Genomic DNA, 72089 nt, shown 5'->3' on the forward strand with positions numbered 1-72089 from the left:
CCACATGCTCACACAAGCCTACCATAATTTTATACACTTCTATCAGGTTTCCTCTCATCCTCCAACACCCCTGAGAAAACAATCCATGTTTGTCCAAACTCTCCTCACTGCTAGTACTCTCTAGTCCTGATGAACCTTTTCTGTCTCCTCTCCAAAAACTCTACACTCAGTCCTGAACTACACGCAAGATTCCCACTGTGGCTTAACCAGAGCTTTGTTCAGCTGCATCATGACATCCTGACTTGAAGGTGCAACTCTCCCACCAACGAGATTCAGAGTCAGATTCAGGTTTATTATCATGTCGTGAAACTTGTTGTTTACCGGCAGCAGTACAGCACAATACTGTACATAAAAATACAATAAGTATTTTTATTTTTATTTTATTCAGTGATACAGCGTGGAACAGGCCCTTCTGGCCCTTCGAGTCATGCTGCCCCAGCAACCCTGATTAACCCTAACCTAATCATGGGACAATTTACAATGAGCAATTAACTTACCCGCTACGTCTTTGGACTGTGGGAGTAGACTGAAGGGTCTGGAGAAAAGACACGCATTCCACGGGGAGGACATATGGAGACTCCTTGTGGAGTGGCACCGGAGCCGAACTCTGAACTCTGGAACGCCCCGGGCTGTAAAGGTGTTGCGCTAACTGCTATTCTATCGTAGTGCAGAAAGGGAGAGAAATAGTGAGGTGGTGATCATGGCTTCATGGACCATTCAGAAATCTCATCGCAGAGGGGAAGAAGCTGTTCCCTAAAACACTGAGTGGGTGCCTTCAGGCTCCTGTATCTCCTCCCTGATGGTAGTAACGAGAGGAGGGCATGCCCTGGATGGTGGATGGTTACCATCTTTTTGATGCATCATCTTTTGAAGGTGTTCTCAGTGCTGGGGAGGCTGGTGCCCATGATGGAGCTGGCTGAATTTACAACCCTCCACAGCTTTTTCTTCTCCTGCTCGTTGGAGCCTGAATACTAGACAGTGAAGCAACCTGTCAGAATGCTCTCCACAGAACATCAGTAAAAATCGGCTAGTGTCTTTTTTTCTGTTAGAGTCATACTCCTACTTATTTTCTTAGTGATTACATCTTCAATGAATTTATGCCAATAGCAAAACTGGACTGTGTATTTCCATAGGTAATGCACATTAGAGACACAGGAGCCATTGTTTCATAATATCATTATTTGCATACCAGCTGTTTCAGCCCATACCAAAACTAACTAGAGCTAGAATTGTCACAAAACAACAGGTGTGGAACAGTATCAGGATAACTAAGAGTGCATTGCGACATGTGCTCGCATTTCTCACTGTTTAAATTGATGCCTTGCTGATGCGCTCCCTCGCACGGACTGAAGACTTTCAAGCACCTTCCAAAGTCCACAGAGTGTGGAACAAGGACTATTTCATTCCCCCTTCATTTGACTGTTAAGCTGATTTTTTAATGTGTGTCTCACTGCTGGCAGCAACTCATTACTGGGAGCTTCAAGATAGATGTACCAATCCATTTTGGGAGGGATGGAAATCCTAAGGTAGGAGACAAGGATGTCTTTGAACAGCTAGTTTTCAGAGTCTTCAGAGGTGCCACAACCCATCTGATGAGAAATGTATCTGTAGCCTTCTGAAATGACAGGTCACAGACATATGAAATATTAACAGAGTAGTCATGCCTGGACTGCTCTCTTTAAGGAAGCTAAGATTCAAAGATTCAAAGTACGTTTATTATCAAAGAATATATAAATTGTACAACTTTGAGATTCGTTTGCTCACAGGAAGCCACAAAGCAAGAACCCCGAAAGAACCCAATTAAAGAAAAAAAGATAAAAAACGAAGAAAGATAGAGAACACAAATCATGCAAACAATTGAAGTGAACAACGACACTCCAAACCAAATTGAGTCATCAGGTCCCAACCCTGGAACAGCCTGGAGCAGGCCTAAAGCCCTGCTTATCAATTCACCATATTAGTGGTCATGGAGCACAGCAGCCGAGGGCAGTCTTCATAGCTTCAGTGCCATGAAGAGAGGAGTGATTTTCACAGAGAACGAGCAAAATCGACTCTCGCCTCGGATTCTGGCACCCTGTCTTTTCAGTCTATCTGGGCCAGCATTTAAATTGACCGAACAGCGGAAGGTGAAAGGCTCCGGCACCCTCGAGAGAGGAGTGAACATCGTGGAAAGTGAGCAAAATTGGCTCTTGCTTCTGATCTGGACCAGTATTTAAATTGTCTAGACAGCGGATTGTACCTCACACTAGGAACTGGCCACTGCGAAAGGACTCGGGGCCTAGACCAGCGACCCACTCCGGGCTGAGGTTTCACCACCTAGTCTGAAGCCACTCTCAATCTCTTCAAATCAGCTTGGTGCCCAGAGCAATCCGACCTCGCTGCTGGAACAGTTGTATAGGCATCAATTCCTCTGCCCAAGCCCCGGCTTCTCCTCTTGGCACCCAAAGTAATCCAACCTCTCACCTGGTCCAGTTGTATGGGCATCGTAACTCCATCTGCATCGATACTGCAACATACCATCTTGGCTCATCCCCCATGGCATGTTCCTTGTGTGAGATGTGGTAGCTTTGGGACACCTCCACTCTCCCTGGTAATAACATCTGCACTGAGCTGCAGCTCCTTAGAAACCATGTCAAGGAACTGGAGTTGCAGCTGGATGATTTTCAGCTCATACAGGAAAATGAGGAAATGATAGGTAAGAGCTACAGGGAGGTAGTCACCCCTAAGTTGTAGGAGGCAGGTACCTGGTTTTACTGTCAGGAGAGGGAAAGGGAATAGGCAGCCAATGCAGAGCACGCCTGTGGCCGTTCCCCTCAATAATAAGTATACTGCTTTGGATACTGTGGTGGGGGTGCGTGTGCGTGGGGGGGGGGTGGAAATGAACCACCAGGAGCAAGCCACAGCAACCTGATCTCTGGCATTTAGGCCAGGCAGCATCTCTAGGAAGAGGTACAGTCAACGTTTCAGGCCGAGACCCTTCGTCAGGACTAACTGAAGGAAGAGTTAGTAAGAGATTTGAAAGTGGGAGGGGGAGGGGGAGATCCAAAATGATAGGAGAAGACAGGAGGGGGAGGGATGGAGCCAAGAGCTGGACAGGTGATTGGCAAAAGGGATATGAGAGGATCATGGGATAGGAGGTCCGGGGAGAAAGACAAGCGGTGAGGGGAACCCAGAGGATGGGCAAGGGGTATAGTCAGAGGGACAGAGGGAGAAAAAGGAGAGTGAGAGAAAGAATGTGTATATAAAAATAAATAACGGATGGGGTACGAGGGGGAGGTGGGGCATTAGCCGAAGTTAGAGAAGTCGATGTTCATGCCATCAGGTTGGAGGCTACCCAGACGGAATATAAAGTGTTGTTCCTCCAACCTGAGTGTGGCTTCATCTTTACAGTAGAGGAGGCCGTGGATAGACATGTCAGAATGGGAATGGGACGTGGAATTAAAATGTGTGGCCACTGGGAGATCCTGCTTTCTCTGGCGGACAGAGCGTATGTGTTCAGCAAAACAGCCTCCCAGTCTGCTACTTCAATACTTCTTCATTTTACACCATTTGCACTACAGGGCAAAAAGAGCACAGTGGGAGTAGGAAAGAGAAATAAGGTGATAAGCCACTAGAAGATCAGTGTATCTTCTGTGGGCTAAATGAAAACATTCTGCAAGTGGTCACCATCTTTGTCTGGTTTCCAGTGCAAAGGTTGCCACACTGCAAGCAACCAATTTCAACAATGTGAATTGTCACTTCACTCAGGAGAGGAGTTTAGGTCACTGAGGAGGGTAAGGGCAGGGGTTGTATCTCCTGATAAAGTGACATGAGAAGTGGGAGATTGTTAGTGAAGACAGAAAAAATGAAGTACGGAATCATGGAGTGGACCTCTGAACTATTGAAAGCAGAGGGGTGGGAATGGTATCTCTGGTGTCTGGTGGAGGCATCAGGTTGAGGTTGGAGGAAACTGTAAAGATGATCTGCTGAATGTTGGGGGAAAGTTGAGGATAAGGGGAACTCTATCGTTTCTCTGGATGGGAGTGGGTGATGGGGTGAGAGCAGATGTGTGGGAAATTAAACAATAGTAAACGAGAGCCTCAACTATAGTGAAAAAGAGGCAACAGTTATTAAGTAATATATCTAAGAAGAACTGGTCTGGAATCAGAACAGATTCAATGGAGCTGGACAAATTGAGAGAATGTAGCTTCTTCGTTTCTGCCAAGAGCACTACATCACTGCTTTGATCTCTTTTTTCAGTATTCATTTTTATATATTTCTTTTTGTGACTTATTATAGTTTTGTTATGTATTGCACCGTACTGCTTGCCATGAAAGAACAAATTTCAAGACGTATGTCAATCATAATGAACCTGGTTCCGATTCCTTACAGTAGTCGGGTGGGAGCATGGTATAGATTTCCGCCGGGGTCTTTGCACTGGCATGAATATTAGTTGAAATCCTATGCCCTGGGAAATGTAGATAGATGAGAAAAGGAAAGGGGGTTTCAGGTGATATGTAAAAGCAAGAGCTAGATGAGAATTATTAGTAAAGGTGATGAACTTTTGAATTCTATACAAGGACAGGAAATAGCACCAATACAGTCAAGAATATACTGGAAGAAGGAATGAGTGATGAGGCTTGCGTCAAACTGAAACAAGGATAATTACACATATTCCAAAAAGAGACAGTCATAACTTGGACGACTCCCCGTAGCTGCATCACATACTTTTATTTACAGACAGGTGATATTTTGCAAGCCTTCACAAATTAGATATTATCCTACAGCCATTAAGCACTTGAGCCAAAGTGGATAACTTTACTCATCACAACACTGAACTGATTGCACAACCTATGTGCTCACTTTCAAGGATTCTTCAACTCATGTTCTCAATATCATTCATTCATTCATTCATTCATCTATCCATCTATCTGCTCTCTGCTAGATTATGTATTGCATTGAACTGCTGCTGCTAAGTTAACAAATTTCACGTCACGTGCCGGTGATAATAAACCTGATTCTGATCTATCTATTAATTTATTTACCTGTCAATTTATTTATTTATTTACTTATTTATGTGTTTGCAGTTTGCCATCTTTTGCATATTGGTGGTTGTCGTTCTATTGTGTTTCTTTGCATCTACTGTGAAAACCCACAGACAATGAATCCCAGAGTAGCATGTGGTGACTTATACGCACGTTGATAATACATTTACTTTGAACTTTGAACATCATCTCCTTCTCTTGGCCAGCACCAGCACCGTTTTTGCCATTTAATGTTCCTTGGTTTTCACCGTATCACAGACCTTCCCTTCCTTGTTTCTATCCCTCCAACTTCCCGCAACTTAAAACATGCTTGATTTCCAGCGTTGTCTATTTCTGACGATGGACAATTATTCTGAAATGAGATCCATTTCGTTAGGGATACGGTGGATGTTGTCTAACTTGCTGAGCATTTCTGTCATTATCTGTTTGTGCTTCAAATTTCCAGCATGTGTTTTATTTTTCTTGGTACTCTTATGATTTCCAGTTCACTCACCCGATCCTAAGACTGAAGATGGTGTTAGACAACACTCATTTTGGCACTGGTGTGTTTTCTCTGACTTCATGTTACATAGTCAGGCATGGTTTGGGTGTGTGCACCAGTGATGTAGAAACAAAATGGTTTTCCACCCAGTGATGCAGCGCTGTCTCATCATGGCATGCTGATTATTGATGAACAACAGTCTGTGAAAATATGTTACCTGCCGGACCTGTTTTTCCACTCAGCCATAAGAGCTCCATTGTAGTAAACTGATTTGCTGTTGTAACTAGCTGAAGGATCTGATGACTGGTTCCCAGTATATGTGCTGGGAAATATCAGCAAATCCCTACCTCACTGTTGGATCCCAAGGCGAAAAAACTATAAAGACTGAAAGATTAGATTTATTTGGCACATGTACATCAAAACGTACAGCGAAGTACATCATTTGCGTCAATGACAGACACAGCCCAACTATTGTGCTTGGGGCAGTCCACAAGTGCTTCTGGTGCCAACATAAAAATCTGTTTAGGCAGCGGACCAGAACTTTTAAGTGGGAACTATTGAAAGAGAAGTGATTCCAATGCAAATTTTACATTTCTAGCATTGGCCATGATATTCCAGGAAATTTAAGTTCAATTCTAGATTTGAATTCAACTTAAAACAAACTAGTATTAGTAAATGTGAATATCAAGTGTCAGATTGTCACAAAAGGCGCAGCATTTATAATTAATTGTGCTAAGTGCTTGGGCTGATGGTAACATTCATGCCTTGCAAATGTTAAGAAATAACAAAAAACTTGACAAACAACCAATGTGCAAAGGAAGACAGTCTGTGCAAATACAATAATAGTAAATAAATAAATAAGATTGCCAACATGAGTTATAGAGTCCGGGAAAGTGAGTCCATAAGTTGTGGAATCAGTTCAGAGTTGAGGTGAGCGAAGTTGTACACGCTGGTTTAGGAGCCTGTTGGTTGAAGGGTAATAACTCTTCCTGAATCTCATGACACAGGACCCAAGGAGCTTGTATCTTTTCCCTGATGGCTGCAGCAAGAAGAGAGCATGGCCTGGATGGTAGAGACCTCGACCAGTCAGGATACTCTCCACTGTGCTTCTATAGAAGTTTGGCAAAGTTTCTATTCCTAGTAATGGTCCTATGCTGTGTAGACATCCATTGTCGTTTTTATGAACAAGGCCCTATTATCAGCTTTTGATTTTTATTTGCATTTAATAATACTCTTGTGAAGGACTGTGACACATAATACAACGACTAAGACATTATATAAATTCAATTAGATATTTTGGTCACTCTTGATGAGAAATAACTGTATTGCCCATTTAATGAACACAAAACACTGGAGAAACCCCTGGTGGCACGTGATGGAATGTGATGGAATACTCTCTACTTGCCTGGCTGAGTGTGATTCGAACACTGAAGAAACATAACATGGAGTTCTGTGTGGGCTGGAAATGTGAGGCCCGATGATCCTCTGGGTACGTGAATTGGTTCAAAGCCTAACGTTCAGGGTCCCTATCTTTGGGGAGTCTGGAGCTCGAGGTTGAGTGTTTGGCAATTGGCGGGTCCTACGGTCAATGCCAAGGATTGATAGTCGATCATAAAGGCCCAATGGTGGAGCCCTGAGTCTGCGAATTCACTGGGGCAGTCAAAGCTCGGTGTCTGTGAGCCTGACTCTGAATGAGGCTGGTGGTTGAGGGTGGCCTATTCTGTGGTTGGAGGAATGTGAGTGTGCGTGAGTGGGAGGAAGGAACGGGGCTTCTTCTGCTGTTCCTGTTTTGTTGTTTGCTGTGTTCTGTGCTGTTCTGCCAAACATTGTGGGCATGCCATGTTGACACTGGAATGTGTGACAATTCTTTCAGGCTGCCCCCAGCACACCCTTGGCTGTGTGATGGTTGTTAATGGAAACGACTCATTTCACCGTACATGGGATAGATAAACTGAAATCTTGAATAATGACATCCTGGTAAAAGCAGCATGTCTGTTCAATCAGCATGTCAGCTACTGAACTCAGTTTGCTCAGTGTCCTTCCACTTTCTTTCCATGGACTTTACCATTTACCTGATGCAAAGCAACAACTTGCTGAGGGTTCTTCACCTGCTCTGCCAAACCAACACCAATGAGAAAGGCCAGTAGGTACTGTACATAGAAAACATTATCACATCCACCTTTCCTCTAAGTTGCATATCATTGTGAATTTGATTCATGGGTTCTGATTTATGTCTAATCATGGGTGTGTCCTACCGAACTATAACATTTACTGTACAACTGTGGAATTTTACAAAGGCCTGTTTAATTCTTAGGGCACCTTGGATGATAGATTTTAGAAATGTTAACATTCCAGTAATTAAAAATATAGTAACATCTTTTAAAACTACAAATCCTTCACGTATCTCTGGTGATGCAGATCTGACTTCCACATTCCGGAATCTCAGAGTCCTTCTGAGATATATTTTATTATTTGTTGTGGTAATATTACTTCGTGTGTTGTGTGTGTGTGTTATGTGTATTGTGTTGTGCACCTTGTTCCAGATGACTGTTATTTCGTTTGGGGGTATATACGGTATGGTTACGGTGGAATGACAACAGATTTGAACTTGAACAAAATGGCAGTCAAATGGAATTAAGGAACTTTATGCCGATCTTGCATTTAGAGATTCAAAAGATTGCAAATGAGATGCTGTAATCTGGAGCAAAAGGCAAACTGCTGAAGGAAGTCAGCGCGCCAGGCAGCAGGTAGAATCTACGGAGGGAAAGGAATGGTTGCCATTTTGGGTCAAGATCCTGGGTTGGCACCAGAATTTACCTTGAATGGTCAGAACATGTTGCAGTGCTCGTACTCACCAGCATACCAATTGGGAACAGTAGTAGCTCACTTGGCCCCTGAAGCTTGCTCATGGCTGGTCAACATGCAGTGGAGCTCTCCCACCTTTGATTATCAAAAAATTCAAAGGCTTTCTACCATCGTGAGGAAGACGCCTAAAGATTGCTGACTCAGACATAAAAAAAACCTCAATCTTAAAGGGATGATGTTGCTTTTTTAAAAATTGTGACCATTAGTTCCCGATTGTCCATTAAATGAGCACTAATAACCAAAAGCCAGTTAGCAAGCAGGAGTACCTATTCCACATCTGTATTGTTAGGAACACTCTGGACCTTACACACTCCATTCATACCCCACCACCACTATTTGATCATTTCCCGTCAGAGTCACCTTATGTACAGGCACTCCTGTGCCTCGTGCACTTTATGGACATGCAAACAGTGTCTGTAAGCTTTCTTCTTATGTATTTATATTTATCGTGTTTTCTTTTTAAATTGTGTTCTTTATCTTTGTTTTTTTTGTGGTGCATTGAATCCGGAGTAATGATTATTTTGTTCTCCTTTACAATTGTCTACTGGAAATGACACAAGAACAATTCAAAGTTGTTTAATCTCCAGTGGGCGTGACTCTGGCCTCTCCAACTTCTTCTATAAGACAATCTGCCTATTCACTTTACTTACTGGAATACAAAGCAAATTACAAAACAAACAGATGAGATTCTGGAAATCCAGAGCCATGCACACAGTCCCTCCATCCCCCACCACACACACATACGCGCACAATGCTGGAGGAACTCAGCAGGTCGGGAGGTCAGGCAGCATCTGTGGAGGGGAATAAACAATCAATATTTCAGGCCAAACCCTTCACAATAAGTGGAAAGGAAAGAGGGAGCGGTAGAGGAAGTGGTACGAGGTGCCCTAACTGTGATACCTGGAAACAGAGCTGTGTTGCCTGTGAATGTGTCTTGTACAGCCTACTCCTTTTAAGTTTATTTTCCAGTAGGCTCTGGCCTTTATTGTAAAGGGAATGTACAAGTACTCCTGATTATGATGTACAGATTTCTCCTGGGATCTATACAGATCTCTAACAGTCAGAAACTTCGTTTAATTTTTTTTTTAAAAAACAGTGTTTCTGAAAAAAAAGTGCAAGGTACTTCAGAAAATTGATTTATTTCAAAAATATATCAAAACCACAACCATTTATACAAATAAATGATACAAATTCATGTTGCTATACAAAAACTGTACATTGTTCTGCATTCAGAAAGCCCTAATGGTATTAAAAATACTTTCCTAGCTCATTCAATTTAAAACAAATTTGAAATTCAATGCAGATGACCAGCTGCAACATCAGCCCCGAGGAGGGTTATAACTTATGTAAAAAAATTAATCCCCTTTTATCCTGTCTCAAAGTAAACTGGCATGCAGAAATTGTTTTTGAATTAAAGCAATACAGTGGCTAATCGACATCTTCGGGTTGGATAGATGCTTTTTCTTTGCAAATATGTAACAGGTTGGAGGTGTTACAGGGGATAGCATACAAAAAAAACACTTTACATTCATTTTAAATCATTTTTTTGTTAATTAAAGATCACTTCCATTGAATGAGTATCTATGTCCTGGAATCAACTTGAATATCATGACCCAGTCATACACAAGTTGACTGTATTTTCCATTGAATAACCAATAGAATTAAAGGGAAATATGCTCAAAGTGCTGAAGAGGTATCAAAAATATTTGCTGCATCCCTATTAGCAAGCTATTGTTATGAAATATTTACAGAAGCTTTAGAATGCACAGGACGAAAAACAATAATTTCATGACATCCTATGAGTGCTACTGCCTTCTCACTACTTCCTGAAATCCTTACAATTGTGTAAACTTCAAAGGCTTGAAGCTTTGCAGCAGCCTTGCACAATGCCCTAACCTTGGCAGCAATGACCGATAAGTTGTGTGATAGGAAACAGCTGCCAGATACTTTTATTGTGTAGCAATATTTAATCTTTGATTTAAAAAAAAGATACCTATCACGTATCTAATAAAATTGCTATTTTAGAGAAGCACTCCCATTTTAAACAATAGGCATATGAAAAAACCAGATAGGCAATCTGGTTGGGTTTACAAACCATTATTGGAATAGATAAAGAGACCTGGGTAAATCTTATGTTTTCAAAATATTTCCAGATAATTGCTAGGTCACAGTTTAATACTTCCATTTTGTTTGGCAGAAACTGACCTTGAGCAACTGCTTCATTTAGTGAAGTAATAAACAAAGGAGAATGCAGCATCGTCTGCAAACTACCAACATTTTTGTGGGCCCAAATATCTTGTACAAGTCTAGCAAACTGTATCTATGCTAAGCTGATCTGTAACACAGAAATCCTGATCAGTTTTATGTGACAGAAATATTGATTGGTTACAGGTGAAAGGTGAAAGGGCAGGCACTGTGCACCTGGGAGTAGGAGTGAGCTGCGCATACAAACAAAAGCCTCCAACTTTATGGCAATTTCTTTGGTTTGAAACTTTAGAAAAATCAGCCTTACCCATGCCACATTAAACAAGTTCTCACTGACACTGGATGGCTTGTAACTAGAGCTCACCCAATTAAGAATAAAGCTTGTTTTAGAATTTGGCAATTCACAATCAGAAGGATAAAACCACATTGCTAAACTAAACTGATGATACAACTTGTTAATACCGCACAACTCCACTAGTTAAGAGTACAGGAAAATGTTTGTCACCAGTTTTGTCTTTGGCAAAGCAAGATGCCTCTGTGGTACCACTCCTCATTATGCAACCACTGACTGCATCTCTCACCGCATCGGACCAGTTCAGAGTGAAATTTGACTAGCACCCGTCACATTCACACTGCTAGCAGCTTCAGCCCCACAGATGCAGTAAATATTTCAATCCTCTGTGTCCGGCTGCACGCCCAGCTGTGCATGAAGCTCCTCTGCGGTGTAACCCAGCCAGTTGTGCAGGTCACAGACAAAGCGGTAGACGTATCTCTTGCCCGACGTCTTATGAATGATGTTCTTATCATAGTAATAACGCAGCCCTCGGCTCAGCTTTTCATAATTCATTTTGGGTTTGTTCTTGCGCTTGCCCCATCGACGAGCGACCTGTGTGGCAACCAGAAATGAGCATTTAGTCAATTTAGAAATTGAAAAAAAATAAATCAGTGTGCGTCAGAATTCAGTAATGGTCAACCAACAGGTGTAAATTGGCATTGGAGTGTGACTACAATTATTTTCTCACATTCTTTACACCCCTCATATCTCTACTCAATTTTTGTTTCATTCTGTATGAGCAACTGAACAGTTTATACTTTTTTTGTAACCAGACTTATGAGTGCTGCTTTGATCCAAGCCCTGCCTCTTTTCTAGAGGAGTAACTTAACTTTGATCTAGCCCTCCTCAAGGTCCCTTGGCGTTGGATATCAAACTTGAAGGTGAATTTATTATCAAAGTATACGTCACCATCTACAACCCTGTGATTCATTTTCTTCAAAATAAATACAGTAGAATCAATGAAAAAACTATGCAAAAGACTGACAAATAACCAACATGCAAAAGACAAATTGTGCAAATAAAACTACTGGGAACACAAATCCTGAAAGAGGTTGTGGAGTCCGTTCAGTTATCCTTGTTAGTTCAGGAGCCAGGTGGCTGCAGGGTAATAACTATCCCTGACCCCAAGTGATCTAGGACCTAAGGCTCCCGTTCCTCCTGCCTGATGGTAGTAGCGAGAAGAGAGCATGGCCTGGCTGGTGGGGACCTTGATAATAGATGTTGCTTTCTTCAGGCAATGCTCTCTGGTGGGGAGGGTTTTGTCCATGATGGTCTGAGCTGTATCTATCATTTTCACTTAGAGCAGGCTGTCACTTGGAGTACGGAATGGAAAGTTCCATCTCCCAACTCTTGAGCAAGGACAACATGAAATCTAGTCACTGAACATCACCTTCCTTTTAGTTACGTTACGATTGAAGTTTGAAAGTTAAACTAAGAGTCAAACAGCAAAACCCTGAAATGCCCTGTTTAATTCAGAAGACTCTGGATGCCTCTTATTCAAATGATCTCTCCCAAGAATTCAGCATTTGACAATATTACAACTATTCAAGTTGCGGTATTCATTTTTTAAATTAGTTTGTGTAACTGTGTAAAATTGTATCTAGACTTGCTAAATATCAATAATTATTACATACGCCACTGAATGATTTCACCTCTAGTTCTTATACTAAAATCAATACACAAATGAACGAACATCAAACTTAGTTGGAGACTTTGAAACAAGCTTTCAGAATCTGATGCATGTGGAGCATGTCCCCGCTGACCCTCAATTTTTTTTTTGGTGCTTAATATAAAGCATCTTATCTGCTTGCATCATGGCTTGGTAATGCAACTATCCTGCCCAAAACCACAATCTGCAGAGGGTTGTGAACACAGCTCAGCGCATCATGGAAACCAGCCTCTTTCTGGACTATGTCTACAATTCTCACTGCCTCAGCAAAGCAGCCAACATAAGAGACCCCAATTCCCTCTTCTCTCTGCCACCAGCTCAATTGGTCAGAAGTTACAACAACCTGAAAACACATATTGCTCTGTTTTCATACTTTTGGACCATCATCTCATACAAGATAGATTCTTCACCTCAAAATCTACCTTGTCATGGCCTTGACCCTTAACCACCCGCTACTTTCTCTAACTGTAACATTATAATCTGGCATTCTGTTGGTTGTTTTTAATTTGTTCTACCTCGATGGATGTACCAATGCGATGAAACAATCAGTATCGATGGCATGCAAAAAGTTTTGCCACTGCACCTCAGTACACGTGACAATAAAAAACTAATGATCTATTTTCCCTCCATTAAATGCTACTGGTATGACTACACCACAATACAGTTTTCACATGCACATAATGTGACACAGGGATTCTTACTTCATCAGGGTCAGTCAGTTTAAACTCCCATCCATCCCCTGTCCAGCTGATAAATGTCTGGCAGGATTTATCTGTCAGTAGTTCCAAGAGAAATTGCCAAAGTTGAATGGGCCCGCTTCCTGTGGAATTAAAAGAGGAAACAAGTTTTAAAATGTTATTTTTAATACTAGAATCAGTATTTTGGAAACAAACTTGACAAAAAGGTATTCAATTTACACCATGTGTGGCAGAAATCAAAAACTGAAGTGATTTGTGTGCAAACAGGAAGTGAGTGGTTTTTCATTTAGGACAAACGATTTAGCTTGCACCGTTAGTCACTTGCCTCCTCATCAGAACTCAGTGTAAAATAGAAGTGAAGTGACTGATCACTAGGCTAGAGAGAAGTGATGCATCTACAAAGGGCTGAACATTTAGCCCCTCTCTACTCTTAGCAGATAGCAATCCCTTTCCAAAACTAAACTTTTTTTTTCCCTTTCAAATTTGTTGGTTTCCAGCAGAATAGTAGTGGGACACCGCTTTCTTTTGTTTGGAAAATAGAAAATGATTCCAGGATTGAAAGGCTTGTCATAGAAGGAACATTTGATGGCTTTGGGCCTCTACTCACTGTAATTCAGAAGAATGACGGGTGACATCGTTGAAGCCCATCGAACGTAGAAAAGTCTCAATAGAGTGGATGCGGAGAGGATGTTTCCAAAGGTGGGGGGAGACAAAGACCAGAGGACAGCCTCAGAATAGAGGGACCTCCTTTTAGAATAGAGATGAGGGATTTCTTTAGCCAGAGAGTGGTGAATCCGTGGAATTCTTTGCCATAGGTGGCTATGGAGACCAATTCATTGGGTGTACTTAGGGTAGAGGTTGATGGATTCTTGATTAGTCAGGGCACGAAGGGATTATGGGGAGAAGGCAGGAGTTTGGGCTGGGGGGGTTGGAGGGGAAATGGATCAGCCAAGATGAAATGGCAGAGCAGACTCGATGAGCCAAATAGCCTAATTCTGCTTCTTTATCTTATGGTCTCAAGAAAACCATTGGGACAAAGATCGCTTACCTGTGAGTCCAGCAAGGACTGCAGCAGGGATGACTGGTTTCCCTTGTTCCAGTGGCTCTTTCCTCTCTTCGATGTAGTCTTTGAATGAGATATTGGGTTTGTTTGGACACAGGGAGTGGGTACAATCATCTTCAAAACTGTCCTGCGAAGGGACACGCTGCACATCACATAAAGATGACTGGCTGTTCCAAGATTTCAACAGGGGGTCTGTGCCATCAAAACTGTCTGCACTTTCAAAGGAACTCTGGGTTCTGCTCTCAACTGTAAAAGAGGACAAGTAAAATTCATTCTTCAACTACAGATAAGGGAATCTTCAGACAAACCCCATAATCTGCCCCAGACCTCAACCCATTTCTACCCGTTCCACTTAACACCCAATTTCAGGTTCTTTCCAAACAAATATTACCTATTTTCTCCAAGCACCAAGGGCTCAAACTCCGCAATCCTTAGTAATGGGAGTTCCATATTATCAACATCCTCTGCAAGAACTTATTTATATACTTACCTTAGTTTTAAGTGACCCTCCCTTCATCTTGTATGTATATACTCTGAGACACTCCCATCATTGTAAACGACTATCCTATCATAACCTAACTTACTGCCTGTTATGCCGCTGGCAGTTAGGGCAGCAAGCAAGCAATCCATCTCTGGTGGGGTACAGGGCTTCAATCATGTCAGAGCTTCCTCTTGGCTTTTACCACTGTCAGTAGTGCGAGTCCTAGGTGGAGACTCAAGAGTACCATTGTACTGAGATGTAGAAGGGTTCTTCATTGCTGTTTCTGTAACAATTTTGTTAGCCCTGAGCTGAGCCCCTGAACCTGGAGGACCGGTGGACCACTCTTAGTCTCAGCTCTACCCTTTGACCTATTTGGCATGTGTGACCCTACCAAGAGTCAAAGCATAATGTGCTGACTCCAGCCAACACTGCTCTCAGGGACATTAAGGCACCAAGCCAAGCCAAGGCCTGACATAACCCCAGATATGATTCAATTTCCTTTGAGGTCACCCTGTTCCACTGTACAAAATTTTCTATTTGAGGCAGTGGCTACTATCAGCAACCAACATTTCAGAACCACAAAAAGCTTCCTCTTCTGAGCTCGTTGCTATCACTAGGTCAGACATTTTACATTCCATCTCTGTACGTAGCTTCACCACACATACTCACCAGGGACAATGACTCCCACATGCAAGTTGCTGTCAGTTATTTCCTTCTGTCGCATGGAGTAGTAGCCCATCTCAACTTTATCCATTTGAGGATTGGCAAGGATTCCAAAACTGTGGTTCAAGCCAAGAAAATCCTGGTTGTTTGAATCTGATGAAATTTGATGCAATTCAGAGAGGAAGCTTCCAGTAAAATCAGAGAACAGGTTCCCACACTGAAGTTGATTCGAATTGAATTCTAAAAATTTTTAAAAAGCACTTCATTAAGAATGATATACAAACTACCTTTTCAGTTTCCTTTGACTGGGATACAGCCAACAAACTTCACCGCAAAAAACGTTACCAGTTATTACTTCCAATATTGTCTGGAGCTATTTGATCTTCTTTGGTGGCTACCACCACTTGGCTCCTATGCGGTAACTCATGTTACATCCAACAAGTATGCTCCCCTAGTTTCATTCTTTCTCCAAATCATGACACAGTTGAACTAACTGAACTGACCACCGCATGGAAAGTTGGATCCACTATATGCTCTGAATTCATGCTTAAACTTGCAGTCAAAGATCAAGCCAAAAGTCCACAATTTTCTCAAAGAGAAAATAAAACTTACCCGCTTTATTTTTAAGGAGGTCAAATTATATTGCTTCAGAAAAAAAAATGAAGGAAACAGACTTTAGGTCAAATTGGTTACATTGGTATTCATCTCTGAGTTTTCTCTGAACCAAGATCAACAAATCCAATCTGTCCATATTAAAAAATGTCTTAAATAGTATCTGGCATGTTTTACACCACAGTCCTATAAATAGAACCACTTATAGAATTGAAAGCCTGCAAGTTTGTGCGTTTCTTTATATGCCTTAAGATCTTGTGCTCAAATTGGCGATATTCTAAAAATATCTCTCCTAATTGAGAAGAGATTATCACTGGTTAAAGAATTAGTAATAATGATTATGGACTTAATGAATAAGGATGACCCTTGTTGCTTTGTGTGTTCATTGTTTTACTATTAATAAAATTATAACAGATTGAAATAAATAAAGCATTTTAGAAAACTTGCTCAAAGATATTAATCTTTAAAATAGACAATTGAGACAAGTGGGTAAAGTGGGGTATCTTCCAGTTAGCCCCATTCCCCTCTCCGCACCTTTTTATTCCCCCTTCCTTCCAAGTCCTGAAGAAAGGTCTCAGCTCAAAAAGTCAACTGTTTACTCTTTTCCAATTTGACTTGCCAATTTCCTCCAATATTTTGTGTGTGTGGAGTTTAAAAATAACATCATTTCTAAATAACATACAAGAGAAAATCTGCAGATGCTAGAATTCCAAGCATCACACACAAAATGCTGGAGGAACTCGCAGTCCAGGCAGCATCTATGGAAATGAGTAAACAGTTGACATTTTTTTAAAAAAATTATATTTTAACCAGTTACTATCAAAATACTGATGTGTACACCAGGTCTGTAAGGATTTCAAAATGTATCACCCAACATCACTAGTTCTCACAACTGGCACCAAACAGGCAGAAGACATTTCCCATGAAAAACATCTCACTGCTCTTGGGTTGTACAAAATAATTTACTGTTTCATTTGGCAGTAAAGATATTCATGAGGCATCTTTTTATTATGGGTGGGTTTTAAAGAATCGAGGAACAGCACTGCATGCCTTGTGCCAACAAAATTTTTGCATGTGCCATCTTAGGCACAAGTTTCATAAGTCTGCCACCCCTGGGCTTGCAGGTCATTGTCAGGAGATACTTTTTAGGGGATATGGAGAGGACGTACCAAATGAATTATTTTCCACCCAGTTTGAGTTTCCACTGATAAGAGCAGAGTTCCCCAGATAGTTCTGCTGTGATGCTTCCTGGCAATCTAGAATGATAACAAAGAAACAAATTACTAAAGGTGGTAAAAATAAGATTACAAAAATTACAGCGAATACTTACGATTTTACACAAGGACTGACTGGATTTCAAACTATCAATTCAATAACTTTGATCAGAATTACTTGACAGCTCATCTGAGATCTTATCAGAGAGGACCCCAACTTTGTTGTATGGTTCAGAGGCTCGTGTGCCTCAATGACCTGGAGAGCTATGTTGGATGGAGTCAGGTCCCTGTGCTTCGATTCTTGGTAGGGACACCCATGCCAAACAGGTCAAAGGGTAGAGGCCAGACTCAAGAGTGGTCCGTGGGCCATCCAGGTTCAGGGGTTCAGCTTGGGGCTAACAACCCTGACTGGTTTGGGAAAAAAAAACTTGTTATGGAACCAGCAATGAAAATGGAGGACTTTCATTGCTGCCCGAAGTGCCAGCAGCAAAACAGGCAGTAAGCAAGTCATCTGAGATCAAGAACCTGAGATGATAAAGCCAATGTTGCAAGTCTACAGACTTTAACATGCTGGCACCGAAAGTGAGGGATGGGGAAATCAGACAAGCCCTCTCTGCATTTAGGAGATTCCATTTTCCCCTTGTCTTCACTACTCAGCATCAAAACAGCTGCTGTGATCATAGACACCCACTACAAATGTAAACAATCTGATTTGGAAAAGTAAATGTTTAAAAATGAGCCTTTTAGCTGGGCTTCATTCTTTTATTGAGAGCTTGAGGTTGACCTGAGCACTTAGTTTTGATATCCATATTCAAAAATAGCTCATCATGTTGCCTTAATATGTAGTTAAAATCTGGGAGAGTCTGAAGGGATTAAATCAAATCTTATTCACCAAGTCATTTTCCCAATCAAACCAGCTGGTGAAGCCCCATGGCTTCTTCAATATAGACAGTGATTCAGTCTGTAATAAAATAGATTTCTGCAATCTCATCCCATATTTGATCTCAACAGTGGCTTTGTGGTCAAACAGAGAGCAGGACACTCTAACCTACGGCAAAAGGATTTTGTCGGAGCAATTGAGAGAGGAGCTTTACATCTGACATATGTCAAACTGAATTAGGAATGCAATGCACCTAACCATTATAACAAAACAAAATACATATTAATATACAACTTGGGCTTAAAGCTCACTGTTAAACGATGAAGTTGATTGGGTTAGAACTTTATTCCCTAAAGCGTAGGAGATTGAGGGGAGATTTGAGAGAGGTATATGAAGAGTATAGATTTAATAGAGGTATACGAAGGGTAATTGCAAGCAGGCTTTTTCCACTGAGGTTGGGCGAGACTAGAACGAGAAGTCATTACTTAGAAAGGTGGAAGGTGAGATGTTTAAGGGGGAACTTCTTCACTTGAGTCTGGAATGAGCTGCCAGCAGAAGTTGTGGATTCAGGTTCAACTTCAACATTCAGGATAAATTTGGAAAGGGAGGAGTATGGAGGGCTATGGTCCAGGTGCATGTCGACGGGAGCAGGCAGATCAATAGTTCAGCATCAATAAGATGTGTTGAAGAGCCTGTTTCTATGCTGTAGTGCTCTAGGACAAGTTATCTTATCCAGTGATTAACTGAAATATAGGAATCTGAAAAGCTTTAAAGTTAGAGCGTTGGTGTTTGCTGCCTTCCAAGTAGTTCTAGAATTGGTCTCTGGGTTAAAACATAGAACATTACAGCATGGTACAGGCCCTTCAGCCCATAACGTTGTGCCGACCTTTTAAACTACTCCAAGATTAATTGAGTCCTACCCTCCTACCTAGCCTCCATTTTTCTATTATCCATGTTCCTTAAACGTCCCTAATGTATCTGCCTCTACCGCCACCCTAGTAGTGCGTTCCACACACCCACTGTATATATTATAAAAAAATATCCTTATAACTTTAAGGTTATTGGAGAAAGGTATGTCCCCTTGTATTGGCCATTTCCAACCTGGGAAAAAGATTCAGTCTATCCTCTGTCTGTCTCTTATCAAAGAAGGGAAGCTTAGGCTGTTATCATTGCTTGAGGAACAAGTACTTGCATTCTTGTGGGCAGGAAGTGTGATGCTGTTTGTAATTGAATGGTCACGTTATTTACAATCAAGTTTCATGCACAGGCTACCAAAATATGGGAGAACAGACAACATTATTAGAGAGAAGTAAAAGGGGGAAAATAAAAATTAAAAGACCGATTCTGTAATATATCCACCAGCAAACATTTGAAAATAATGCAGAACAGTTTCTCCTGATTTAGAAATGCTTATAATTGGGTCATTTGTTCCACGCTTTTTAAAATGAAAAGTGTATCAGGTCACTGCTGTACCTTTCATTAGCTGTTCCAGGTGTTCCCAGAGAATATCTCCAATGAAGTCAGGTGCCAGCTCGAGAAAACGTTCTTTCCCAAGGTCACACAGAACTCGACCAGTCTTGTAGAATTTTTGGAAGTTGACATTCTGCAGACTGAACTCATTGACAGCCCAGTGTAGCCACTGACCAACTTGCTGTTCAGTCCAAACATGAGGGTCTGGGAAGAAGAGGAAAGTGTCAAGTTATTGCAAAGCTTGGAAAAGAAGAAGAAAAAAAAATCATAAAATTCTGGAGGAGTTCAGCAGGTCAGGCAACATTTATGGAAAAGAATAAAAGAATTGACATTTCTGGCTGAGACCACTGCCTGACCTGTTGGGTGCCCCCAGCATTTTCTGTGTGTTACTCTGGATTTCCAGCATCTGCAGAATTTCTTGTGTTTTGGAAACAAAAATCTCCTGTTTGAGACGAACTAACCATTCAGTTTCTCCAAAGCTGAATTCTTTTGTTTAGATTAGTTCAAATACTGTGGCACTGGCAGGATTAAGACGTGTATACTGCATTAATCTGAATGCATTTTTAAAAATGGGAAGTGACTGTGCCATCTCTAAAAGTAGAACAAAAATGTCATCAACTTCATTCAAGTTTATTCTGCTGAAGGTGGTGACTGATTCTACTGTATGGCCAAAGGCCGGAGTTCCCCTCTGGCAGTGTGCACCATTCATAACCACATACTTCGCACACTTCTCAGAAAGCATTACTAAGCAACAATTTAAACCAAGCACCCACAGTGCACCTCCACTTCCCTAAATGCACCCAGTCATCAGCTTGGAAAAAAAATTATTTCACACTTGTGAATCAAACTTATCCTCTTTCCGTTTAACCAGCCTTTGAGTGGCAGGAATTGCAATTAACTGAGTCACATCTTAGTCACACATATAGTATAGAATCAGACCCTTCAGCCCTCTTTGTCTCTGCTGATCATCAACCATATTCTACATTGATTCCTTATTTTTATTCTCCCCCCATGACCATCAACTCCCCTTAGATTTCCACTCTTCTACACACTTGGGACGATTAACAATGGCCAATAGCCCTACAGACCAAATGCCTTCGAGATTAGGGAAGAAACCAGATTCCCCGGAGAAAATCCGAGGTCATAGGACGAATGTACACATTTCAGACCATCGGGACCCAAGGCATGGATTAAATCAGGTCCCTCACACTGTGAGACAGTGGCTCTACGAGCGGAGTTACTATGAACCTTTCAGTTTCAAAGGTCATATTTGAGTGTGTGTCTTTGGTGGTTTGATGAAATTACATTTGGATTTTCTATTCTGTTGAGCTCCCTTTCTAACCAATAAACATTTATGTACACATGAAATGCGATACTGGTCAACCAATACTTATTTTCCATTCCTAGTCAACCTCAGGTGGATGCTGGTAAGCCTCCCCTTGAGGTCAGTCCAGATGGTATGCTGTAGGGTAACCAGTTCCAGTATTTTGACCCAGCAACTAACTGTGCTCAGATATCATTCTGAAAGTTTATGGTCACTTGCAAGAACTTCACTCAACTACAAGTTAAATATAGCGTTTCCCATCCAAAAGGTCACCTTTCGGGATGCCGAGGCGTCGGCTCTCTTTGACGAAACCACTGAAGCTCTCTTTGAGTGCCTGGCTCATGACGGCCTTGCTGACAGGTGTTAGGAGTGGAACTTCATTGGTTCCAACATCTGCAGTGAGAGAGAAAAAGCCAAGAAATAACACCTTCATCCCGAAAAAGGCATTCCATAAAGCAAGCATTCCCTTTCAATGTTTTGTTGATGTGCTGAACACAGTCTGACCCACTAAATACATGAAGTTTTAAGATAAGACATTAAAGTAGCAGGAGGTCCGACCATTCCCCTTGAATTTAGATTACATTAGATTCAACTTTATTGTCATTGTGCCGAGTACAGATACAAAGCCAATGAAATGCAGTTAGCATCTAACCAGAAATGCAAAGAATAGTGTTATTTACAAAATAACTGTGAATAAAAAGTAAGTGCTACAGCACACAAATATAAAAGTACTGAGACAGTACAATATGGGTGCAATACTGCTTAGCACTGTGATGTGAGGTTCAGCACAGCAGGGTCACAGCCTCAGGGAAGAAGCTCTTCCTGTGCCTGCTGGTTTCTGGGAGTGGAGGCTCCTGTAGCGCCTATCGGATGGGAGGAGAGTAAAAAGTCCATGGTTAGGGTGAGATGCATCCTTGATAATGCTTTTCGCCCTGCTCAGGCAGCATTTATGGTAGATTTTCTCAATGGTGGATAATTGGGTGCCGATAATCCGCTGGGCAGTTTTCACCACACGCTGGAGTGTTTGAGGTCCGATACGGGACAAGTGCCATACCACACTGAGATGCAGTTGGTGAGTATGCTCTCAATGGTACAGCGATAAAAATCCGTCAGTATTCTGGGACAGAGGTGAGCTTTCTTGATGCTCCACAGGAAATAAAGATGCTGTTGCGCCTTTTTGATCAGGATGGAGGAGTTCAGGGACCAGGTGAGATCCTCAGAAATGTGGACACCAAGGAATTTGAAACTTGATGCACGCTCCACTGCAGCGATACACTGTTGATAAAGATCCAAGCTGTACTTTAATGATACCAGTATCAACAGGAGATTTTGGAATGATGTGAAATATTGATCATTTATTGTCCCAGGAAACTTGAATTCAGTGGCCACTATATTAGGTACACCTGCTCAGTAAGGCAAATATCTAAATCAACCAATCATGCGATATAGCTTCTACAAGGGCTTTACTCTTTGGAGAGAAGGAGGATGAGAGGAGACATGATAGAGGTGTACAAGATAATAAGAGGAATAGATAGAATGGATAGCCAGTGCCTCTTCCCCAGGGCACCACTGCTCAATACAAGAGGACATGGCTTTAAGGTAAGGGGTGGGAAGTTCAAGGGGGATGAAGTTCAAGGGGGATATTAGAGGAAAGTTTTTTTACTCAGAGAGTAGTTGGTGCATGGAATGCACTGCCTGAGACAATGGTGGAGGCAGATACACTAGTGAAGTTTAAGAGACTACTAGACAGGTATATGGAGGAATTTAAGGTGGGGGCTTATATGGGAGGCAGGGTTTGAGGGTCGGCACAACATTGTGGGCCGAAGGGGCTGTACTGTGCTGTACTGTTCTATGTTCTATGTGGCAGCAACTCAATGCATAGAGCATTCTGGTGTTCCCAAACACCAGAACGGGAAAGAAATGTGATCTGAGTGACTTTGACCATGGAATGATTGCTGGTGTCAGATGGGGTGGTTTGTGTATCACAGAAACTGCTGGTCTCCTGGGATTTTCAGGAATAGTTTCTGCAGCTGAGAGGGAATCGTGTGAAAAACAGAGAAAATCTGTGAGTGAAAACGCCTTGTTAATGAGAGAAGTCAGAGGAGAATGGCCAGATTGGTTCAAGCTGACAGGAAGGCAACAGCAATTCAAATAACCATTTGTTACAACAGTAGTGGTCAGAAGAGGATCTCTGAACGCACAACAGATCAGAGCTTGAAGTTGATGGGCTACAGCAGCAGAAGACCACTGCTCAATGGTCACAATATTAGGTATAGGAGCTGCCTAATAAAGTGGCCACTGAGTGAGAATTGGGACTCATAAGCCTTTTATTTTAATTACTTTCAAAGGGAGACCCGAATTATATGGATATGTCTTTTAGGATGTCTTAAAGCACTTCAAGCCAATGAAGTACTTTGGAAGTGTAGTCACTGTTGTAATGTATCCTACTTGTAACACAGAAGCAGCTACGAAGTGGTAATGACAAGTGTTTGGCAACACGACGAGACCTGGACACCAGGGATAACTTACTTAATCCTCTAACTAGTGCTCAAGGCTACTTGACTGAGATTAGTGCGTTGGTTTTGTCTTTGAAAAAATGGAAATCTTAGATTTGAGTGTGGGTGATGTCACAAGCATAATGGAGTAGGAAGTTCAAAGCCAAAGTGGGGCCCTATCGTTTCTCAAGTGGCTGGATTACTAAATTTGCCAATACCTTGCAATGATTTATTCTGGCTAACAGTAGGGGACAATGATAGACCAAAAATAATTGCTGGTAGATCTCAGCAGTCAAACAGCATCCGTGGAAAGAGAACCCAATCAATGCTTCAGGTCTGAGACACTTCCTTTTGAAATAGCAGCGGGAATATTGTTAATCTATTTCCTTGAACTAAAAAAGCTCAAACCACTGACCGGTTTCTCTTCCCGCAGATGCAGAAGCTGTATGACTAGCCGTGTTTTGTCAGCATTTCATTTTTGTTTCAGATTCCTGTTTTGTTTCTCTAGGGTACTGATGGACGGTGAATCTGATATTTAAGTGCATCAATGGGCACATACAGTGTGGAGCCATAGGGGAAATGAAAGTTTAGTTTTGAAAACATTTGTATTTTAAAACATCAGATTGGTCCTTAAAATAGAAATCAAAAACACTGTAAGAAACAAAACTGCCTTGTCCTTGCTTTCATGAAGCATTGACCCAGACTGGGATACAATTCCAATTGCTCTTTGATTCTTTACCCAAGTTGTCATGGGTTGAAGGTGAAGATGCCAAAAAAAACTAACTCTGCTCAAACTAAATTTTCCGTTAATAGAAATCCATTCTTCTCACAAGGCTTATCAAAGAATGATCAAGAGCAGAATTCATTTCAACACCCCACATCTTCTATTGAACAGAGTGCCAAAGTCAAATAATACTCTAGCTCCTGAGCTGGAAGAATATCAAATCTGACATAGAGACAAGGGATCGTGGGAAAAAGTGACCAATGCCAGCCCTGCTGATGTGCTTATCCATTAAAACCTGCACTAATAACGACTACATGGACACAAAAACTGGTTACATGCATCGTTCTATTAACAATAACTAACGTTTCCAAGTTTTTAACATATTTTACCATTTAGTAAGGCAGACATGCCAGTTGGAACTTCCTGCACACTTTGCTCTTCGTCGAAATGTGACAAGAACCCATCAACGGTGGTATCAAACGGTTCGTGCACGTCAAATGCTGATTGACGCTGAAAAGGAAGCAGTAACTACATTAATTTTCTTAACAAACAAACAACTTGTCCTTGTTACCAGATGAGATTCATAAGTAAAATTAATTCAGATCCGGTATTACAGTTGAGATTAACAGTTTCTGAGTAAGGAATGGGGCTTTACTCTTTGGTGTGTTGTTACCATAGCTATTAATTAGAAGCATAAAGCATTTCAGCACAGAAACAGGCCCTTCAGCCCATCCAGTCTGTCAAACAAGTCCCATCTATCTGCACCTGGACCATACCCCTCCCCATCCATGTACCTATCCAACATTCTCTTAAAGGTAGAAACGGCATCCCATGCAAATAGGTGGGCATATTCTCCTCATGCTGGAGGGAAAATTGACATATTCATAATTTTGGCACTAACATCAGAAACTGTTCTACACATGTGAAGAAGTCTGATGGAGACTGTTTCTAGATAAGAATCTGTAGTGAATTTTCAGTAGTAAGAGGAACCACAATCTGTGCAAATTGGTGGTAATATCTCCTCCTTGCTGACGATTAACATTGGTGCACCTCAGGGGTGTGTGCTTAGCCCACTGTTCTACTCTCTCTAAACCCATGACTATGTGGCTATGCATTGCTCAAAATACCATCTATAAATTTGCTGATGATACAACTATTGTTGGTAGAATCTCAGTTGGAGACGAGAAGGCGTACAGGAATGAGGTATACCAACTACTGGAATGGTGCCACAGCAACAACCTGGCACTCAAGGTCAGTAAGACGAAAGGGCTGATTGTGGACTTCAGGAAGGGCAAGACGAAGGAACACATACCAATCCTCAGAGGGATTGGAAGTGGAGAGAGTGAGCAGTTTCAAGTTCCTGGGTGTCAAGATCTCTGAGTACCTAACCTGGTTCCAACATACAAGTGCAGTTATAAAGAAGGTAAGATCCCGACTATACTCCATTAGGAGTTTGAAGAGATTTGGTCTGTCAACAAGTACCCTCAAAGACTTCTAAAGATGCACCATGGAGAACATTCTGACAGGCTGCATCACTGTCTGGTTTGGGGGGGGGGGGTGGGGTGCGGCTAAACTGCACACAACTGAAAGAAGCTGCAGAGGGTTGTAAATTTAGTCAGCTCCATCTTGGGTACTAACCTACAAAGTGCCCAGGACATCTTTGTACCTAGAACATTGAGAGTGTTTAAGGAGGAGATTGACAGGTATCTAATTAGTCAGGGTATCAAGGGATATGGGGAAAAAGCCGGAAATTGGAACTAGATGGGTGAATAGCTTAGCTTATGGGGGAGCTGCGGAGCAGACTTGATGGGCCGAATGGCCTACTTCTGCTCCTTTGTCTTGTGATCTTCAAGGAGCGGTGTCTCAGAAAGCCAGCGTCTGTTATTAAGGACCTCCAGCACCCAGGGTATGCACTTTTCTCACTGTTACCATCAGGTAGGAGGTACAGAAGCCTGAAGGCACACACTCAGTGATTCAGGAACAGCTTCTGCCCCTCTGCCATCCGATTCCTGAATAAACATTGAACCCGTGAACACTACCTCACTTTTCTAATACTTATTATGTTTTTTTGCATGATTTTTAATCTATTCAATATATATAGTAATTGATTTCCTTATTTATTTTTATTTTTTCTCTTCTATATTATGTATTGTATTGAGCTGCTGCTGCTAAGTTAACAAATTTCACGACACATGCCGGTGATAACAAACCTGATTCTAATTCTGAACATCAGACACTATTTAAACAACAAGAGCACAATGCTATGCAACATACATCAAAGTTGCTGGTGAACGCAGCAGGCCAAGCAGCATCATCCTCATATAGGGGCTCACTGTATCTTTAATGTTTCTGGATCAAAGGTATAGCAGTTGCTATAATGGGAAAAATATCTAACAAGGTATAACACTGGGCATTTAGAAATGAATAGCAAATGTAATCTTGTTCTGGTAAAATTTAGTAAGTGGGATACTTTAAATTGGAATTACCAAGTGAAAAGAATAGTTTTTCAAATGCTATCTAATGGCAGTCTACAAACTTAGACCAGGATTAAACAGTAATAAAACAAGTAACCAACTCCAAAGGAATCTACACTTTGTACTGTTAGAGTGAATAGGACTGTGCTCTGTCTCAGCCTGAAATGTTGACTGTTGATTCATTTCCATAGATGGTGCCTGAGCTGCTGAGTTCTGCCAGCATTTTGTGTGAGCTGTGCTTGATTTCCAGCATTTGTAGAATCTCTTGTGTTTATGATAAACTGAATAGGAGCTTATTTTTCCCAGCGATTATCTCGATATTTGAATCACTTACAGGTTCACCAGACTATATAATCAAGAGCACACCCACACATTGAGTAAACTAGAAAGTCATATATGGTATGAGTTAAACATTTATAGAATTACTCATTCAGTAGTGTATTGATTATAACCAAGGAACATTTTGTACCCCTGTTTCTGATTACACAATGCATTAGCCTCCACACCAAGACATCACAAAATATTAAACGCTACATACCAGAAATTATGGTAATTTAGAAAGCTCTATCTGAAAAGTCAGTGGAAGTTGATTCAGTTTTAACTCTTAGATGCAAGTTACACAAGTTGTATGCTGGGAAAATTTAGGGAATGTGACTAATTGGATAGCTCTTTTAATGATATGGCAAAGGTATCCTGGGAACAAAGGCCTATTTTTGTGCAGTATAGTTCTAGAACACAGATCAAAAGATGAAACATGTTCATACCAGACTTTGCTTTCCAATTACGCCATGCTTTCATATGTATAGTTTAGCAAACCTCTAGGTAGTTTACTTGTCTAAGATTACAAATTGAAAATTTGTCCAAATCATTGTTTTAACAGGAACCTACCCAAAGAAACATCAGTCTAAAATAAGAGAAAAATCTTCATTCATGTGAAAAAGTTTACATGCTTTCTTTAACCAGATCAACAATATTAGAAAATATAACTTCAATGACATGGAAAAAAGGGAATCTCTCACCATGGGTAGCACACTGAAATGGAATAATTTTACTCATGCAGAGTGGCAGAATAGATTCCGTTAAAACTAAGATGATCACTTTGCAGGTAATGTCAGCACTTAAGTCAACAGTGAAATAACTTTTTCAGATCCTTACAGCACCTCTAAAAAAAGGCCTGGTATGAAATCAGCTCAAATAGTTTAAGGGTGATCTATTAGCTTATGAAATAAACACATATCAGATATCCGCATGATTTTCTGCAAAAGTAAGTTTGGGCTCAATATATTCCCCACTGCATTATAGATTACATACATACCATAGCCCCACTTCTTATAATTGTTTTCATTTAAACATACCTGGCTCAATAAAAAAAAAGCTACACAGGCTGCAAGACATTCTCTAAAGTGTGAAAGGCTTAACACTCTTAAAGTATGATGCAGTATGAGTTCAGTATTGTGTAATTAAACCTTACCTTAAGTATGCCTCGGGATTCCAAAGCTACAGGGGCTTCCTGATCTCTCATGAAGTCACACATTTTGATCTGTGGAGGTCAAAAGGGAAACGATTAAATTAGCATAAACAATTCCATTTCTGGGAATGAGTTACATTTTTGCTGGCAGTTTGAATTTAAAATTACTTAGTGCAGTGTAAAGCAGTTTTGCCTGTTGACTCCAGTTTCTTGACAGTCAAAACTGAAATGAGATCACTTTAGTTTAGAGTACATAAAGTCAGGTCAAGTTTAGTGAAAAGCTTCTTCAATGTAAAGCATTTTTGTCAACTGACTCTTTTCATGTCTGCCAAAGTTAGTATTTCATCAGAATCAAATCTGTCAAATGTGTTTTTTTTTTGGATTTGGCCTTGATCCTGACAAGTGTGGACAGTACCAAACAATATTACACTTTATTCCATTTACACCTGATGAGCATACAAGGCAGTTATGAGTCAGTGATGGCTCAGGATTGCAGATATGCCTGTGTATGTTGGCTGGAACCCAAAAACCACAACCTTAAGGTCTGCTCCAGGTTAGATCTTGTACTAGGTAGGTTTGTTCTGTCCAGGGTCAAAACAATATTTTACATAACCAACATTCAAATTACCTCAATAAGATTAAAAAAAAAGATGACTGAATTTACATTTTCATTGTGGATAAGATTACTCAGATGGACTATCTTGAGCTAGTTCATTTTAATTTGACTTGGTCAGATTTTAATCAGATATAACTTTCTGGAACCGAAAGGAATTTGTTTGTTGAAGGTTTTCATGAACTCCCATAACAGAGTTGTCTCACAATGGATCCTGTTAGAAAGCGATTTTCAACTGGCCCACTTCATGTCTTCCACTACAGCTCTTTAAAACCTTCCTTTTAAATGCATCCCCAATTCCCCCTGAATACATGCTTACTCTAGCAAAGTGACTATTGTATTTTGTAAAATAGCAGTAATGAACAATGGCTCCATGCAGGCAAATGCATAAACAGAGGCAGACGGGAGATGAACTTCAGTCACATACATGGGGCAGATTTTACTGATTACTGTGTTCTGTGTGGGTGGAAATGCATAGAAGGCTTTTCAAGTGCAGGCTGGTGTCTCACATGAGAGTGCACATTTCGGGAAGAGAATGTATTTTGCATATTCTATTTCTGTTTCAAGTCAGTAGTTTGTAATCTGAAATGAAGTAGTTTACATGAATATTTTCATCTTCAAATACAAAAATTGCAGAGAGTGTATGCCATCATTTCTCAAGCCAGCTCCTCTCCCTAACCCTGCGGCTCTCAGACAATATATTCGGTTTATACTCCTACTTCGCACACATTGCTGAGGGCGAATACATCACTGAAGTTAATCATATTAGAGATTAGTTTTGTGTGGCTCATACATCATTCGTCAGATGATCACAAGTTCATTTCAGTGTAATTAAATACACCCACATCTCAAGCACCTGGTCAAGGTAACTGCTGTCAAAATATCACCCTGATTAATATTTAATCTACCAGACTATAACCAAAGGCAGGAACATTTTAGATGAATGAAGTCTACTTTAAGATTGTTACCGAAAGTAGGTTCTGTAAAGATTATTCTTTGAAAGACTCCACCCTGTCTCCTTTGAAGACTTTATCTGGAAATCGTAAGTAAACCTTCAAAGCAAAGCTAAATGAGATTAGACTGCCCAGGGAACAGCTATCAGTGATGCTGGAGGGAGTGTTTAGTATTGTTTGCTCTAATGTTTTATGATAACATGGAAATAACCTCTCCAGATAGACCACATATCAACAACTTTGTTCCTCATTTGTGCATCAAGAGTTCACTTATTTGTTTAGTCTTATTTGTTTAGGCCAAAAGAGAATCTGGAAACAAGATGATTAAGAAAAATGAGAAATCTGATTAGAAGGCCTGCTTGATTTGGAAAAGAACAGGGAAGCAATGACAACATCACTACACTTCTCTGCCAATCTTGACTCAGTGGTAGCCATCTTTGCTTTTTCAGATCATTGCATTTTAAATTTCGCTCAAGTCAAGATCTGAATATTCCACTATTGTACAAGTGCTGCACTGTCCGAACCAGCTGAGATGTTAAACTGCTAATATAGATGATCCATGGGAAGAGATTCATGTTAACTTTGAAAAAAAGGATGGAGGTAGTTGCATTTTGTGTTCTGACCAATGGCAAACAAAAATGACGAAATATTACCTCGCCAATGATCTTGTGACAGTCTAGGGAACCTTGTTGTGCACAATTTGGCTGAGAGCCTTTATTGTATTTCCAACAATGACAGCACTTCAGAGGCTTGAAAGCATGTGACACTGTTAAGATCATAAAATGTGCGCCATAAATCCAAATTCTTTGCTTCAAAATGCAACTATGGACCAAGTTATTCAAGGTGACTAATGCATACTTTTCTTGCACTACCTATGCACTGTTGAATGATGTGTAATCAAAAAAAATCAAAAAGCGGCTATAACTTTGGATACAACCCTGTTTTTACTGTACACTCAAAGATGGATGTGCTTCTCTTTGAGATATGGGTGGACTGAGTGTTCAAAGGAAATATATTAGCAATACGTCATCATATACAACCCTGAGATTCATCTTTTGCAGGCATATCAAATAAATCAAATAACCATAATAGAGTCAATGAAAGACCACACCAACTGGGCATAGAACTAGTGTGCAAAAGACAACAAACTGCAAATACAAAGATATAAAAAAAGAGAGATAAATATCAAGAACATGAGATGAAGAGTCCTTGAAAGAGAGTCCATAGATTGTGGGAACACTTCAGTGGTGGGGCAAGTGAAGCTGAATGAAGTTATCCACTTTGGTTCAAGAGCCCTGAAGGTTGAGGGGTAATAACCGCTCTTGTACCTGATGGTGTGAGTCCTGAGTATCTACTTCCTGATGGATAGATTTGTAGATTCAAGGGAATATTTGATGAGAAAAAAAATAAATTAGGACTATGCTCTTTGTAATTAAGAATAAATTATGCATGCTTTAATATTATTAAAGCATGCATAATTTGCAAGTGGCTTGACAAAGTGGATACCATGAGGATTTCTCTCCTGTAGTCTCAAACAAGGAGACATTGTTTCAGGATAAAGCATCAGCTAGATAACAAGCAACACACACAAAATGCTGAGCTCCTCCAGCATTTTGTGTGTGTGCTGCTTGGATTTCCGGCATCTGCAGATTTTCTCTTCTTTGTAACTATACAACAAAGAGGATTGGGAATCTTTTCAATGCCCGACTCCAGAGAGCTATGGATGCAATTCCATTAAATATATTCATGACTGACACAAATTTTTGTAGAAAGATTACAGGTGATCAGACAGGAAGGTGGAGTTGAGGCCAACAATCAGATTAGCCATAATCTTACTGAATACCAAAACATCTCCCCCCCCCCCACCATTAGTTCTTGTTTTCATTATACAGTATTTGGTTCACCTTTGTGTTTTAAATGCTGCTATATTCATGTCAGGTCGGATCTACTCCAAAGGATTTGCAAGGAACCATTTAGTACTATTTTCCAGGAAACTGTAAATAACATTAAATACCTATATAAAACTGACACCAAGTCCATGTAAAATACAGTGATCCATATATACATTACATTTTGTGAACCAAGTACTGATAATTATTCTTCATTAAGGTTAAACCAGATGCAAATTTAACAAATTGAGTTCACAATGGAAGGATGTGAACTCCAACAGAGCGAGATGGGCGCACTCCGGAGGAGGATAGTCTTTGCAAGTTTGCATTTTTATATAGTTGCACTCTGAAACCACCTCTGCTGAGTGGAGATGAGCATTTAAACCACAGCGACTTCAAACACACAGCCGAAAAAAACACTGTATCAAGCCCATGTGAGGGCTGAATGGCGCGGTTCAGAGCTTTCCTGTCGGTTGATTTAAATCCCTCTTTCTCAAAACGCTTTAAGATATCACCGAATCACTCACTGTATGATAAGCACAGCGAAAATTTCCCCCCACCCCAATTCGAAGATACCGAGTTTGTGTCAAGTCTGGATATTGAAATACGAACGTGGGCCGGCGGATCGCAAACAATTCTGTTGTATTGTAAAGCGGAGGCAATTCCCAAACAAAAGAGATCAATCAGACCACATATCTCATTGGGACACTCCGGTCAATCCAGAAGGTCGCCATCTAAATGCATAACGCGGTACTTACTGTAACTTTTTGGGTCTTAATTGTTATATCTCCCAGTCCACGAGCCGTTGTTTAAAACTCAAAGACGGTGTGTTTAATAGATCCGAGAGTGAAAGAAGCGTGCCAATTGCAGGCGAGTATAAAATCTCCCGTGGAAATTCACTCTGAATCACCAGTACAGTTACTGAAGTCACACTCTTAAGCAATCTATAGAAGCACTATCCGAGCCTCGCCTTTTACATCAATTCCCATAACTTCGTAAGTTTCTCTTCATTGGACAACGTCGGAAGTAGGAGGAGTTAAGAAAACATCACCAAACAAGGTTAACTTGCCAAGTGGTTTATTTCCTGATGTTATAGCAACCACGAGCGAGTCACATGACGATCCAGCGTTTTTCTTTATGAATGATATCCACGCAAACTTTTCTATCTTGACATCTAAAGTACACATGCGGTCAATGTTTCATTAACTACGCATCTGAGAGACTTGTGCTCCCCTGATCTTCAGAAATATTTCGGAATGTTTTACAATTAAGAACCCATGCAAGGCCTCTGTGTACAGTTCCATCTGAAAGAACACATTTAAGAAAATACACTTTCTCAGGAATTGTCTTCGGGTCGCTGTGTTGGTTAACCCACCACCTCTAGACTCAGGGTGTTATCGACTGTGTTAAGGATTACACAGGACCTTACGCTCCGTTTCATCATGAAAGATGAGTTTTTTTCCTGATTTGTATAAAATTATATTCAAGTATTTGTAACCGAGATCACCTGCTAAAGGCGATATCCGTCAATGGACTTTCATCACTCAAGACATGATCTCTTCTCGTTGCTACCGTCAAGGAGGAGGTACAGGAGCCTGAAGACATTTCACGAACAGCTTCTTCCCTTCCGCCATTAGATTTTTAAATGGACAATGAATCCATTAATACTACCTCACTATTACTTTTCCTATCTTTTTGCACTACTTATTTAATATATATATATATATGTGCACATATATAATTATTGGCATTTATAGTTTATTGTGTTGTTATTATTGCGACATTCTGCTGGCGTAAAATAACAAAGTTCACATCATAAACCAGTGATATTAGATCTGATTCTGAATTAGAGTGTTGTAACTATAATTTATACACTGCATTTGTACAGTACAAACACCTTTCAAGTGTGTTATTGGGGAAAAAATGTCTTTGAAAATTAAAATTAATGGATTTTGAACTTTGATATGGATACAAATCATACTGGTTCTAGGCAATGTTTAATTAATATTGTTATTTTCAAAATATGAAAAAATGAATCCATATTTAAAATTCATTACATTTTAAAAAGTTCAAAGTAAATTTATTATCAAAGTACATATATGTCACCACATACAATCATAAGATTCATTTTCTTGTGGGCATACACAATAAATCTATAGGATAATAACCATAACAGAATCAATGAAAGGCCACCGGATTTGAGCATTCAAACAGTGTACAGAGACAACAAACTATACAAATACAAAAAGAAAGAAGTCATACAAATAAATAAATGAGCAACAAATATCAAAAACATGAGGTGAAGAGTCCTTGAAAGTGAGTCCATAGGTTGTGTGAAAATTCCAATGATGGAGCAAGTGAAGCTGAGTGAATTTATCCCCTTTGGTTCAAGAGACTGATGGCTAGGGGTAATAACTGTTCCTGAACCTGGTGATGTGAGTCCTAAAGCTCCTGTACCTTCTTCCTGATGGCAGCAGTGAGAAGTAAGCATGTCCTGGGGGGTGGGAGGGGTGGGGGTGGTTGCTTGGATGATGGATGCTGCTTTCCTGTGACAGCCTTTCAGGTAGATGTACTCAATTGTGGAGATGGCTTTACCAGTGATGGACTGCGTCCTATCCATTACTTTCTGTAGGATTTTCTGTTCAAGGCTATTGGTGTTTCCATCCCATGCTCTGATGCATCCAGTAAATATACTCTCCACTACACATCTATAGAAGTTTGTCAAAATTTTAGATGTCGTGTCAAATCTCTTCAAATTCCTAAGGAAACAGAGGTGCTACCTTATTTTTTCAAGATACCCTAAGAAAAACTAGAAATTTTGGACCATATATCCCATTGTGTCTTTAGAAAAACAATATATTAATCCTACTGCTGTGATGTTTTCACTTTGAATAATTTATCTGATGTCCATTTGAAGGTTGGAATTAAATCTGCTTCCAGGTGACAGCGGCAAACTTTATAAAAATAAACATCTCTTGCTCATTTGTTATTTATCAATACACCCAATAGTGCAAATATTTTAGAGCACAAGAGACAGGACTAGAATTAGGCCATTCTGCGCATTGAGTCTACTCTGTCATGTGATCATGACAGATTTATTTTCCTTTCAACTTCATTCTCATGCCTTATCCTGAAAACTTTTGATGTCCTTACTAATCAAGAACCTACCAATCTCTGCTTTAAATAAACCCAATGGACTTAGCCTCCATTTAGCAATAAATTCCACAGATTCACCATCCTTTGGCTAAAGACATTCCTCTTAATATCTTTTCTAAAGATATGTCCTTGTATTCTGAGGCTGTGCCTACTGGTCCTAGACTCTTTCGCTTTTGGAAGCATCCTTTCTACGTCTAGGCCTTTCAATATTCAGTAAGTTTCAATGAGAATCCCCTTCTGTAGAGGGAAATCTTGCCTGGCAAATCATTTAAAAGTTCTTCAAGGAAGTAACAAGCAGAGTGGACAAAGGAGAGGCAGTGGATTTTCAGAAGGCATTTGATAAGGTGCCACACGAGGCTGCTTAACAAGATAAAATCCTGTGGCGTTACAGGAAAGATCCTGGCATGGATAGAGGAATGGCTGACAGGCAGGAGGCAGTGAGTGGGAGTAAAAGAGGCCTTTTCTGGTTGGTTGCCAGTGACTAGTGGTGTTCCTCAGGAGTCAGTACTGGGTCTGCTGCTTTTCACATTGTTTGTCAATGACTTAGATAGTGGAACTGATGGCTTTGTGGCAAGGTCTGTAGATGATACAAGTGGAGGTGTCGGTATTGTTGAAGAAGCAGCAGGACTTAGACAACTTGGAAGAATAGGCAAAAAATTGGCTGATGGAATATAGTGTTGGGAAATATATGATAATATGTTTTGGTAAAAGGAACAGCAGTGCAGAGTATTATCTGAATGGGGAGAAGTTTCAAACATCAGAGGTGCAGAGGTGCAGTCCTTTTGCAAGTCTCCCAGAAGTTTAATTTACAGGTTGAGTCTGTGGTAAAGAAGGGAATAGAATATATAAGCAAGGAGATAATGCTGAGCCTCTATAAGATACTAGTCAGGCCGCACTTAGAATATTGTCATCTGTTTTGGGCACCATACCTCAGAAAGGACGTGTTGTCATTGGAGAGAGTACAGAGGAGGTTCACAAGGATGATTTCAGTAACGAAGAGGTTAACATATGAGGAGCGTTTGGCAGCTTTGGGGGCCTGTACTCACTGGAATTTAGAGCAATATGGGGGAATCTCATTGAAACCTACTGAATGTTGAAAGGACTGGATAGGGTGGATGTGGAGAGGATGTTTCCTGTGGTGGGTATATCCAGAACTAGAGGGCACAGCCTAAAACTTAAGGGGCAACCCTTTAGAACAGAGGTAAGGACAATTTTTTTTAGCCAGAGAGTAGTAAATCTGTGGAATACTCTGCCACAGACTATGGTGGAGGCCAAGTCCGTGGTTATATTTAAGGAGGAAGTTGATAGCTTCATGATTGATCAGGGCGTCAAAGGATATGGTGAGAAATCAGGTGTATGGGGTTGAGTGGGATCTGGGATCAACCATGATGGAATTGTGGAGCAGACTTGATGGGCTATATGGCTTAATTCTGCTCCATGTCTATGGTCTTATGATCTCATGCATGAACCCTTTCATTTCTGGGATCATTCTCATAAACTTCCTCTGGACCCTCTCCAATGCCAGCACATCCTTTCCTAGATATGGGGCTCAAAAAATGCCCACAATACTCCACGTGGTTCACTGCTGGTGTCCAGAGCTGAGGCTTGCTTCTCAGGTATGGAGCCCAAAACACCTCAAGTTTTGAATTAATCCGTTAAATCTCCCAAAATTCCTACCTTTTGAAGGACAGCAGTTTTAACTTCTGTTTTCTCTTTAGCTAAGAAGGACTTTCATCCCTGAGATGATCTCACTTTATTGCACCTTGCACCTTTGGCATCTACCCCAAAGGATGCCCAATAAAACTGTCAAGCCCAACTTCAGCAAGCTGTCTAATTATCATTCACTTTCTGCTTTTATGACTTCACATTAACACAATGGACATAACCATGTGACAATCCAAATTTCTTTATTTAAAAGCAAATAAAATTTGCTAGAACTGGCAAGGATTGGACAAGGATTTAACAAACACTGAGTAACTGGACAGGTTCATGATGGAGATTGTTTTCTCCTGTAATATTCTCACCACAAACCCATGGTTGACTGGGGAGTCAGCAACAGGAGTTTGATTTCCTATTCATTGAGATAATATGAGAAAGTTTTTAATGATCTGACTAGACCTGATTTATTATTAGAATTGTTACTAGATTTGAACTCTTATTTATGCAGATAATGTAAGTTCAAAATTCCAAGTACATTTATTATCAAAGTATGTGTACATTATACAGCCTTGAGATTCGTCTCCTTACAGGTAGCCACAAAACAAGTAACACAAAATAACCCATTAAAAAAAAGAGAAGACCGACAAGCACCCAATGTGCATGGAAAAAAAACTAATTGTGCAGCCAACAGAAGTAAGCACACAGCATTTGGGACGAAGGTGAGTCCTCAGATATGGAGCCAAAAGCGATGGAGCAGGCCTCAGACTCAGTTCAGCACACAGTGGGAGGAAACATCGCAGGCCTCAGCCTCAGCCTCAGGTCAGCATACAGCAGGAGAAAACATCGCAGGCCTGAGACTCAGCCTCAGGTCAGCACACAGCGGGAGGAAACATCGCAGGCCTCAGCGTCAGCCTCAGGTCAGCACACAGCGGGAGGAAACATCGCAGGCCTCAGCCTCAGGTCAGCACACAGCGGGAGGAAACATTGCAGGCCTCAGCCTCAGTGCAGCACACAGTGGGAGGAAATATCACAGGCCTTAGCCTCAGGTCAGCACACAGTGGGAAGATACATCGCAGGCCTCAGCATCAGCCTCAGGTCAGCACACAGCGGGAGGAAACATCGCAGGCCTCAGCCTCAGCCTCAGGTCAGCATACAGCGGGAGAAAACATCGCAGGCCTGAGACTCAGCCTCAGGTCAGCACACAGCGGGAGAAAACATCGCAGGCCTGAGCCTCAGCCTCAGGTCAGCACACAGCGGAAGGAAACATCGCAGGCCTCAGCGTCAGCCTCAGGTCAGCACACAGCGGAAGGAAACATCGCAGGCTTCAGCCTCAGGTCAGCACACAACGGGAGGAAACATTGCAGGCCTCAGCCTCAGTGCAGCACACAGTGGGAGGAAATATCACAGGCCTTAGCCTCAGGTCAGCACACAGTGGGAAGATACATCGCAGGCCTCAGCCTCAGGCTCAGTTCAGCACACAGCGGGAGGAAACGTTGCAGAGCTTGCAGACACAAAGCCCGAAGTAGCTGGAACAAGCGCACAGCCTCAGCCTCACTGCCGAACAGAGCGAAGCAGAAGCCGCTGAGCAGTGAGCAGACCCAGCCTGAACCAGAACTAGATGGCACAGCCTCAAAATTGAGGGGCGACCTTTCAGAACAGAGGTAAGGAGGATGTTTTTTAGCCAGGGAGTAGTGAATCTGTGGAATGCTCTGCCACAGACTGCAGTGGAGGCCAAGTCCGTGGGTATATTAAAGGCAGAAGTTGATAGTTTCCTGATTGGTTAGGGCATCAAAGGATATGGTGAGAAGGCAGATAGATGGGGTTGAGTGGGATCCAGGATCAGTCATGATGGAATGGTGGAGCAGACTCGATGGGCTGAATGGCCTAATTCTGTTCCTAAGTCTTATGGTCTAATGGACCGTTGCCTTCGGTCCTGACACCCTGCCATTTCAATCTATCCAACCCGACGTTTAAATCGTCCAATCCTTGGGTCATTCCTCGCTCTAAGACCCAGGCCCCGTCGCACTGGTGCACTCTGGGCCTTGACCCCATTGCCACATTTCGGTCCATACCCGACCTTTCCAAGTCGGCCCGGTGCTTAAACTGATCAAACCTTGCTCTTCCGTTTAGGTGCATGGGCGCTGAATCTGACTCTCCTCCTCTCTGACTTTGCTCTGCTCTGCTCACTATGACGTCACCTCGAATATGCCTTGACTTCACCCCAACCTCTCCTTGGACATGCCTCTATGATGCCCTGGTTTCACCTCGCACCTGCATGCTTCAACCATGTTTTTGCATATATACATATTTTCATATTTTGAAAACTGATTTGATGTTTTTTTACTGCTGTCAGCAATGCGTATGAACAGAAGTATCATGTATAATAATATAGCAATGTTCAGCACGTTCATATACATGGATATTATTAGTGTATTAGTGTATATTATACATATATATTATATTAGTACATTAGGATCACTCATTATGCCTTCATATCTGTTTTTGCTTCAGATATATCCTACAATGAGGTCCTCCAGTATTTTGTGTGTTTTGCTCTGCATTTTCAGCATCTGCAGGATCTCATTGAAACCTTTTGAATGTTGAAAGGCCTAGACAAAGCAGTATTGGAAAGGATGTTTCCCATGGTTGGAGAGTCTAGTACAAGAGGGCACAGCCTCGGGATAGACAGGCGCCCTTTCAAAACAGAGATGCGGAGAAATGTCTTTAGCCAAAGGGTGGTGAATTTGTGGAATTTGTTGCCACGTGCATCTGTGGAGGCCAGGTCGTTGGGTGTATTTAAGGCAGAGATTGATATGTTCTTGATTGGACACAGCATCAAAGGTTACAGGGAGAAGGCCGGGAACTGGAGTTGAGGAGGAGAGAAAACGATCAGCCATGATTGAATAGTGGAGCAGACTCAATGGGCCAGATGGCCTAATTCTGCTCCTATATCTTATGGTCTTTGGTCTTATGGAGTAGTGGAGAGCAGAGAAACGTTGGTGTTCAAGTTCAAAGTTTCTTGAATGTGTAGCACAGGAGGAGAATTAGAATCCGAATCAGGTTTAAGATCACCGGCATATGTTGTCTTTGCAGCAGCAGTACAATGCAATACATAATAATAGAAAAAAAAACTGAATTACAGTGAATAGTTAAATTAAAAAAGTAGTGTAAAAATAGAAACAGAAAATAGTGAGGTAGTGTTCATGGGTTCAATGTCCATTCAGAAATCAGATGGCAGAGGGAAGAGCTGTTCCTGAATCGACGAGTTTGTCCTTCCTCCCTGCTGGTAACACTGAAAACAAGGCATAACCTGAGTGATGGGGGTCATTAATGATGGATGCGAAAGTGGTAAAGGAAATGGTAAAGAAAGTGTATAGAATACTTACCTTTATTATAAAGACAAGAGATCCTGCAGACATTGGAACAATACACTCAAAATGCTGAAGGAACTCAGGAAGGCAGACAGCATCAATGGAGGGGAATAAACAGTTGATGTACGGGCTGAGACAATAGACAATAGACAATAGACAACAGGTGCAGCAGTAGACCATTCGGCCCTTCGAGCCAGCACCACCATTCACTGTGATCATAGCTGGTCATCCACAATCAGTACCCCGTTCCTGCCTTCTCCCCATATCCTTTGACTCCGCTATCTTATAGGCTCTATCTAACTCTTTCTTGAAAGAATCCAGAGAATTGGCCTTCACTGCCTTCTTAGGCAGAGCATTCCACAGATCCACAACCCTCTGTGTGAAAAAGTTTTTCCTCAACTCCGTTCTAAATGGTCTACCCCTTATTCTTAAACTGTGGCCTCTAGTTTGGAAACATGTTTCCTGCCTCTAGCGTGCCCAATCCCTTAATAATCTTATATGTTTCAATCAGATCTGCTCTCATCCTTCTAAAATCCGGTGTATACAATCCCAGTTGCTCCAATCTTTCAACATATGACAGTCCCGCCAAACCAGGAATTAACCTCGTGAACCTATGCTGCACTCCTTCAATAACAAGAATGTCCTTCCTCAAGTTTGGAGTCCAAAACTGTACGCAATACTCCAGGTGGGGTCTCACCAGGGCCTTGTACAACTGTAGAAGGACCTCCTTGCTCCTATACTCAACTCCCCTTGTTATGAAGGCCAACATGCCATTAGCTTTCTTCACTGCCTGCTGTACCTGCATGCTTACTTTCAGTGACTGATGAACAAAGGCACCTAGATCTTGTTGTACTTTCCTTTTTCCTAACTTGACACCATTCAGATAGTAATCTGCCTTCCTGTTCTTGCCACCAAAGTGGATAACCTCACACTTATCCACATTAAACTGCATCTGCCATGCATCTGCCCACTCACCCAGCCTGTCCAAGTCACCCTGCATTCTCATAACTTCCTCCTCACATTTCACACTGCCATCCAGCTTTGTGTCATCGGTATATTTGCTGATGTTACTTTTAATCCCTTCATCTAAATCATTAATATATATAGTAAATAGCTGCAGTCCCAGCACCGAGCCTTGCGGTACCCCACTAGTCACCACCTGCCATTCTGAAAGGGACCCATTAACCCCTACTCTGTTTCCTGTCTGCCAACTAATTTTCTATACATGTCAGTACCCTACCCCCAATAGCATGTGCTCTAATTTTGCCCACTAATCTCATATGTGGGACCTTATCAAAGGCTTTCTGAAAGTCCAGGTACACTACATCCACTGGCTCGCCCTTGTCCATTTTCCTAGATACATCCTCAAAAGATTCCAGAAGATTAGTCAAGCATGATTTCCCCTTCATAAATCCATGCTGACTCAGACCGATCCTGTTACTGTTATCCAAATGTGCTGCTATTTCATCTTTTATAATTGAAACCAGAATCTTCCCCACCACTGATGTCAGGCTAACTGGTCTATAATTCCCTGTTTTCTCTCTCCCACTTTTCTTAAAATGTGGGATAACATTAGCTACCCTCCAATCCACAGGAACTGATCCTGAATCTATAGAACATTGAAAAAATGATCACCAATGCAACCACGATTTCTAGAGCCACCTTCTAAGTACCCTTGGATACAGACCATCAGGCCCTGGGGATTTATCAGCCTTCAGTCCCATCAGTCTATCCAACACCATCTTCTGCCTAATGTGAATCTCCTTCAGTTCCTCCATTACCCTAGGTCCTCCGGCCACTATTACATCTGGGAGATTGTTTGTGTCCTCCCTAGTGAAGACAGATCCAAAGTACTTGTTCAACTCATCTGCCATTTCCTTGTTCCCCATAATAAGTTCACCCATTTCTGTCCTCAATGGTCCAACTTTGGTCTTAACTAATTTTTTTCTCTTCACATACCTATAGAAGCTTTTACTATCCCCCTTTATATTCCTGGCTAGCTTACCTTTGTACCTCATCGTTTCTCCCTGTATTGCCTTTTTAATTACCTTCTGTTGCTCTTTAAAAGTTTCCCAATCCTCTGGCTTCCTGCTCATCTTTGCTATGTTATACTTCCTCTCTTTTATTTTTATACTGTCCTTGACTTCCCTTGTCATCCACGGTCGCCCCTTACTCCCCCTTGAATCTTTCTTCCTCTTTGGAATGAACTGATCCTGCACCTTCTGTATTATTCCCAGAAATACCTGCCATTGTTGTTCCACTGTCATCCCTGCGAGGGTATCTTTCCAGTCAACTTTGGCCAGCTCCTCCCTCATGGCTCCATAGTCCCTTTGTTCAACTGTAATACTGACACCGCCGATTTTCCCTTCCCCCTCTCAAATTGTAGATTAAAACTTATCATATTATGGTCACTACCCCCTAATGGCTCCTTTACCTTGAGTCCCCTTATCAAATCCGGTTCATTACACAACACTAAATCCAGAATTGCCTTCTCCCTGGTAGGCTCCAGTACAAGCTGCTCTAAGAATCCATCTCGGAGGCACTCCACAAACTCCCTTTCTTGGGGTCCAGTACCAACCTGGTTTTTGCAGTCTACCTGCATGTTGAAATCCCCAATAACAACCGTAGCATTACCTTTGCAACATGCCAATTTTAACTCTTGATTCAACTTGTACTCTATATCAAGGCTACTGCTTGGGGGCCTGTAGATAACTCCCATCAGGGTCTTTTTGCCCTTACAATTTCTCAGTTCTATCCATACTGACTCGACATCTCCTGATTCTATGTCACCCCTCGCAAGGGACTGAATTTCAACAAAGCCCCCCCACCCCCTCTGCCTACCTGTCTGTCCTTTCGATAGGACGTATACCCTAGAATATTCATTTCCCAGCCCTGATCCTCTTGCAGCCATGTCTCTGTTATTCCTACAACATCATACTTGCCAATTTCCAACTGAGCCTCAAGCTCTTCTACTTTATTTCTTATACTTCGTGCATTCATATATAATGCTTTTAATCCATTACTCCCCTCACCTTCCACATTGATTCCTATTGCACTTGGCCATACTCTCCGATCCCTTCCTGAGCTTTCTGCCCCTTTAATTCTGTTGTCTTTCTTAACTTTTCTTATTCTCTCTTTCCCTTTAACTCCATCCTTATATTTCCAGTTCATCCTCTCCCCCCGACTACTTAGTTTAAAGACACTCGTGTAGCAGTGGTAAACCTGCCTGCCAGAATACCAGTCCCCCGTCTGTTAATGTGCAACCCGTCCCTTCCGTACAAATCACCCTTACCTCAAAACAGATCCCAGTGGTCCAAGAATCCAAATCCTTGCCTCCCGCACCAGCTCCTCAGCCACACATTCAGATCCCCTATCTCCCTGTTCCTGCCCTCACCAGCACGAGGAAAGGAAGCAAACCGGAGATAACCACCCTGGAGGTCCTGCTTTTCAGCCTTCTTCCGAGTTCTCTGAAGTCACGCTGCAGGATGTCTCTACTCTTATTCCCGATGTCATTTGTGCCGATATGCACCACCACTTCCGGCTGTTCACCTTCTCCCTTGAGGATGCCCTGCAATCGGTCTGTGACGTCCTGGATCCTGGCACCAGGGAGGCAACACACCATCCTTAAATCCCACCTGTTGCCGCAGAAGACCCTTTCTGTACCTTTCACTATGGAGTCCTCACTACCATGGCTCTGCCTGACGTCTGTCTCCTTGACTTTGCTTCAGTGCCAATTTTTGACTTGCAGACCTGTCCGCCTCTCAGACTGGCACTGTCTTCTATATATAACCATATAACAATTACAGCATGGAAACAGGCCATCTCGGCCCTTCTAGTCCGTGCCGAACTCTTACCCTATTCCAGTCCCACTGACCTGCACTCAGCCCATAACCCTCCATTCCTTTCCTGTCCATATATCTATCCAATTTAACTTTAAATGACAACATCGAACCTGCCTCAACCACTTCTGCTGGAAACTCGTTCCACACAGCCACCACTCTCTAAGTAAAGAAGTTCCCCCTCATGTTACCCCTAAACTTTTGTCCTCTAATTCTCAATTCATGTCCTCTTGTTTAAATCTTCCCCATTCTCAGTGGAAAAAGTCTAACCACGTCAACTCTATCAATCCCCCTCATAATTTTAAACACCTCTATCAAGTCCCCTCTCAACCTTCTACGCTCCAAAGAATAAAGACCTAACTTGTTCAACCTTTCTCTGTAACTTAGGAGATGAAACCCAGGTAAACATAAAACCCAATAAAACCCAACAACAACTGTCTTCTGTCCTAACAGCTTCCAAGAGGGTGAACCTGTTATCAAGAGGCACATCCCCCGAGGTCTCCCGTACTCCAAACATCCATCCCTTCCTCATCATCGGCCCCCTTCTCTTTTCCGGTATCTTCGGTGTAACGATCTTGCTGTAGGTCCTCGCCAGAAAATGCTTGTTTTCCCGGATTAATCTGAGGTCATCCAATTGCTTCTCCAGTGCCTCAACAAGGTCCTTCAGGAGCTGAACCGGGACATACTTTCCACATTTGTAGCAGCTAGAGGCACCATCAGTGTCCCTGACTTCCCACATCATGCAAGCAGCACACTGAATCAGGTGACCTGTCATTTCTTCACCACTTCTCACCCTCACCAACTGTGGCGTAGTCTCTTTCCTCAGCCTCCTCCCCGAAGACTCTCGAGCCAAAGACTCGCACTTTTCTCACAAGGCACTTCGCTCGACAAGGCTGCTCCCCGACAGGCCGATCCCCTAGAGCAAACCTTACTTATATTGGCTGATAAATTGACTAATTTGTTTCACTTGCACCTCTGCTGACCTTGAAGGTATGTGTTGCAGGCTGGTCCTGACTGGTTTTTAAATCAACCACTCTGGAACCCACTCTCGCCTCTGCTGTTTACGCCAAAGCCTGTTGAGCCAAAGCCGTCCCACTCTGACGATGGCCGCTTTGCTAGACGAAACTTCTTTTATAATGCGCTAGCTGACCGGCTGTAAACTTAAAACCCTTCATTAAAACTGGAAAGGATGGGGGAAGAAACCAGCAAAAGAAGATGGGGGAGTGGAAGGAGTACAAGCTGGCAACTGATAGGTGAAACCAGGTGAGGAGGAAGGTGGGTGAGTGGCGGGGGGAGGGGGGATGAAGTAAGAAGTTAGGAGGCGATTGGTGGAAGAGGTAAAGAGCTGAAGAAGAAGGAATCTGATAGGAGAAGAGACTGGACCATGGGAGATAGGGAAGAAGGAGAGTTACAGAATAAGGTGATGAGCAGATGAGGAAAAGAGGTCAGTGGGGTCCAGAGTGGGGAATTGAAGAAGATAGAAGGGGTTGGAGAAAAAAATACCGGAAGAGTCATGACGGGGAATAACAAAAGAGTGAGGGGGTGGTAGAAATAACTGGAAGTTAGAGAAATCAGAGTCCCTCTCCAGATGTGCTTACCAAATGCCCTGTGTCCATTGTGAAAAGTGTAGTGTCGATCATTATGACTACACGTAATAGTATATTGATGGATCTATTCATTATAGGAAGTGAATGATGGACTTGCCCATCACAAACCGCACAGCTGACAGATGCAGAGAACATCCATGGAGATAAATGGCAGCTCTGCATCCCTGATAATTGGAAATGCTGCATTTGAGGGTGCACAGATGTCTAATGACGAAATTAAAAGTATCTTCCATGGATTTATTTCCTCAGTGAGTATACTGATCATCAAGTTTGTTAGAACAAACTGATTTTTCTGTTTATACTGTCTTCAAAGGGTGGCGGGATGGAGGTTCGTCTCTACCAAAGGAGGTGTTAAGCACTCCTTCCCTTACAGTGAATTCTATTGACTGATTGTCTGCCCCTTTAGTTGACCTTTGACCACCTTCTTTAACCACCATAGACTGGGAACTGATGTAGCATTCACAATACCATTAGTAAGATGAAGGGAATTCTAGCATTTTGATTTGGTGATGATGAATTATTTGTGATGTGCATCTTAATGAGGACCATATGTGACTTTGAGAAAAAAATTGCCAGTAGAATTCAAAGGTCAACAGAAGAGGAAGCCAATCAGGACTGAGGCAGGCAGATGGGGGGGGGGGAGGGGTGAGCACTCCCGGAGAGGAAAACCTACAACTACGCACTGAGTATGTCACCTTGACTGGTGACGAAATGTCTGCAAGCTATTTGCCAAACTCGGTGACCACTGCAACATCAAAGGGGAAAATGATATCTAAGAAGTGTTCAGTTGACCAATATTGCTTAAGCCCTGAAGAGAATGCTAGTCAGGTGCTGACGGATCTGTAATGTAAATTTTCCAGTTGAGCAGAGTGGATTAAGGAGCCCAATTCAAAATATAACGTGGCAGCGTTACAGGGAAATGCAAGATAGCTGCATGGTGCTACTTGACAGCTGTCAAAAGAGTCCAGTGTTGTCGTGATCATGGTTGAGCGAGAAATACCAGCTTTTTAAAAAAAAATTGTATGACATTATCTGAGAGTAATAAGACTTCTCAGGTATGCACCAAGCTTTTCTTCAACAAAGCAGTAGGACTAGCCCTGTTCTGAACTGATGGAAAAATTCCACAGCAAATTTCACGACATATATCATTGACAATAAACCTGATTCTGATTCTGATTTTTGATTTGTGTGTGGTTTGCTAGAAAGGCCAACATTTATTGCACATCTTTCCCTCCCCCCATCTCTCTGCATTCCGCAGGGATCGCTCCCTACACAACTCCCTTGTCCATTCATTCCCCCCATCCCTCCCCACTGATCTCCCTCCTGGCACTTATCCGTGTAAGCGGAACAAGTGCTACACATGCCCTTACACTTCCTCCCTTACCACCATTCAGGGCCCCAAACAGTCCTTCCAGGTGAGGCAACACTTCACCTGTGAATCGACTGGGGTGATATACTGCGTCCGGTGCTCCCGATGTGGCCTTTTATATATTGGCGAGACCTGATGCAGACTGGGAGACCGCTTTGCTGAACATCTACGCTCTGTCCGCCAGAGAAAGCAGGATCTCCCAGTGGCCACACATTTTAATTCCACATCCCATTCCCATTCTAACATGTCTATCCACGGCCTCCTCTACTGTAAAGATGAAGCCACACTCAGGTTGGAGGAACAACACCTTATATTCCGTCTGGGTAGCCTCCAACCTGATGGCATGAACATCGACTTCTCTAACTTCCGCTAAGGCCCTACCTCCCCCTCATACCCCATCTGTTACTTATTTTTATGCACACATTCTTTCTCTCAATCTCTTTTTTCTCCGTCTGTCCCTCTGAATATACCTCTTGCCCATCCTCTGGGTCCCACCCCCCTCCTTGTCTTTCTTCCCGGACCTCCTGTCCCATGATCCTCTCGTATCCCCTTTTGCCTATCACCTGTCCAGCTCTTGGCTCTATCCCTCCCCCTCCTGTCTTCTCCTATCATTTTGGATCTCCCCCTCCCTCTCCAACTTTCAAATCCGTTACTCACTCTTCCTTCAGTTAGTCCTGACTAAGGGTCTTGGCCTGAAGCGTCGACTGCACCTCTTCCTACAGATGCTGCTTGGCCTGCTGCGTTCACCAGCAACTTTGATGTGTGTTGCTTGAATTTCCAGCATCTGCAGAATTCCTGTTGTTTGCATTTATTGGCCATCCTCAGTTGAAATTGAGATGATACTGGTGTACTGCCTTCTTTAACCACCATAGGCTGGGAACTGATGTTGCATTCACAATGCTTTAATAAGATGAAGGGAATTCTAGCATTTTGCTCTGGTGATGATGAAGTATTAGTGATCTGCTTCTTAATGAGGACCATATGTGACTTTGAGAGGAAATAGCAAATGGTGGTATTCCTGCTATTCCTGCCTTTTTTCAGTGGTCATGGCTAGACTATGGGATTGTCATGATGTCATAGAGTCATACAGCACAGAAATAGGCCCTTTGGTTCAATGTGTCCAATACAACCATGAAGTATCCATTTAGAACATAGAACACAGAAAATCTACAGCACATTACAGGCCCTTCGGCCCACAATGTTGTGCTAACCATGTAATTCCCCTACTACATAGCCCTCGATTTTTCTAAGCTCCATGTACCTATCTAAGAGTCCCTTAAAAAACCCTATTGTATCCGCCTCTACCACTGTTGCTGGCAGTGCATTCCACACACCCACCATTCTCTGTGTGAACGACTTGCTCCTGAAATCCCCTCTGCACCTACTTCCAAGCACCTTAAAACTACACACCATCATGTTAGCCATTTCAGACCCGGGAAAAAGCCTCTGGCTATCCACACGATCAATACCTCTCATCATCTTACACACCTCTGTCGGTCACCTCTCATCCTCCGTCGCTCCAAGGAGAAAAGGCCAAGTTCACTCAACCTATTCTCATAGTTGAACTGAAATCCAGAAAAAAGTATTCTATCATATGTGTTCTTGTTTTCTCGGTGTGTCAGGGCCAGGTGAATGACAGATGATATGGCACCAGTCATAGACTGGTTCTGTAGGTAAGCATATTGATGAGCGTCCGGTGTGGCAGGAATGGAAGTTTTGGTATGTGTCATTACCAGCCCTTGAAAGCACATGATAATTGCCGTCAGTGCCACTAGGCGTTCAGTTCTGAAGGTGTAGAGCTCTCTGGTGCAGGGATGATGGTGGCTGATCTGAAGCATGTGGGACCAGCGTCCTGGATAAATGAAGTGTTGAAGATGCCCGTGAAGACATCAGTGAGCTTGTGTGCACACTCCCTGAGTTCTTGATGTACTAATCTTATGTAGCAGCTCTTGGCCCATAGTCGTCAATGGCTTTACAACTTAAGTCCTTATTTAGATATTTCCTAAATGTTCTGAGATAATCGCCTTCAGCATTCCTTCAGGGAGTGTGTTCTAGATCCGATGAGCCCTTGGGTAAACAATTGCTTCAGATCTCCTCCAATCTTCCGTTCTCCTTACTCCGAGCCTATGTTACTCAGTATTTGGCATCTCCTATGTGGAGAAGTTTCCCTATTACTTACACTAACTGTGCCCTTCGTAATCCTGTGTACTGTGATCATACTTTCCTTCAGCCTTCTCTGCCTCAGGGAAAGCAAACCCAGCCTATCCAGTCCCGCCTCGTGAATCTTCTCTGCGTCCTCTCCAATGTAATCATATCGTTCTTACAGTTTGGTGACCAGGTGTGAACACGTAGCCTCACTAATAGTTAAGTAAAGTTGAATCATAATCACCATGTTTTTATATGAAGTACCCTGGCTAACAAAGGCAAGTACCTTGTATGCTTTCTTCCCCATCTTATCTCCTGCACTAGCACCGTCAAAGCACCAACGGACATGTAGATTAAAATCTCTCTATTCCTTGATACTCCCTAAGGTCCTGCTGTTTATTGTGTATGTCCTACCCTTATTAACACCACCCCTGCCCCCACTTATCCTGTTTAAATTCTCTCTGCCATCTCATAAATTAGAACATAGAACATAAAACACTACAGCACAGTACAAGCTCCTCAATGTTGTGGCGACTTTTTACCCTACTCCAAGATCCACTTAACCCTTCCCTCCTGCATCGTCCTGCATTTTTCTATCATCTATGTGCCTATCTAAGAACCTCTTAAATGCCTTTAAAGTATTTGCTTCTACCACCACCTCTGGCAGGGCATTCTATGCACCCACCACTCTCTGTGTAAAGAGCTTACCTCTGACATCCCCTATACTTCCCACAAAATTAAGGTTATGTCCCCTTATATTGCAATTTCCGCCATGGGACAAAGTTTCTGGCAGTCCACTCGATCAATGCTTCTTATCATCCTGTATGCATCTATCAAATTACCTCTCATCCTCCTTTGCTCCAAAAGAAACCCCCCAGCTCGCTCAACTTATCTTCATAAGACATGCTCTCTAGTCGAGACAGGATCCTGATCAATCTCCTCTCTACCCTCTCTAAAGCTTCCTCATCCTTCATATAATGAGGTGACTAGAACGGAACACAATATTGATTAATATTATCCTGTAACCTAGGTCTATCCTCCCCAACATAAACAGCATAAGCAATTTTTGTGTCAGCTCTGCGATGCGTCGCCCCAGGCCCAGCTGTAAAAGGGGAAGGGTTGGCCATAGGGCTAGGAACCCTATCTTGTGAAAACTCAGGGCTACAGAAATACCCGGAGAAGCTCCAAAGACTTCATCCCTGGGAGAGGAAGGGTCTTTGATGATGGACTACACCTGGGGAAAACTTGAAAGACTGTCCCAGGACAGAGGACCCTGGTAAGCTGCCGTTGGCAGTCTATGTTCCAGAAGGGATGATGGGCATAAGTAAGTAATTTTTATATCATCTACAAACTTACTAATCAAACATTCATATCCAGATCATTAATATTCATAACAAACAGTAAAGCTTCCAGCGCTGATCCCTGTGATAAAGCTCTGATTACAGGCTTCCAATTACAATAACAGCCCTCCACCATCTCCATCTGCCTCCCATTACCAGGCCTGTTTTGGATCTAATTTGACAACTTGCTCTGGATCCCAAGGGCTCTAATTTTCTGACCAATTTCTATCTAGTTCCTCCTCATTAACTGCCCTGCCTGCATTGAATCACTTTGTTAACTCTTTGAAAAAATACAATCAAACTGGCCTGTCAAGACCTAAAATCCCATGATATGTCTTTGATTAATCTCTCTACTTTTCTAAATATAGATTAATCTTGTCCCTCAGAAATTTTTTCTAATAACTTCCCTACATTGACATTAGTCTCAAAGGCCTAAAATTGCCCATCTTATCGTAGCCACACTTCTTGAATAAAGACGTTTGCTGTTCGTAAATTCTATTAATCTGCTACCTCGCCCGTGGCTTGAAGAGATTTAAAAATCTCTGTCAGGGCCCTAGTAATCTCTCCTGGGATCCATCTCATCAGGCCCTGGGAATACATCCAACTTTAAGGCTATTAGGCTATTTAATACATCCTCTTTTTTTTAAATGCTGACATGTTGCAGAACACACAAGAAAACAAGTTGTCTATTTTTATTTGGAACTGCACACACTGAAGAGCGGAAGAATGATAAAGAGAAAGGCAGAATTCGGGTCAATGCTTTTATAGGCAGCAAGTATGAGGCATGTATGGGCCTATATAAAGACATCTGCTCTAAGCTTACCTATTGAAAATGTAATGCCCATCTGTAAAAACCCATTTTGTTCACTGATATCCTTAGGATGGAAATGCATTATCTTCCCCTGGTCGTGCCTGTAGGTGACTCTAAGCTCACCAATGTGGTTGAGTGTATTCTGCCCTCTCAGTTTAATGTCAAACATCAACATCAATATCAAAGTATGAATAAATTATACAACTTGAGATTTGTCTGCTTACAAGCAGTCACAAGACAAGAAGCTCGAAGAACCAAATTAAAAAAAAGAAAGACCATAACCACCGTGCAGAGAAAGGGGGGCAAAATCATATTAGCAGGGCATAAATGCCGTGAAACTCGCAGAGACAACAGCCATCGGAGAGTGGAATGAACATCATGGGTGAGCGAGTGAAATCACCCCAACCCCCGCCTCCGCACTCAGGTTTTCCAGTCTATCTGGGCCAATGCCCAGACCTGGTTTGGGGGCAACTGGGCATGGATGAATAATGCCTGCAATGTGCACATCCTATGAATGAATATGAATGCAATAAGGCCTTCCTGTCAATACAACAAGGGCTCTTTCAGTTTATTTATTTTTGTTTATTGAGATGTCGTGCAGAATAGGCCCTTCCTGACCTTTGAACCACGCTGCTCAGCAACCCCTGAATTAACCCTAGCCTAATCATGGGACAACTTACAATGACTGATTACCCTACCAACTGGTATGTCTTTGGACTTTGGAGCACCTGGAGAAACCTCAAGCGGTCCCAGGGAGAACGTACAATTTCCTTACAGAGAGCGGCAGTTGTTTCATGAAGAATGTGAATACATGACAGACACTACAGGTGAATGTGAAAGGGGCACATTCAGGACCAATGGTTTGTTTTGTGTACAATTTTTATGTAACTATGTCCTGTGTGACTCAAACTTTCAACATCTGAAGTGATCCTGTAATCCTATACATTGTTCGTTCACTCATCTTATATCCCACATCACCTTCATCCTCGTCTTCCATTTTTTTTTAATGATCTGTTCAACAGAACAAAATGGGTGAGTTAACCTCTCCCGTCCTTGTCACTGTGTAGCATTGTCGGAATTCAGCAGGCAATAATGTTCTGGAGGTAAGTACTGAGGGGCACCTCCATACTCACAGAAAAACACAGTCAGCCTATTAACAGATTTCTCAAAGACATCTATAACTCTCCTGGTGACATTGCATCTTAACAATGTAATAACAATAGGAGAGTTATAGGGTCACCAACAAAACTTAACAATTTATATTTGCCCTGCAGAAGGAATGTCCAAAATTCTGTTCTTCTTTATCATCCTTACACTCTTCAATGTGCACAATTCTAGTTAAAGATAAGCAACTTGTTTTCTTATGGGTTTTATCTTCATTTCTGAGAGATAAACATACTATAACTACCATCCTTCTGAGCTTCATAGTCAGATGTCTCATCTCTCTTTTTTCTGGCCTTTTGCCAATGTTTTCCTCTGCAGTTTGATATATTCTTGCTGTGTGGGTCAGAGCATGATATCTGTTGGCTCCAGTTTCTTTATAAGGAGCCATTCTGTTTTTTTCTCTCTGTCTGAAGCTTCTGACAACTTTCCCATTTAATGCCTATTAATTTGCTGTTCCTGATCATTAATATCTTACACATCAAAGATAGGACAACACTCCACAAAAAGTCTAATGCATCCATTAAAACAACCCTGCAAATCTATGAAATTATTTCAGTTTGTCTACTAAAGTACCAATTATGATTATATCTTCCCATGGTTTACAACTTGTCTTCCGTGCATTTCTAGGATTTTCTATTTTTATATTCTTATTTCAGTTTTCTGCATATGTACTTCACTTCTATATTGGAATATTTAAATTTTCTCAATTAATACCACAAACTGCCTTGTGTTCAAATTATCCATCAGGTTCACAAGAATGTTCCAGCTAATGACTGGAAACTTGGACTGATAATGTACAGAATGGGACTGCAAATTGGAACAGTTTTGAAAACCTGAAAGTTTAAAGCTGGTTATCAATGAAAATGACCATGAAGATCCAAAGGATTCAGCAATATTCTCCAAAGTAGCAAACTGTTGTTCTTAACCAGTTTAACTTATATTCTTCTGCTCTACATGATTAACACTTCTGCCCCTGTGATTGCTCAGCCAACTATTCAGTTGTATGAACCACTGCTAACCACCATTACATTCTCAGAACAAGCTGTGTGGAAAATGAATATTAGCCCTTCTGGTCATGTTGACATTCCAAGAGTGAATTATTAACACTCGAATGGCACAATACTTCTGTTAAGATATTTGCCATGTTCATAGTTCAGTTCACATTAAATTATCTGCCATATTGGTATGTATAGAATCAAAGAACCACACAGCACTGGAATAGGCCTTTCTGTCCAAATCATCCATGCTAATCTAGGTTCTCTCTGTCCCATTTACCTGCATTTGACACATACTTCTTTAAACTTTTTCTATCTATGAAAATCCAAATTCCTTGTAATTGTATTCTCCTCTATGTCTTCCTCTGGCAGCTTGTCCCATATACGTGCCATTCTCTGCGTAAACAACTGATTCTCAGGTCTCTTTTAAATCTTTCCCCTTTCTCCTTGAACCCGTGCCATTAAGTTTTAGATTTGTTTGCCCTGGGGAAAAGACTGTGAAAAGACATCCTTTTATATGTCCCTCATGATTTTACGCACCTCTATCAGTCCAGAGAAAACAGTCCCAACTTACTCTATCTCTCCTCATAATTCAAACTGCAGTCCTGGCAACATTCTTGTGAATCGTTTCTGCACTCTTGCTAGCTTGATCCTATTTCTCCTACAGTATGTGACCAGAACTGCCCATGATATTCTAGATGTCAACAATGTCCTATACACTCTAAAATGATGTCCTAGCTTTTGTACTCATTGTCCTGTCCGATGAAGCCAAGCATGCCAAACAAATTTTTTTCACTATCTTGTCTATATGTGTCATCACTCTCAGTGAACTATGCACTTGTATCCTTGGGTCCCTCTGTTCTACAACACTCTCCAGGGTCCTGTGTAAGCCCTTCCTTGGTTTAACTTCCCAAAGCACATCACTTTGCACTTGTCTGAGTTAAATTCCATCTGTCATCCCTTTGCTTACTTTCCTAGTTGATCTAGATCTGCTGTAACCTTAGACAACCTTCTTCACTGACCATTATGCCACCAGTTTTAGTATCATCTGCAGACTTACTAATTGTGCCACCTATATTCTCATTCAAATTGTTAATATGTATGACAAGCAATAGAAGATCTAGTACTGATCATTGTGGTGCATTCATTACTTGTCACAGGTCTCCAAGTTAAAAAGCAATCCTCCTCTACCACATTCTGAGTTTTTCCATCAAGCCAATCCTCTATGCAATTGGCTAGTTCACTCTGTCTCTCAGTGATCTCAGCACCCAGATCAGTTTACCATATGGAATTTTGTCGAAAGCCTTGCTGAAGTCCACACAGACTCCCCCCTCATCAATTCTACTTCAGAAATTCAATTAATTTTGGGAGATATTATTGCAATGGTTCAACGATTCAGTTTAATATCAGAGAATGCATATAGTATACAACCTGAAATTCTTACTCTTTGCAAGACATCCATGAAACAGAAAAAAAACAAAGAATAAATGACAGAAACAACAGAACCCCAAACCCCCCTCCCCTCCCTCCACTTGCTCCAGCCATAGCACTGACCCCCACCAAGCAATAGCAAAATTCCCAGTCACAAAACCATGCTGACTATTCCTAAATAGTCTTTGCTTTTCCAAATGCAAAAGATCTGTGCATCAGAATCCCCTCCTCTAACTTACCCACCACTGAGTTTAGGCCCTCCAGCCTGTAGTTCTCTGGCTTGTTATTACCTACCTCCTTAGATAAAGGCACATTAGCCACTCTCCAGTCTTCCGTTACTAAGCTACCAACAGATAACATTTTACCACAGCAGTCTTAAAAATGCTTTTTATCATGAAATTGTGGCAGAATTATAGCTAAAATTCATTCTAAGTTGTTTCTATTCTTAGAACAGTATTACTGTGTTTTCAATTAAGAAGTGGAAAGTTCTGACTAGAGTACCAGCAAGAATATCTGGAAACCACAGGAAGAAAAATATATAGGAGGCCTGCAATGCATCACAGCTTTGCAGAAACCAATACCTCATTCTGTCTCAACATGTGATCACCCTACAGTCTTATTGAGGTCACAGCCTGTTCAACTAGAACAACTTACATTTTCATGGTAACTTTATCGTAGGAAGCACTAAGATCCTCTGCAGAGAATTATTAAATGATGCAATATGAGAAACTTAAAATTTGTTTTCTGGGTTACATGTGGAAGTTGTGTGAAATGTGTTTTATGGTATGCTGACGGGATACCAGAGGCCTACGTCACCTGGGAGGGGGCTGCCTGATAGTCATCAGAGAAATGCAATGTTAAATTGCTTTTAAAATCATTCCACAAATAAGATTAATACCCTTTTTAACCACTGCCTGGAAAAATCTATGACTATAATCTCAATTTTAATGCTTTTTGTGATTCGCCTCAGCCTACTCATTTGTTGTGTTTCTCAGTTGTCCTCCATCATTGCTTGGCACCGGAATGTGTGGCGACACTTGCAGGCCCTTGGTTGTGTTGGTTGTTAATGCAAACGGCGCATTTCACTGTATATTTCGATGTACACGTGATAAGGCAACTTGAATCTCGAGCCTTGAAACGTTGTGTTTGCGAGCTCTGCGATGTTTTCTTCATTATATGCTGAACTGAGGCTGAGGCTTGGGCCTGGTCCAGTGGCTCCGGGCTTCGCCGATGGACTCACTTTCAGTCTGAATGCTGTTGCTGTTGCTTGCTTTCATTGTTTGCATGGTTGATGCTTTCCTCTCTCTCGCTCTCTGTGCACTGGGTGTTTGTTGGTCTTTTTTAATGGGTTCTTTTGAGTTTCTTGTTTTGTGGCTGCCTGTAAGGAGACGAATCTCAGGGTTGTATAAAGTATATGTACTTTGATAATAAATGTACTTTGAACTTTGGTCTTAAATTCAGTTTATGATTATGATTATAAAGACACGTAGTCCTCTTTTATTGTCATTTAGTAATGCGTGCATTAAGAAATGATACATTATTTCCTCTGGTGTGATATCACAAAACACAGGACAGACCAAGACTGAAAAAACTGACAAAACCACATAATTATAACATATAGTTACAATAGTGCAACAATACCATAACTCGATGAAGAAGTCCATGAGCACAGTAAAGTTCAAAGTTTCTCAAATGTCCCCCATCTCACGTAGACGGGAGAAGGAAGAAAAACTCTCCCCGCCATGCCGACCACAATCCGATTCTGAGTCATCTGAATACTTTGAGCTCTGATCAGCTCTCTGACACCGAGTACTGAGCGCCATCTCTGTCCGAACGATTCAACCTCCTTCTCGGTCGCCGAAAGCAGGCAAGGCCGGGGATTTTGAGGCCTACCCTCCGAAAGATTCCTGACCACAGGTTGGAAAATACCTACCTTAGGTTCAGAACATATGCATTACAGCAGCCTCACTAGAGATTACTAAGTTTCTATGTTACAAGTACTGTACCAGACGTTTGACTTTTTAAAATCTTTATACTGAAGATATGGCCATTCCCATGAAGGTAAAATTAATAGCTGAACACAATGCAAAGGAACCCAGCTGCTCCTTAATGCCTACATTATTTCACTCAAATGGAGGGGGAAAATACACACTTAATGGTAGGACATTTAACAGCATTGATGTACAGAGGGATCTTGGGATCCCAAGTGCTTAGCTTCCTGAAAATGGCAAGTGGATAGGGAGATAAAGAAAGTACATCGCATGTTTGCCTTCATTTCTTGGGACATTGAGGTAAGAGTCGGGAAGTTGATTTAATATTTATATCTGTGTTACTGTGGATTTCCAGCATCTGTAGAATCTCTTGTCATTCATTATAATATTCTCTTGGAGATCCTCACAGTGGAGTTTTAAAGACCAGGGGTATGACTCTGGTTCCTATTTCTTATACTCTCATGTTCCTAACTCCCATGAAGTAATTCATAATATGAATGGAGAATTTAATTAAAGGAATAAAATAATGCATAATTCAACATGGACATTTTCATTACGACTGCTGCAGCAGATCTCCAAACCTGACCTGATGGTGAGATACATCTAGGACACATCGTCAGTGATGTAACCTGGGGTCACTGGGTGTTTTGGGTCCTTCAGCGTCAGACATTCTCACCCAAGTGTCCCAGCCAAGATTGATCAGGCCTGGGCTTGTGTGCCAGCAACATTGGTCCATGGGTCACTATGACCCATAGCCACCTGGAGGCTCGCTCAGCAGCGTCTGTGACAGTCCCGATGGCTCTTTTCTTTGCAGCCCCCGTAATGCCAAGGAGAGAGTAGGTTCTGCGCAGTGTGCAGCCAACAAAACCTCTGCACCCCATTTCTATAGGTTCACCTATTTGTCTGCACTGCTGGGCTGGAGAGGTTTGTGAGAGTGACGTTCAATTATTGCTAATTTCCCATGATACTTAGAGCATTAAATTCAGACAAAAATGGGAATAAGAACAGCAGCACACAAATGAGTATGATCACAAAGGCGAAAGCTCTCTTCAGGGCATTAGTAGGAGTTATTTCGCCATTATAAGTGGATGCAACAATTCAGTCACGCCCAGTGTTTAGAGGAAAATTTCTAATCCTTTAGCTAGGCACCACCCAGTGCTGCTTCTAATAAGGAACAACTTGGAGCTGAAATTACAGTTAATGCGATTCTTTGTAGGACTGTTTCAAGTAGGTCATTAGCTACTTGCGGATGAAGTATAGATGTATGTATTGAAGTGGGTTCTCATTGGGGACCTCATTAAAACCTCTCAAATATTGAAAGGCTGAGAAAGTGTGGAGAATGGAGAGGATGTTTCCTCTAGTGAGGGAGTCTAGGACCAGAGGGCACAGCCTCAGAATACAAGGATGTCCCTTAAGAACAGAGATGAAGAATAATTTCTTTAGCCAGATGCTGGTGAATCTGTGGAACTCGTGGCCACAACTGTCTGTGGAGGCCACTTTGCATTTAAAGAGGAGGTTGATATAATTATCTGGATAGACAGGGTCTGATTAGGAACAGTCAACTTGGATTTGTGCGGGGAAGGTCAGGTTTAACAAATCTTATTGAATTTTTTGAAGAGTTTACTAGGAAAGTTGACAAGGGTAAAGCGGTGGATGTTGTCTATATGGACTTCAGTAAGGCCTTTGACAAGGTCCCACATGGAAGGTTGGTTAGGAAGGTTCAATCGTTAGGTATTAATATTGAAGTAGTAAAACGGATTCAGCAGTGGCTGGATGGGTGACGCCAGAGAGTAGTGGTGGATAACTGTGTCATATTGGAGGCCGGTGACTAGTGGTGTGCCTCAGGGATCTGTACTGAGTCCAATGTTATTTGTCATATACATTAATGATCTGGATGATGGAGTGATAAACTGGATGAGTAAGCATGCAGATGATACTAAGATAGGTGGAGTTGTGGATAATGAAGGAGGTTTTCAAAGCTTGCAGAGAGATTTAGGCCAGTTAGAAGAGTGGGCTGCAAGATGGCAGATGGAGTTTAATGCTGATTTTGGTAGGACTAATCAAAATAGGACATATATGGTAAATGGTAGGGCATTGAAGAATGCAGTGGAACAGAGGGATCTAGGAATAATGATGCATAGTTCCCTGAAGGTGGAATCTCATGTGGATAGGGTGGTGAAGAAAGCTTTTGGTATGCTGGCCTTTATAAATCAGAGCATTGAGTATAGGAGCTGGGATGTAATGTTAAAATTGTACAAGGCATTGGTGGGGCCAAATTTGGAGTATTGTGTACAGTTTTGGTCACTGAATTATAGGAAAGATGTCAAGAAAATAGAGAGAGTACAGAGAAGATTTACTAGAATGTTACCTGGGTTTCATCTCTTAAGTTACAGAGAAACGTTGAACAAGTTGGGTCTTCATTCTTTGGAGCGTAGAAAGTTGAGGAGGGACTTGATAGAGGTATTTAAAATTATGAGGGGGATAGATAGAGTTGACGTGGATAGGCTTTTTCCATTGATAGTGGGGGAGCTTCAAACAAGAGGACATGAGTTGAGAGTTAAAGGGCAAAAGTTTAGGGGTAACTTGAGGGGGAACTTCTTTACTCAGAGAGTGGTAGCTATGTATGGGACGAGCTTCCAGCAGAAGTGGTTGAGGCAGGTTCGATGTTGTCATTTAAAGTTAAATTGGACAGCTATATGGGCAGGAAGGGAATGAAGGGTTATGGGCTGAATGCAGGTCGGTGGGACTAGGAGAGAGTAAGATTTTGGCACGGACTAGAAGGGCCGAGACGGCCTGTTTCCGTGCTGTAATTGTTATATGGTCATATGATAGGTTCTTGATTGGTAAGGGTGTTAACGATTACAAAAGAGGCAGGACAATTGGGTTGAGGGGTTAATAATGTTGAAGATAATAATAATGAGGGGATAATAACAATGGTGGAGCCGAGTCAATCGGCTGAATGATCTAATTCTTCTGCTATGTCTTAAGATTAGCTTTATTTGTCTCATTTTCATCGAAACCTACAGTGAATTGCATCCTTAACGTCAATGACCAACACAGTCAGAGGATGTGCTGGGAGTAGCCTGCAAGTGTCACCATGCTTCCAGTACCAACATAGCGTACCATAACTTACTAAATAGTGTGTCTTTAAAACGCAGGAGGAAAGCAGAGTACCCAGAGGAAACATGCATGTTAATGGTGAGAATATATAAACTCTTTGAAGAGTGGTGGGATAAAATTGAAGTTAAGCCTTACTTGAAGTATTGTGTGCACTTTCTGTTTGCTGCATGATAGGAAGGATATTGGAGGCTCTGGATACAGAAGGGGTTTACTATAACGTGGTCTGGATCAGAGAGCCTGAGCTTTAAGAGCGGACTGGCCAAGGTTGGGTTGTCTTCTCTGGAGTGTCAGTGGCTGAGGGAGATCTGATAGAATATTACAACATTACGAGCAGCAGAGATACAGTAGACAGCCAGAATCTTTTTCCCGTAGTGAAAATATCAAATGCTGGACGACATGCATTTAAGCTGAGTGGAGAAAGGTTAAAAGAGATGTGTGCGGCAAATACTTAACCACATATCCCTCGAGCATGTTGCCAGGGTTGGTGGTGGAACCAAGTATGTTTAAGAGGTTTTTACTGCAGGAAACAGAGAAATGGATTACGTGCAGACAGAAGAGATTTAGTTTAATTAAGTATTGTGTTCGGCACAGATGTCATGGGCTGTAGGGCCTATCCCTGCGCTGTACTGTTCTGTGTTCTAAAAGAGGAATTCCCCTTGCAGCAGCTAGCTGCCCTCCCCCACCCTCTCTGCTACCCAGACTAAATTGTTTTCTTTCTTCCTCAGTTCTGATAAAATGTCAACTGTTTCTCTTTCACAGATGCTGCCCAACCTGTAGAGTTTTTCCAGCACTTTCTGTTGATCTTCCTTCAGTCCTGATCATAATGTATTGATGTTACTAGATCATGTTTCCCATTATAATTAGTAATAAATCTTGTACTATGTGCATTATATAGTACCTATATTTTAACTTTCTCTGTTGTCGAGTTTTAACCTTCATTTATGCTGATTATTTTCTACTTTATTTAATATCTTTCGTATGCCTTCCTATAACAATAATTACACTGTGTGTATTAACATACTTATATTCTAATTTTCTCTACATTGTCATCTTTTTACCTTCAAATTTCCTGACAACTTTCTAGCTAAGAAGTTTCCAACCTGGGGTCCATGGACCCCTTCATTAATGGTATTGGTCCATGGCATAATAAAGGTTGGAGCCCCTTTAAATGTTTTTAATGTTTAAAGTTCAAAGTAAATTTATTATCAGAATACGTATATTTTTAAAAAATGTATTTTATGAGATACAGCACAGAATAGACCGTATTGAAATGTCACCATATACAACCCCTCTCCATGGAAAGGGTGACACTTCTCTGTCCCTTGTTACAGAGAGAGAGAGAGAGAGAGAGAGAGAGAGAGAGAGAGAGAGAGAGAGAGAGAGAGAGAGAGAGAGAGAGCGCGCCAGCCTTTGGCTTATTGAAGTGCTGGGTCATGGATGAGTTTTTTTTGTTGGACTACAGATCACGGCTCTCTGGTGGCTTCCTGTTGCTTGCTTCGTGGGTGGAGAGCACTGGTACTTTCTGCTAGTACAGGTCGGGTGAGGGTTGATGCTTCACTGCTGCTGATGCACAGTAAGTGGATGGGGGGGGTGGCTTCGAGGTTATAACCTCAATATCCCAATAGTTACTATCTCAATAGTAACAGGGATATCAAGGAGCAGATAGGGAAACAGATCCTGGAGAGGTGTAATAATAGCAGAGTTGTTGTAGTGGGAGATTTTAATTTCTCAAATATTGATTGGCATCTCCCTAGAGCAAGGGGTTTAGATGGGGTGGAGTTTGTTTGGTGTGTTCAGGAAGGTTTCTTGACACAATATGTAGATAAGCCTACAAGAGGAGAGACTGTACTTGATTTGGTGTTGGGAAATGAACCTGGTCAGGTGTCAGATCTCTCAGTGGGAGAGCATTTTGGAGATAGTGATCATAATTCTATCTCCTATACAATAGCATTGGAGGGAGATAGGAACAGACAAGTTAGAAAAACGTTTAATTGGAGTAAGGGGAATTATGAGGCTATCAGGCAGGAACGTGTAGGCTTAAATTGGGAACAGATGTTCTCAGGGAAAGGTACGGAAGAAATGTGGCAAATGTTCAGGGGATATTTGTGTGGAGTTCTGCATAGGTACGTTCCAATGAGACAGGGAAGTTATGGTAGGGTACAGGAACCATGGTATACAAAGGCTGTAGTAAACCTAGTCAAGAAGAAAAAAAAAGCTTATGAAAGGTTCAGAGAGCTAGGTAATGTTAGATATCTAGAAGATTATAAGTCTAACAAGAAGGAGCTTAAGAAGGAAATTAGGAGAGCCAGAAGGGGCCATGAGAGGGCCTTGGCGGGCAGGATTAAGAAAAACCCCAAGGCATTCTACAAGTATGTGAAGAGCAAGAGGATAAGATGTGAAAGAACAGGACCTATCAAGTGTGACAGTGGGAAAGTATGTATGGAACCGGAGGAAATAGCAGAGGTACTTAATGAATACTTTACTTCAGTATTCACTATGGAAAAGGATCTTGATGATTGTAGTGATGACTTGCAGTGGACTGAAAAGCTTGAGCATGTAGGTATTAAGAAAGAGGATGTGCTGGAGCTTTTGGAAAACATCAAGTTGGATAAGTCGCTGGGACCAGATGAGATATACCCCAGGCTACTGTGGAGGAGAGGGAGGAGATTGCTGAGCTCCTGGTGATGATCTTTGCATCATCAATGGGGATGGGAGAGGTTCCGGAGGATTGGAGGGTTGCGGATGTTGTTCCCTTATTCAAGAAAGGGAGTAGAGATAGCTGAGGAAATTATAGGCCAGTGAGTCTTACATCAATGGTTGGTAAGTTGATGGAGAAGATCCTGAGAGGCAGGATTTATGAACATTTGGAGAGGTATAATATGATTAGAAATAGTCAGCGTGGCTTTGTCAAGGCAGGTCATGCCTTACGAGCCTGATTGAACTTTTTGTGGATGTGACTAAACACATTGATGAAGGAAGAGCAGTAGATGTAGTGTATATGGATTTCAGCAAGGCATTTGATAAGGTACCCCATGCAAGGCTTACTGAGAAAGTAAGGAGGGAGGCATGGGATCTAAGGGGACATTGCTTTGTGGATCCAGAACTGGCTTGCCCACAGAAGGCAAAGAGTGGTTGTAGACGGGTGATATTTTGCATGGAGGTCAGTGACCAGTGGTGTGCCTCAGGCATTTGTTCTGGAACCCTTACTGTTTGTGATTTTTATGAATGACCTGGATGAGGAAGTGGAGGGATGGGTTAGTAAGTTTGCTGATGGCACAAAGGTTGGGAGTGTTGTGGATAGTGTGGAGGGCTGTTAGAGGTTACAGCGGGACATTGATAGGATGCAAAACTGGGCTGAGAAGTGGCAGATGGAGTTCAACCCAGATAAGTGTGAAGTGGATCATTTTGGTAGGTCAAATACGATGGCAGAATATAGTATTAATGGTAAGACTCTTGGCAGTGTGGAGGATCAGAGGGATCTTGGGGTTCGAGTCCATAGGATCCTCGAAGCAGTTACACAGGTTGACTCTGTGGTTAAGAAGGCACATGGTGTATTGGCCTTCATCAGTCATGGGATTGAGTTTAGGAGCCGAGAGGTAATGTTACAGCTATATAGGACCCTGGTCAGAGCACACTTGGAGTACTGTGCCCAGTTCTGGTTGCCTCACTCCAGGAAGGATCTGGAAGTCATAGAAAGGGTGCAGAGGAGATTTACAAGGACGTTGCCTGGATTGAAGAGCATGCCTTATGAGAATAGGTTGAGTGAACTCGGTCTTTTCTCCTTGGAGCGATGGAGGATGAGATGTGACCTGATAGAGGTGTATAAGATGATGAGAGGCATTGATTGTGTGGATAGTTAGAGGGTTTTCCCCAGGGCTGAAATGGCTGACACAAGAGGGCACAGGTTTAAGGTGCTTGGGAGTAGGTACAGAGGAGAGGCCAGGGATAAGTTTTTTACTCAGAGAGTGGTGAGAGCGTGGAACGGGCTGCCGGCGACGGTGGTGGAGGTGGATACAATAGGGTCTTTTAAGAGATTTTTGGATAGGTACATGGAGCTTAGAAAAATCAAGGTAACCCTAGTAATTTCTAAGGTAGGGACATGTTCAGCACAACTTTGTGGGCCAAAGGGCCTGTATTGTGCTGTAGGTTTTCTATGTTTCTATAACACTTTTCTGTCATTCATTCTTTTGGGTTTTCTTTTGTTTCATGGATGTCTGTGAAGAGTAAGAATTTCAGGTTGCATACTGCATAATTCTCTGATATTAAATGAACCCTGAGATTTATTTTCCTGTGGGTATACTCAGCAAATCTATAGAATTGTAACTATATTAGGATCAATGAAAGATCAACTAGAGTGCAGAAGACAACAAATTGTGCAAATGCAAATATAAATAAATAGCAACAAATAATGAGAAGATGAGATAATGAGATAAAGAGTCCTTAAAGTGAGATCATTGGTTATAGGAACATTTTTGAACAATGGAGCAAGTGAGGGTAGTTATCCCCTTCTATTCAAGAACCTGATGGTTGAGGGGTAGGAACTGTTCTTGAACCTGGTGGTAAGAGCCCAGAGGCTCTTGTACCTTTTACTTGATGGCAGCAGTGAGAAGAAAGCATGACCTGGGTGGTGGGGATCTCCAGTGATGGATGTTGCTTTCCTGCGACAGTGTTTCATGTAGATATGCTCAATGGTTTGGAGGGGGCTTTACCTGTAATGTACAGGGCTGAATCCACCATACCATGTAGGATTCTCCATTCAAGAGTATCGGTGTTTTCATACCAGGCTGTGATGTAGCCAGTTAATATACTCTCCACCACACATCTACAGAAGTTTGTCACAGTTTCACATACCATGCCAAATCTCTGCAGAATCCTAAGGAAGTAGAGGCGCTGCTGTGCTTTCTTCGCAATTGGACTGATGTGCCGGGACTAGGACAGGTCCTTTGAAATAATAACACCCAGGAATTTAAAGTTGCTAACTGTCTCCACTTCTAATCCTCCGATGAAGACTGGCTCATGGACTTGGACTTCCAGTTTCCACCTCATGAATTCAATAATCACCTCCTTGGTCTCACTGACATTGAGTGAGTGGTTGTTGTTCTAACTTGGGCTGCTTTCTCGGGAGTGCCAGAGGCTGAGGGGAGATCTGATAGAGGTTTACAAGACTATGAAAGACATAGACAGAGCGGACAGAGGGTATCCGTTTCCCTGGATTGAAATGTCTAATACCAGAGGGCATGCATTGGAGATGAGAGGGGGTAGGTTCAAAGTGGATACGAGGGGTAAGTTTTTTACTTAGAAAGTGGTAGATGTCTGGAGAGGCAAATACATTAGACGCTTTTAAGAGAAGTTTGGATAGGCATGTGGATGTAAAGAAGATGGCGGGATATGGACAATAGACAATAGACAATGGGTTCAGGAGTAGACCATTTGGCCCTTCGAGCCAGCACGGCCATTCACTGTGATCATGGCTGACCACAATCAGTACCCCGTTCCTGCCTTCTCTCCATATCCCTTGACTCTGCTATGATTAAGAGCTCTATCTAACTCTTTCTTGAAAGCATCCAGAGAATTGGCCTCCACTGCCTTCTGAAGCAGAGCATTCCACAGATTGCCTTCTGAGGCAAAGCATTCCACCGTATGGACATTGTGTAGGTAGGAGGGATTTGTGTTTGGGTGTTTTTCATTTGCTTTTTACCTGGTTCAGTACAAGGCTATGAAACAAATGGCCTGTCCCTGTGCTGTACTCTTCTATTTTTTTTTGATCTATGACACCACTCAGCCTTTATAATCAGTAATGGTAATAGTAGTATGTATAGTAACATATTTTAATTTTAATTTTCTAGAGATAGTGGGTTTTCAGCCTTCATTTATCCCTTTATATTCACTTATTTAACATTTTCAGTCTATGTATAGTCCTATTTCATGTACACTTAAATTTTACACACTGTTCCAAGCTAACATTTAGCTTTTAGTCTGCTGGGTCAAACGTAGCTGCACAATTCCAGTTATTTACCCTGTAAGAATATCAACCATGGTTCCACACAGCTGTAGGCTGTCTGATGTGAACCCATCATCACTGCTGCTAACATGGAGGAAGGATGCCACAAATCCCAGCCTTTTATTGACTTAATGCAGTTTGGGCATATCGTTAAGTCTTCTTCTCAGCTAAAACCTAAGCTTTGGCAAAGAAAGCCTTATTAAAGCTTGCACTTTGAACAACACTAAAATAGAGTTAAATTAGACAGTGCAGCATGTTTCTGTCAGAATAAATAGCTAAGCTGTGTGTGGCAAAATATTGTTTACAAATTACTCATGGAACTTTCACCCTTGACTTGTCCTTTTAGCTCTTGAAAGAAAGTGGCTGTAAACTAACAAAAAAATGTTTAAAATTAGAATTAACTTCTTCTCTACCAGATGGGACATGGATTTAGTGAAATGCTTTGTTTCTGTGAATGAGGTCAGCATATGGTAACATGAAGAGGAATGGAATGATGTGTATTAATCAGGGCAAAATCGTGAAGCATCAGACTACTCATCAAATCGCTCTGTTGGTTCAGCTAGTTAAAACATGAAGACAGAAAGATAAAACGGAAAAGTCTCTGCAGTTGCTGGAAATACACAGAGTGATAGAGGAACTCAGCAAATCAGGCAGCATCCATTGAGGGAATAAGCAGGTGACAATTTTGGCTGAGACCTTTCCTTAGGACTGGAAAGGAAGGGGGAAGAAGGCAGAATAAGAAGGTGAGAGGGTGGGGAAGGAATACCATCTTGCAGGTGATAGGTGAGGAGAAGATAAAGGGTCAGAATGGGGAAAGGAGAAAGAGATAAAGGGGAATGAGGGAGAGAAGACAGAAAGATTTGCAATTGTATAATGCCTTCTTGCATCTCCCATGGGGTGTCAAGGTAGTGTAGTGGTTAGCATGACTCTATTACAGCTTGGGGCATCAGGGTTCAGAGTTCAATCCTGGCATCCCATGTAAGGAGTTTGTACATTCCCCCCATGGGATGTAGGGGTTTCTTCCGGGCACTCTGGTTGCTTCCCACAGTCCAAAGACGTACCGATTAGTAGGTTAATTGGTCATTGTAAATTGTCCTATGATTAGTCTAGGGTTGAATCAGTGGGGCAGCTCAAAGGGCCAGAAGGGTCTATTCCACACTTTTATCTCTAAATAAAGGTAAATAAAATAAACATTCAGAAGTATTTGTAATATGCAGAATGTTTTGTTATATATTTTAGTTTTGGTCCAAGGAAACACTAAAATTGGGCCTTTGTCTATGAAAAGCCACTTGTCTCACCTCAAAGAGTATTGGGGCATTATAATTGCCTTTGACATCCCAGCTTTAGGAAGGGAAAATCTGCCATCTCACTGGAATGCTAAACAAATAGAATTTGATTTATCTTCCTCCTCTGCTCTAATAGCTTTTGACAATATTCATCAAGCTTCGAGCATGAACCATGGCCACTTGAGGAAATTTGATGGGAATCCTAACCTCATAGAATCCCCACTGAGCAGTCTATTCCTTTAGGAAAAGGTAGAAGTTTTGGTTTACAAAGACAGAAAGGCTGTTTGACTGAAGGGCCATGATTCTGCCCAGTCCAATGGAACGCTTGCCTTCCATGAGCTATGGAGATGTGTTTACATAAGAGCATGTGAAATAGGGGCAAGGGGAGGCCATTTGGTCCTTGGAGCCTGCTCTGTCATTCACAAAATCACGTCTGAGTTCTTACCTCAGCACTGTTCTCCTGTTCCATTTGCTTATCCCTTAATTTCTTCCGTCAACCTCTGGTTGAAGTGAACAACTAACAGGGTCCACAGGGACTCAACAGGGTAGAGAATTACAAAGATGCACTGCTGAATGAAGACATTTCTTCTCATTTCAGTCTTAAATTTGATTTAAAAATATAGACTGTTAAAGGAAAAATATCATTAAAATCTTTCAAGGATATTTAGTAAGTCATAATCACTTAATTATTCTTCAAAGTTCAAGGTAAATTTTATTATCAAAGTACATATACGTTACTATATACAACCCTGAGATTCATTTTCTTGTGGACATAATCAACAAATCTACAGAGTAGTAACTGTAACAGAAGAAATGAAAGACCACCCTACTTGGGTGTTCAACCAGAGTGCGGAAGACAACAAACTGTGCAAATACAAATATTAATAAATAGCAAAAAATATCGAGAACATGAAATGAAGAGCCCCTGAAAGTGTGTCCATTGGTTGTGGAAACATTTCAATGATGGAGCAACTGAAGTTGAGTGAAGTTATCCTGTTTGATTCAAGAGCCTGACGGTTGAGGTTGATAGTTGTTTTAAGTTGTTATAAGGAAATAACTGGTTCTACTTACCAAAATTTCTTCAGAGTTAACTTCCAAAACATAGGCAACAAAACTGATATATTTTTTAATCTCTGTGTGACTGAAAGGTATCGCGGAGAATTGGCTACATGTAGGCACTTCTCATTCTGAAGCCTGCCAGTTCATCTTTCTCAACATTGTGAAATTTGCAGAGCTGAGTGTGAAAGACTGGGCAGAGAGGAAAGGATAAGAGATACTTACTTGTGACAAATCATTCTGTGCTCCAAGAAATCGGTTAAAGATTTTTTTTCTTTATCTCTTTAGAAAATCTTAATCACTTTAGAAATATTTATTTATCCCCTGAGCAGTTCTTTCAATTGGATCATGGGTCATTGTTAACAAATAAAGTTCTAAGTTCAAAGTAAATTTATCATCTAAGTACACATATACTACCCTGAGATTCAATTTCTTGTGTGCATTCACAGTAGAACAAAGAAATACAGTAGAATCACTGAAAAACGACACACAAACAAAAACTGAAAATAACTGACATGCAAAAGAAGACAAACTATGCAAATACAAAAAACTAATAATAATAATCATAATAGTAATAATAACAAGATAGTAAATAAATAATATTGAGAGCATGAGTTGTAGAGTCAAGATGCATTTACTTGGCTAATATGTAAAATGAGTTAGTTGTTGATGAAGGGTCTTGACCTGAAATGTTGACTGTCTATTTCTCTCCATAGATGCTGCCTGACCCACTGAGTTCCTTCAAAGTTCAAGGTTAATTTATTATCGAAGTACATATCTCATCTTAAGCTACCCTGTGATTCATTTTCTTGCAGGCATTCACAGTAGTACAAAGAAATACTACACACAAAGACTGATAAACAACAAGCTGAAGAAGACAATCTTTGCAAACACAAAAACAAACAGACAAATAGATAACACTGAGAACATGAGTTGTGGAGTCCTTGAAAGTGAATCCATAGGTTGTGGAATCAGTTCAGAGTTGAGGTGAGTGGAGTTTAATGCTGATAAATGTGAGGTGCTACATTTTGGTAGGACTAATCAAAATAGGACATACATGGTAAATGGTAGGGCATTGAAGAATGCAGTAGAACAGAGGGCTCTAGGAATAATCGTGCATAGTTCCCTGAAGGTGGAATCTCATGTGGGTAGGGTGGTGAAGAAAGTCTTTGGTATGCTGGCCTTTATAAATCAGAGCATTGAGTATAGGAGTTGGGATGTAATGTTGAAATTGTACAAGGCATTGGTAAGGCCAAATTTGGAGTATTGTGTACAGTTCTGGTCACCGAATTATAGGAAACATGTCAACAAAATTGAGAGAATACAGAGAAATTTACTGGAATGTTACCTGGGTTTCATCTTCTAAGTTACAGAGAAAGGTTGAACAAGTTGGGTCTTTATTCTTTGGAGCATAGAAGGTTGGGGGGGAGAGGTATTTAAAATTATGAGGGGGATAGATAGAGTTGACGTGGATAGGCTTTTTCCATTGATAGTGGGGGAGATTCAAACAAGAGGACATGAGTTGAGAGTTAAAGGGCAAAAGTTTAGGGGTAACATGAGGGGGAACTTCTTTAGCTGTTTAGAATGAGCTTCCAGCAGAAGTGGTTGAGGCAGGTTCGATGTTGTCATTTAAAGTTAAATTGGATAGCTACATGGACAAGAAAGGAATGGAGGGTTATGGGCTGAGTGCAGGTCGGTGGGACTAGGTGAGAGTAAGAGTTCGGCATGGACTAGAAGGGCCGAGATGGCCTGTTTCCGTGCTAAAATTGTTATATGGTCATAAGTTATCCACACCAGTCCGGGACCCTGATGGTTGGAGGGTAATAACTGTTCCTGAACTTGGTGGTGTGGGTACCTCCTTCTCAATGGTAACAACAAGAAGAGAACTTGGCCTGGATGGTGGGGTTCCTTGATGATGGATGCTGCTTCTGGCAGTGTTCCTTGTAAATATATTCAATGGTGCAGAGGGCTCCTCTTTAACTGTTTACAAGGTAAGGTTGGACAGGATAGGCTTGTATCAGCTGAAGTTTATAAGAGTGAGAGGTGACTTGATTGAATTACATAAAGATCCTGGGGAGTTCTTCACAGGGTTGATTAGGAGGGATTTTCAGAATCAGAATCAGGATCAGATTTATTATCACCGGCATGTAACGTGAAATTTGTGTGCGCCCTTAAACATGGGTCGCCTCATGTTAGCTTCAACTTCACGCTCCACCATTCCATCTGCCCACAGTAACCTTTGTATGGTAAGAATAAAGAACTATATTCAAATTAAAATTCAAAGTAAATCTATTATCTAACTTTTATCAACCTTGAGCTACATCTTCCAGGCAGCCAAAAACCAAAGAAGCACAATTGAAACCATGGAAACCCCAGCCAACAAAGACAGACAAATATCCTATGTATGATTAAAGAACAAACCATGCGAACAATGAAAATAGTAAACAAATAATGACCAAGAACGGTAGAGTCTCCGAAAGTGAGTCCGCAGCCACAAAGGCAGTCAGTGCCAAGGCAAACAAAGCTAGTCCAGAGGCCTGATGGCTGCAGGCCACAGCTGCAGAGTCCATTCAGTGCTGAGGCAAGTGAAGCTGGTCCAGGAGCCATGGTTACTGGTCACTAGCCACTCCCGAACCTGGTGGCGTGAACCCAAGGCTCCTGCGCTAGCCGCCCAATGGAGGCAGCGAGAAGAGAGGGAGATGGGTCAAATCCAGGCAAATGAGATGGGCTCAGGCAGGGGATCTTGACTGACACAGAGGATGAGCTGAGCACCAGAACGAAGTCACGTTTAAAATAAAGTGCTGCTCATTTCTCTCATATGGTCAAAGTGAATATCTTTTAAGGCAGAATTAGATAGATTCTTGATAGCAAGAGGGTGAAAGGTTACTGTGGGCAGATGGAATGGTGGAGCGTAGAGTTGAAGCTAATAAGAGGCGAGCCATGTTTAAGGGCACGTGTAATTTCTTCTTGCTTCTTCTTCACATCTTTGTATGCTCTTTTTACATGATCAAAATCCTTCTTAATACTAAGCACATCGATTAATCCCATTTATAGCTTTCTCTACATTAATATTTAAGTTTGCTGACAACACCACTGTTGTTAGCCAAATCAAAGGTGGTGATGGATTGGCATGTAGAAGGGACATTGAAAATCTGTGAGAACAGTGCCACAACATTCACTCAACATCAGCAAAGCCAAAGAGCTGACTATTGACTACTGGAGGAAGAAATCGGAGGTCCATAGGCCCGTCCTCATTAGGGGATTTGGAGGTGAAGATGGCTGGTAGTTTGGCGTTATCATATCAGTGGATAGATCAGCACGTAACTGCCATTACAAAGAAGGCATAGCAACGCTTTTTCTTTCTTAGAGGTTAGCGCAGACATAACAAGTAGATTCATATCTATATTTGATTCTCTATCCCTGCTGTCAAACTTGTGACGTAACTGTTGGTTTCGATGCCCATTCTATAACTGGCTGCTAAACACTGATCCAGATATCTTGAGCTCCAATCAAATTTCCAATACATCATTTCCTCCTGGCTCTAGTACTTCACAGAATTAGGGCGAGGTCCCAGCATAGCACAGAAATTCATTCATAAACATTCCATGAATGTACACTCAGTGGCTATTTTATTGGATACACCTGTATATGTGGTTGTTAATGCAAATATCTCATCAGCCAATCATGCGCTAGCAAGACAATGCATGAAACAATACAGACGTGGTCAAGAGGTTCAGTTGTTACTCAGACCAAACATCAGGATGGGGAAGAAATATGATCAAAATGATGTTGACTGTGGAATGATTGTTAGTACCAGATGGGATGGTTTGACTATCTTAGAAACTGCTAATCTCCTGAGATTTTCATGCATGACTGTCTCTAGACTTTACAGAGAATGGTGCAAAAAAAAACTTCCAGTGAGCAGCAACTCTGTGGGCAAAAATGCCTTGTAAATGAGAGAGGTCAGAGGAGCATGGCCAGACTGGTTCAAGCTGACAGGAAAGCGACAGTAACTCAGATAACCGCGGGTTACAACAGTGGTGTGCAGAAGAGCATCTCCAAATGCACAACACATCGAACGTTGAAGTAGATGGGCAGCCAAAGCCAAAGACCATGAACATGCAGTCAGTGGGCATTTTATTAGCTACT

General features: G+C 41.7%; 1 protein-coding gene across 1 annotated transcript; it reads right to left on the minus strand.

Annotated features, from left to right (window-relative positions):
* Nucleotides 1–9497: 9497 nt before the first annotated feature.
* On the minus strand, nt 9498–32571 carry ets2 (v-ets avian erythroblastosis virus E26 oncogene homolog 2). Its single transcript, XM_063050366.1, has 10 exons — nt 32358–32571; nt 28148–28216; nt 24592–24712; nt 21257–21376; nt 19663–19863; nt 17265–17351; nt 15490–15723; nt 14325–14585; nt 13280–13398; nt 9498–11461 (listed from the first exon to the last, which is right to left on the minus strand). The coding sequence occupies exons 2-10, from the start codon at nt 28208–28210 to the stop codon at nt 11246–11248; spliced, it is 1422 nt and encodes a 473-aa protein (XP_062906436.1). The 5' UTR covers nt 28211–28216; nt 32358–32571; the 3' UTR covers nt 9498–11245.
* Nucleotides 32572–72089: the final 39518 nt, after the last annotated feature.

Source organism: Mobula hypostoma, chromosome 6 (assembly GCF_963921235.1).
Source record: "Mobula hypostoma chromosome 6, sMobHyp1.1, whole genome shotgun sequence".
Taxonomy (NCBI): domain Eukaryota; kingdom Metazoa; phylum Chordata; class Chondrichthyes; order Myliobatiformes; family Myliobatidae; genus Mobula; species Mobula hypostoma.

Coding starts and splice junctions, on each gene's coding strand:
- ets2 (XM_063050366.1), bottom strand. CDS start 28,210: ATGTGTGACTTCATGAGAGATCAGGAAGCCCCTGTAGCTTTGGAATCC. Junction 17,352..19,662: donor CCTGGAACAGCTAATGAAAG/GTACAGCAGTGA, acceptor TTATCATTCTAG/ATTGCCAGGAAGCATCACAG. Junction 14,586..15,489: donor TGTGGGAGTCATTGTCCCTG/GTGAGTATGTGT, acceptor CCTCTTTTACAG/TTGAGAGCAGAACCCAGAGT.